General features: G+C 36.9%; 1 protein-coding gene, 1 long non-coding RNA gene, 1 other non-coding gene and 4 pseudogenes across 3 annotated transcripts; 2 read left to right on the plus strand and 5 right to left on the minus strand.

The window, feature by feature from the left end:
* Positions 1-10,637: 10,637 nt before the first annotated feature.
* On the minus strand, positions 10,638-13,619 carry LOC126591982 (heat shock cognate 70 kDa protein-like; annotated as a pseudogene).
* Positions 13,620-18,355: 4,736 nt separating this feature from the next.
* LOC126591980 (heat shock cognate 70 kDa protein-like) lies at positions 18,356-20,842 on the minus strand (annotated as a pseudogene).
* Positions 20,843-21,345: 503 nt separating this feature from the next.
* TRNAM-CAU (transfer RNA methionine (anticodon CAU)) lies at positions 21,346-21,417 on the plus strand. Its single transcript has one exon. It is a non-coding gene; the product is annotated as a tRNA-Met (tRNA).
* A 2,529-nt stretch (positions 21,418-23,946) lies between these two features.
* On the minus strand, positions 23,947-25,231 carry LOC126591983 (uncharacterized; annotated as a pseudogene).
* Positions 25,232-40,142: 14,911 nt separating this feature from the next.
* Positions 40,143-42,088, minus strand: LOC126591985 (uncharacterized). The gene is made up of 4 exons (XR_007612558.1): positions 41,851-42,088; positions 41,681-41,749; positions 40,998-41,057; positions 40,143-40,321 (listed from the first exon to the last, which is right to left on the minus strand). It is a non-coding gene; the product is annotated as an uncharacterized LOC126591985 (long non-coding RNA).
* Positions 42,089-62,432: 20,344 nt separating this feature from the next.
* On the minus strand, positions 62,433-64,914 carry LOC126591975 (putative polyol transporter 1). Its single transcript, XM_050257723.1, has 3 exons — positions 64,616-64,914; positions 64,011-64,357; positions 62,433-63,619 (listed from the first exon to the last, which is right to left on the minus strand). The coding sequence occupies exons 1-3, from the start codon at positions 64,767-64,769 to the stop codon at positions 62,540-62,542; spliced, it is 1,581 nt and encodes a 526-aa protein (XP_050113680.1). The 5' UTR covers positions 64,770-64,914; the 3' UTR covers positions 62,433-62,539.
* A 985-nt stretch (positions 64,915-65,899) lies between these two features.
* Positions 65,900-66,678, plus strand: LOC126593607 (uncharacterized protein At5g39570-like; annotated as a pseudogene).
* The last annotated feature ends 5,411 nt before the right edge of the window (positions 66,679-72,089 follow it).

The following is a 72,089-nucleotide window of genomic DNA, read 5'->3' on the forward strand; positions in this document are numbered from 1 at the left end:
TGATTGGGTCCCACAAATTTAATTAATATTGCACTATGGGTCAATTTCAGGAACCATTTGTAAAAAAAAAAAACCCTAAAAAAATCCGTCAACATCATTGTTCACGATTTTTTAAAGGTTTTTTTTTTTTTTTTTGGTGAAAACCAACCCCTCTTCTTTAATTTTTTTTTTTACCTTTTTCTCTGATCTCTCTTGTCTTTTCGACCTTAATCCTTATCTCTCTCATCAAATTTTCCTTGTCAGCATATAGAGAAATGGAAAAAGAGTGATTAGGATTTCATAATTTGGGGTTTGGCATTAAATAAGGGTAGAGAAGATCCAGTAAATCCACTAATCCGGACCTTTGAAATTAATCCAACGGTTAAAAATAAGAGCCTATTTTAAAAGTTATAATAACTCTAACTGTTAAATCAAATTTTAAAAGCCTGAATTGATGAATTTGATAGATTTGTTGGAAGGGATCCGAGGATCCCTTTCCAAAGGAGATATCACTGAGGAAGTACGGTCCTCTGGTAATGGTGTTTCTTCGAGGTCCAACATAAAAAGTACATGTTCTCATGTTGCATTGTATCTTTTTGCAACTTTTTCTTCTTTTATGATTGAATGCTTTCCATTCACATTTTAAAAGTTTGTTTTCTGTGTAAGTTGTGCTTATTTTTACCTAACCTATAATATTTTCATAGTTGGAAAGGAACCACGCCGATAATAAGTTTTGTTGTATCATATATTAGGCCTCAATTTTGGGTCTCACCATTTAGTCCATGATATATGTAAGAGAGAAAAACTCTTATTCTATAAAAGTGATATTTCACCGTCAGTTTAGGGATATAGAAAAGATGGCAAATTATAGTGTCTATAGCAACAACAATGTAGCTTTCATTTTATATGAATCGGATCAACACTGGTGTGGACGTAATCCCAACTGGGGATGAACCACGATAAATTATTTTGTTCTTGGGCGTATATATGATTTACGATCGGATTTACGTTGGTCCAAGATCAACCTAATTTTGTGCATCAACAAATTTTATAAATTTGTGTATACAAGTATTGGTATTTAAATGGACTTTTGGCATTGGATAAAGGTTTCTGGCATTGACTTACGATTTTGGCGTTGAATAAGGGTTTCTTGCTCTACCGACACATCCTCATGTGACAGTAGACATGAAAATTTGGTATTGAATCCAACACTTCCTTGGATGCTCAAGTAATAATTCTTCATTTACTTCGCATATTTGGCACTCTTAAGATTAACATGGTTTCTTTAAGTTCCCTGGTAACAGTTTATCATACATTCAATCTACCACAATAATTGAAGACCACAGAGTATGATCATGTTCAAAAACCTTATTTCAGCATTTTCTTTTAGATTTATTAGTTTAGCATTTGAAAGTTGTAAAATGGCATGTGATCTCTAAAAACTAATGAATTTGGTAATTGGTTTGGCAGCTGACCCGGAAAAATTCAATTTCAAAATCCACCATGGGGTTAGATGGACATGGATCCTCTCTAGATCCAATTGTTCTAATCCACCTAGTCAAATCATCTGGACCATTGAAATTTGATTCAACGGCTAAATTTATTATAGGAAAAATTAGTATCCGGTCCCTAGTTCTTACTGTTTATTAACTAAGACCTTATTAGTTATCAATTTTTGATTCAAGTCCCTAGCATTAATGTGATAATTAATTTACATGTTTATTATATAATTTTTAATATAAAAATTAGTAATTAATTTAGGGTTTAATACTCACACCTCTATTAAACTTCTAATTAATTTTCAATTCAAACATTTCTAAAATAATAAAAAATTAAATTAAATTAAGTTTGTACCTATTAGTTTTTTTATATATATAAAAAGATTCTTAATTTTTAATCTTAAATGTACCCATTCATATAATTTTTCAATTTTTTTAATCTTAAATGTACCCATTCTCAAATATATCAATTTGTTATATGTAAAATGTACCCTTTTTTAATATAAAATCCATTCAAATTTTTTAATCCATGTTTAAACTTATATGGGTACATTCTTTTTCGTTGATTTGAGAATGTATCCATGTTTTGGTACAATAACTTTTTTTGTTAATTTTGGTTAATGTACCCATACATATATGTACACACACACACACACACACAATATAATAGAGAGTATAATTTATATTTTATTATTTTTAATCCCATAAATTATGGGTTTTATTTAAAATCTCATTAATATAAACAATTACAAATTTCAATTTTTAATTTAAAAAATATAGTAACTTACATTATTACATTAATGTCAGGGACCTCAATCAAAAACTAAAAACTAACAAGGTTTCAATAAAAAAATATTGATAGTTAGGGACCGCATCCAAAGTGTTCCTTTATTATAACTTTTAAAGTGGGCCCCTGTTTGTAGCCGTTACAAATAGGGGCCCACTTTAAAAGTTATAATAACTTTAGCCGTTGGATCAAATTTCAATGGTTTGGATAATTTGACTAGGTGGATTAGGACAACTGGATCCGAAGAGGATCCATGTCCGAGTTAGATCATTCAAGGGAAGTCATGAAAAATAGATTGGAGATGAAGTCATTTTCTTAGATTGGGGTTCATGAAAAATACATCAGAAAGAGGCATGGGAAGAGGAAGAGGTAGGGGAATAATATCTAGCTCGCAGCCCACTACACTCCACTCCACAAGTTCAAAGGGTAATGCTAGAGAGACTAAATTTGGAAATAAAATTTGCAAACTAAATGATGTGCCACCAATAGAAATGAGCACGTTTATCAACGTTTAAGTAATAAATCAATCATCAACTTTTATGTCCTTAGGTCTCGTTTGGCAGCTCGAACTGTACTGACTATTTCAGTCGAATAGGATAAATAACCATCAGGATAATACTGACTAAATTAATCAGGCGTTTGATGCAAATTGGACTAATAATAGTATTATTTATATTGCCATTGTACATAATAGAAACACTTCAAACTAGGGCTGGGCACGGGCCGGGCCGGACCTAATTTTGAAGGGAACGGACTAGACCCAGGTTTAAAAGAAACAGGTTGAGCCGGGCTTGATAGTGAAATTTCAGAATCTGGAACTAGACCTAACCCGACCCATTTGAAACGGGCTAGTTCGGGTAGGGCCCACGGGTCCAATAACAATTTTTTTATTTTTTTAATTAGAACAGATTTTTTGTTGGTCAAAAGGTTCAACTTTTATTTCCCATATTAGTTTGCTTAAATGATGACAGCAATTTGGGTTTGATTTCTTAGATTCAGTTTGCTCAGAAGATAACGGTGGTCTGGGTTGGTTTATTTGATTTTAAAACAGTGAGTCTTACCTTTAGAATGTTTTTGTTATGTCATAATTGATAACCATATCCACTGATCGAAAATTTATCTACTCGCAAGTATATCACTTGTGAAATGTTGAGACTCATAAATTTATCTGCTGAAAAATTGATCTACTTGCCACATCAGTTTTTCATGTGGAATGTTAAAGACTCATACTCGCAAGTATAAGCTTTTTATGCAGGTTGTAGGAAACAATAAAACTGTAAAGGCATACTTTTGTCTATATTTTAGTCATTTGATCCATGTGCTTATGTGTTTGCAGGTAGAGATAGCAATTACTGAGGCTCAAGCATTACGAGGAGCATGTCACTCTTAAAAAACATGTTAGGAGGTGTTCAAGAAAGTGTGAAGCCTTTTAAGTGGCAATTTCCTTCAAATTTGGTGCCTGTTTCGTACTTTGACGGATAGTTTCATATTTTTTAGTATAACTCATTGGTTTTAGACCTGATTTTTTTTGAATATGTGATTAGTTATGGAAGACTACAACAAACATGCAATTTTGTGTAGTCTATTAACTATATATATATATAGGAATTGCTTAAGGGGAGGGATCCCTCCTCTAAAGCTCCCCACCTTTGGATTTAACTTTAATGAAATTGTGTGGGCTGTATTTTAATCTCAACCATACAGTTTTATTAACGTCAATTTAACAGTGGGGATCCCTCCCCTTAAGCAACCTCTGTGTGTGTGTGTATATATATATACATATATATATATATATATATATTTGGGTATCCTGATTAATGGGCCATTTGAAAAAAAGAAAAAAACATATTACAACATGGACACCAATGTATAAAAATTATATAATATTTCAAGAGTGTAACTTTTCATTGTGCCACCGTTATCTAATTAGTGGTGATTGTAGCAATAGAGACTTCTGTATATGATATGGACTTCTATTTAATGGCTATTTGGTGGCAATTGGGGTTTCCAACCAATGTCAGTACCCATTCTTTATAATAAACACTAATGAAAAGGGTGTCCTTTAGCCAAAATTCTAGCAGTGTCTGCATACCTCATTTTCTTTGGTCGAACTGGCAGCTGGAGGGAGCCCTTTTACAGAATATTTTCTTTCTAACCTCTTTTTACCATCAGTAACCAGACCACCACCATCATATGGTGATGGAGGATAGGAATATACCGACGATGGATATTCATACCTCTGAATTTGAACAGAATCTGGAAATTGGACTTGAGGAGAAGGTCTGAATCGAGAAAACCTCAGCCTCCTCGGCATTGTTGAAATGCATCCACCCATTAAATCAACTCTCCTACACAAATTCCCCAATTCTAGACGAAATCCTCTTCTGGTATTCACAATGCAGGAATTTCAACGAATTTCAACGAAATCCCATCTACATTTTGCTATTTCCTATCTTTATTACTGATAGTTTTATATGCAAACAGAAAGACAACCAGATAACAGTAGGCTTGTAGCTGCCAGAAAGGAAGTAACTGCGGAAACGCAGCAAACTTTATTCGATTCGAGGGCTTCTTCTTTCTTGTTAGGAGGAAATAAGCAAACCCCTTGTCCTCTCTTGCTCTAAAACGCTGTTCGGGTTAGGCTGTGACCGCCAGGTGTATAAACCGCCAAAACCCTTCGCTTCTATTGCTTCTTCTGTTGGATAAAATACAAATACACATATTCAATCTGCAAATTTGTTCAAACAGCAAAAGAACAAATCAGGAAAAATTGAATTATGAGGGGTTTGTTAATACAAGCACATTTATACTCGCTGAATAGATTAGGGGTTTGTCAGTGAACGTTGGATGGACTGGTCAATGTGATTTATTGATCTTTCTTTTAGGGCCATACTTTTTTGGGCCGTGACCCATGTATGGAAAGCCCAATTAAATTTGATAAATGGTTGTTCTTTTAAGGTCAACAAGAAAATGCCCACACTGTGAAACTTTTTGAATTTTATGGGAATAAATGATTAGAGAAATGTGGGTTAACTTGGTTAAATATCCTTATGATATGTGAGTGAGGGAAGAGAAAAAAACAATGCAAAATTTTTTTGTGCGAACTTATCTTAACACTCATGATTTTTCATTTCTGGTATTTTTATTGAGTTGTGCATAGAGGAGCTACAATATCTTTTCATTCTCTGTTGGTTGACAAAAATGTTCTATTAAATAGTATAGATATTTTCAACAAAAAAAAGTTGTAGAGATATAATCTTTTGAAATTAGGATTACAATTGTTTGAATCATGTTTTCACTAATTAACATGAGTTCAAGGCACGTTAATGGTTTAGAGACATTGTTTGATAACTGTTTTGTCTTTTAATTTTTAACTTTTTTATCTTTTATTTTTTTGAGATATGAGAATAGCATATAGAGAAATGAGGGTTGAAGAAAGGTGATTGGGGAGAGAAATAAATAATTAAAAAATGAATGAAAATAAAATATTGAAAGTAAAAACAACTTAAAATGTGTAAGATCATTATGATGACAATGATATGTCGATCAAGTCACTTGATTCTCAAATAACTCGATATCCAAGTTAGTTGATACTCAAGTGATCTTGCAGTCTTGACAACGGAATAGAAGAAGTAGAGGAGAGAAAAAGGATCTGGTTTGAACATTTATGCAGGTTAAAATTGTCAATGTCAAAATTCAGATAGAGTCTGACTAAGTTCAACACGTATTACGAGTTTGAGTGACGATATAGTCCTAGCAATGGTATCGCTTCTTAGAGGAATTTCTAATTTGAATACATTGCACTATATATTCCAATTAGACCCACACAATATAGCCGCTCGAACGAAACAGAGAACCGAAAACTATAACCAAGGTCTAAAATATCGTTGATATCGGAAATATCGGTAGTCCAAAAACATGGAAATTTCGATGGAAATATCGGGATATTATCGATATCGATAAAAATTGAATAAAAACCACGAAAATTGTAAGAAGAACTTGGAAAATTTTATTGAAACTTTGCAGGATGTTTATTTAGTCAATTATCTATTAGTTTATCACAAAAAATTGGAAGGAAATGCATTGCATGATGTATTTAACTGATTTAAGTTGATTATATAGCGAGCTGACAAACATTGTGAGTGTAGAAAATATGTAGTAATTAATGAAAGAAGTTTAAACACACCATAATTATTTATATATAATGAATTAGTACAATATTTTACACTTTATACATTGCATGGTAAGATACATGAGTGACTTAGTACCACATAGAGTTCCTATGAGGTTCAAAATTTTCACTATCTTCATCATCTCTATGTGTAGAGTAAGTGTATTGTGAAGAGTAGTCATCAAATGATAATTAAATTCCCAAAATAGTTTTGCATGTAATTGTTAACATGCCACCCATATGGATCTGAGATTGGTTGACGTTGTCCATAAGCAAAATCATTTGAAGATTGAGTATCGGATTCTTTCCATGAGTCGCTCGATTCCATCCCAACATGAATGGGATATGAAGTAGGGAAATGGTTGGTTATGAGTATAACCATAGTTACTACTTTTGGGGGGATATTATCGCATCGTTGGACATTATTTCCTGGATCTAATCCACTAAGATGGTACTTAAGTTGTGTCACTCCGCCACTCTTCATTACCCGACCACAATATTTGCAAATTGTGCCATGTTTGTTTCCGTCTATTGGGTCTCCATGTTCCCAAGTTGGATCACGTTTAGTAACTCCACTAGACATCTTAAACGTACCTATATTTATTTTTCATGGAAATTAGGCAATTATTTTTTGGCCAAAAAATATAGTAGTGATGACGGTTATATAAGAGAACCTAAATAATAAAGTTATTCTACAGAAGAATTAAATACAAAGTAAAGAAAATGGTTGTAAGAATTTAAGTAATTATAAAATAATATGGAATAATAAAACCTAACATTAATGAATAATAATCCAATTTGATAATAAAATAATCCTAATATTAAACATATTAATGAATAAAAATCCAATTTGATAATAATCCAATTTAATGAATAATTCAATTTGATAATAATCCAATTTAATGAATAATAATCCAATTTGATAATAAAAAAAACCTATTATTAATGAATAATAATCCAATTTGATAATAAAACCTAATATTAATAAAATAATAAATAACATTAAACATATTAAAATTATCCTAGGGAATAATTATACAACATTACTTAATTACTTCAAAAATTAACATGCAAGTATTATTTGGTTCTTAGATCACATGTACGGGTCCACACAAATTTTTTTGTTGTTGTATAAATTACAATAATATAAATATAAGTTTGTAAACTTACCTTAAATATGGAACCATTTGTGTTGAAGCTCTGAAAGGGCTCTGGAAAGGCTCTGAAAGGTCTAAGGGAAGAAGAAGAAACGAAAAGGTGTAATAGAGGTGTGATGATCTGATACTCCGAATGTGAAAGAGTTGGAATTGGCACACGGTTTTGAGTATGAAACCAACCACCACTACTTTTTGTCTTGTCAAAAGTTGGCCCGTTTGGGGGATTTATATTATATATATATATATATATATATTATATTATATTATGTAACTTATCATAACACACACACACCACCACACACACACCGACACACACACTGAATTATTATGTTTATTTTATCAATATTATCCCGATATATTGACGAAAATAAGGTGGATACGTGTGAAAATATCCCCCTCTAAAAAAAACGATATTATCGGCGAAATATCGTCGATAATATCGATATTTAAGACCTTGACTATAACACAATGAAGTAGGCCCAATCGAAAGTTATATCAACTCTCAGCCTTGTAACTTTGCTGTGCTACAAAGAAGGTCCTTCGTATTTCTTTTTTGGTTTTCAGTCAAAATGATTCTTGAGATAGATTTAACTTCTCATTTTGGTTTTTGAGATTTGAAATCAATAGAAATGGTCATGAGTTTGTTGATTGTCAATTATTTTAGTCATTTTGTGAAAAATCTCTGTTAAATAAGGACTAATATGACAAAGTATCTTCAATTTTCGTCAAATATTTTGGTTCATTGTTTATTAAATTGAAAGTATTTTTATAATTTTGATCCTTATATAACATAGATTTTTTATGGAATGACCAAGATGATTAACGATGAACAAACTCAGGAATCACGTCAATCTATTTCAAATCATTGGGACCAAAGTGACGAGTTATATCAATCTCAGGGTCATTTTGGCTAAAAAGTCAAATTGCAAGCCTTCTTTAGAGAAGGATCAATGCCATTCCCATTGGGTAGTGCCATCCACACACCCATTTATATTTTTCATACACTTCTTTTAATTTTTGGCCGTCGGATTAAATGAATTGAAGAATATCAATGACTAAAAATTTAAGAAAGGTGTGAGAAACAAAAATGGATGTATGAATAATCCTATCATACCATTAGATCAGGTACGCAAATTACGAGCTTGAACGAGGGCCTAGTCTCGTCAATGTTACCTCTTCTGAGATGAATGACTATTTTGAATACTTTGTGCATAACATCTGATCCATCAAGAAGTACCAAAAGACAGACTGGTAGATCATCCTTAAACGGTTCCAAAGTGGAAGAAAATGATATTACTGTACGTATGTTGCGCCTCTATCGCTCTCTCTTGCACACACTCATGAAGCACATTTTACGATTTTCGAAATTTCTTGCATCATCAGGAGAATGGTTGAATAAACCATTTCTAACTTCTCCTCATCGTATCTGAAAAAAAAAATAAAAAAAATAAGAAAAAAAATAAAGAATTCAATTGATTTCATTGTTTCCTTTCTAGGCCTCCGCATTTGATATGTGATACTGGAAATCCCAGAAACTTGCTTTTCTTCATCAACTCAAGGAGGCAACTACAGAGCTTTCCAAGGGGGAAAATGAAATAGAGTTGGCGAAGTATATACTCGAGCATGCTCAGAATTTGAAGAAAATGGATACTTCATTCACCACAGCAATCCAATGTGGGAAAGACCATTAGCAGAAGCACGATAATCTCCAGTACTGCCACGGTTGTCTTTCACGAAAAGCAAAAGGGACGGAAAGAAACCATGCATGTGGAGATATCCATCCTTCATCTTCTCAAAAAACAAACAACTTGTGTTTACACCTAAAATGTGCCATTCGGGCTAAATATGGAAAATATGACATTTGGAAGATGATGGGACAAAACATTGAACTTTGAGAGATATTTGGCTGCAAGTGAGATGATTTAAACATTATAATATTGATTTTCTCTTTTGTTTTGGTGGTGAAGGTTTGCCAAGAGTTTTCTTTAATCAAAACAATTGCATGCTTTCAAGTGGATTGGAAAGGCACACAAACATTCTTGCAGAGAACATGTAAAAGAAGTCACCTTACTTCTTTTAAATGTTAGTTTATTGCAAATGGTGGAGACATGTGGTGAAAGCATGTGGTGGATATACAAACTTGCTTATTTTAATATTATTTCATAATGCAAGCTGCATAGGAGTTTCTTTCGGGCAGGTCCATTGTTCTCACCAGATGGGGCTCTTTCAAATCTCTTATAAATAAGCAAAGGCAGAAGGATTAACGACACTCAAACAATCAATCAATCAACTCTACTCAAATTAGCTCATCAGCTTCCTTGCAGACATTTAGCTTTAGCCAAGCATCCATTGCTTTCCTTGTTTATTAGCTCTACTGCTCACTAGTAGTATTGATCTCATTTGTAGTTCATGTATAACTCATTCCCAGTCATTTAATTTACAAGCAATTTACAATATTAGTCATTCACTCTCCTCTGTCATTTACATTTCCAGCAACCCTGCCATTTACATATTATTGCATCTCTCCATATAAGTTCCATATAAGTAAAGTCCTTATCTTTAAGGCAAACAAAGAACCTTCATTTGAGCCACTCCCACTCAATGACACAATCTCTTGGTTTGAAGTCAAATTCAGGTACAACCTCAATCATTTGGATCCCGTCTACTAGTGGCACGCCCGCACCCACCTATTTCATGTTATAATAAATTCCCAGCATGCCCGTGACGCCCATGGCGAATTTAGAGAGCAAACAACTTGAAGTTTGAATTCCAATCAAATTAAGATGAGCAAGAGTACGAATATTATATCATTTTAAGCACTTGATAGAGAAGATTTAGCAATCGAAATACGATAACGTGTGCATCTACGTCAGGCATTTTTGTATATGTCTAGAGTATTGTGGTCTAGTAAATTAATAGAACTCCAAGAGGATGGGGGCCTAGTTGCAGTGGCACTAGACCCAAAGAAACTCCCACCTCACCCAAGTTCGATTCCCCCACCCCCAAGCTTAACTAATGACAAAAAAAAAAAAAAAAAAAATTAATAGAACTCCAAAAACATGATTTCTTGCATAATTAATTATACTAATCCAGCAGGCAAGTCTGCTACCAAAACAGGGATAAAAACCAAGAGTCTAGCAAAGAAGACCAACATGTCAAAACAATGCACCAACAAGAAGCAAAATGGGTGACCATCGACTACCACACACCAGCAGATTCTTAACAAACATGGAATGACTAAACCAAATGACGAAAAACTACAAGTAAACCAGTAGCAAATTGATTTCACAACGGAAGTATGTATTTTCAACTTCGGTATGCTACAATCATATGTCATTACTTACTTCATCCTGTAAATTCCCAAAGTTCATCTTTTGATTGTAATCTCTTTCTTCTGGCCGGTGGACACGACCTCAGCAGAAACATGCAGGATTCCATTTTCATCAATAGAAAAGCAAACATCTACTTCAGAAACACCCTTAGGAGCTGGAGGAATGTCACCGATGTAAAATCCACCCAAATAATTATTATCTTTGGTTAGCTCATTCTCACCCTCGTAAACTCCACAGGGGACAGAACTTTGGTTGTCGTAACCAGTTACAAAAGTATGGTTCTTCTTGGTGGGAATTTTGGTGTTTCTTGGGATCATAACATGCATGAGCTGTTCGTCACCATACTCTGTCCCAAGTGACATAGGAATGACATCGAAGAGAGTGAAGTCTTGAAGCTTCAAACTTTGATTACCATTCAAGACAGCAGCTTGAACAGCAGCACCATATGCCACAGCCTCATCCGGATTAATGCCATTGGACAGCTCCTTGCCGATGAACACGTTGTGTAATAGCTCCTGTACCTTGGGAATTCTAGAGGAGCCGCCAACTAGAACAACATCATCGACATCGCTTGTGTCCATTTTGGCATCCTCCAAACATTTCTCCACAGGCTCCATGCACTTGTTGAAGAAATCCATGTTTAATTGTTCAAATTTTGCACGGGTAAAAGTTGTATAAAAATCCACACCCCGATACAAACAGTCAATTTCAATATCTGTCACAGACGTAAACGAAAGTCTCCTCTTCGCCTTCTCACATTCATTTTTTAACCTCCTAAGAGCTCTAGGGTTTCCACTGACGTCCAAACTATGCTTCTTCTTAAACTTCTCGACACAGTGATTCACCATATTGTTATCAAAATCTTCACCACCAAGGTGAGTATTTCCCGCCGTCGCCTTTACTTCAAAGTCACCAGAACTTATGGTAATCAGTGACACATCTAAAGTACCACCACCCAAGTCAAATATCATAACATTTCTCTTGCTATACCAACCAGCCTTATTGTCAATTCCATAAGCAATGGCGGCTGCAGTTGGTTCATTGATGATTCGCATCACCTCTAAGCCAGCAGTGACACCAGCACATTTTGTAGCCTGACGTTGTGAGTCAGTAAAGTAAGCAGGGACAGTAATAACTGATTTCTTCACACCCGAGCCGAGGTAGGCCTCAGCAATCTCCCGCATCTTTGTGAGAACCATAGATGAGATTTCTTCAGCAGCAAACTGTTTCTCTTGACCCTTGTGGGTAACCACAACCATGGGCTTGTGATCAGGACCTTCAGTGACCTTGAATGGCCAGAGCTTCAAATCATTTTGAACAGAAGCGTCAGCAAATCTCCTTCCAATTAATCGCTTTGCATCTGTAAAATGAATGCCAAGCTTAGAAACTCAATCAAATAAAGTGGAAAGATTGCAAACAATGGAGTAATATAAACAAAAATTTCAGTTAGCTAATCTCTATTTATTTGTAAATGTCTAGTAATAACATGAAATTTTTTTCACTTACTCCAGGTTTTCTCATTCAGTCCGACTGGATTGTAACTAAAAAGATGCTGTTATCAAAGTTATATAATGTCATTCTGTAACTAAATCATTTAATTATGTCTTTTACATAACCAATCTCATTAAAATGCAAAAACTAGTTAATTTGGGTAATGTAAGTCTGTAACTACCCAAGAAATACCCATAGGATATATTGGGGTGAGGGACTTCCAGATCCCACAATATTGATGTCATATTAGTAACGGATAGATCACTAAACGTTAGGAAGGATTAGAAATGCATCATGTGAGCATTACAAAGGTTTGTAAGAGGGATTTATAAACACCTTGTAAATGACAAATCTCTCTCACATTGCTTTCTAATGCTCATATGGTGCTTTTTTAATCCCTCCTGTCTATCAGTTGGAGATCCATTCCTTGCTAACTTATCCTCAGACCCTCGAGACTTGAAAATACCTCACCCAACCATAGCATTAAGCACCCATTAGCACGATCACAAAGCTTAGGTTAAGAAAAGTCAACACTTAGCTAATGAAAAAAATGATGATAAAAAAACAAAAAACAAAAAAATAAAAAACACAAAATAGTTTATAAGAGTGCAAACACTTGGAGCCTCGAAGGGTTTGAGAAAGAAATTAAAGCTGTCTATTGGTATATATGTAGATGTGAGAAGATTAGCCTTACCAAAGATTGAGTTTGTGGGGTTTCTAATGACCTGGTTATATGCTGCATCACCGATTAACCTTTCAGTATCAGTGAAAGCAACATAAGACGGAGTTGTTCTGTTGCCCTGACCATTCACTATAATTTCAATATGATCATATCGCCACACTGCTACACACGAATACGTTGTCCCCAGATCGATTCCAATTGCGTGGCCTTCTTTTCCACTCATTCTCAACTCGGGAACTGGAAGAACACAAAACAAGGAGAAAATTTATCGCAAAGCATGTTGAATGAAGAATGCCTGGGTAAGTACAATCCCCGGCTATGTCTTCAAGTTGTGAAGTAAGGTTTCACAAATAAAAGCGGCAATGAAATTGTAAAGAAATGAAATAAATAGCTTATCATCAAATGACAATAGCATGAAAAGAGGGAGTAAATGGAAGAAAGAACAACTCTTGGTGGGAATGAAGCTTTCCTGTCCTGTGTTTGGAAATGCTGGGAAATAGGGCCATGAAATACCGTTTTCTTCCATTCCCATGTTTGGTTTACATTGTCATGTGAACCAAAATATGTAAGTTTTCCAGTAATACTCTTCCATTAAATGCATTATATTGGTAAGAGCAAGTTGGCCTATGTGTGAAGTCGGCCACACCTCACCCAATTCATGTTGCTCACGTGTTTGGCTTGAAAATTTTGTTGCACGTAATGGGGTGTGTGAGAAGTGAAGATAAAAGAGTCACGTTTCGGTGAAAAGAGAAACTTTCAAGGCTTATAAAAAGTTAGACTACTCATGTTGCCAATTGATTTTAGGGTGGAACCAACTTTCTTCATAATGGTATCTCGATTCAAATGACTCTAATCTGCGAACCAAACGTCGATTTGAGATACACGACCGGTCCAATCTATGAGCAGTAAAGACTAAAGAGAGGGTGCACGCCCCATGGTTATAAATAAAATTACACTAGTGATTTTTAAAGGTATTCATCAATTTATGCAGCCTTTAAGCAAATAGGTATACAAATCACCGACGGTTGATCTTCTCTACTGTTTCTAAAGCATCCCATTTCAAATAAGCAGCGGTTAACTGAAGCAACGCATTTAAACGATGAAATCAAAATAAGCAGGAGTTCCAGCTAATTATTCATCAGCCAAGCAAGTTCTCAAAAGAATTAACGAGAGAGGGATTCAAAAGGCCTTACCTTTAGTCGTCTTAAAACAAGAAGAAACAAAAAAGTTGTTTGTTTCTTACCTTTAATTTCAATAGATTGTTGAAACAAGCAAAGGTCATGAATCCGAGAACCACCGCGACCAAAACGTGAGAACTGGAATTATTTTCTCCCGCTTTAAAGTTTGGCGCCCTGAAGAGTAAACGAAACGAAAATCCCCCGGCCACTCAACTAATAATGATTTATATATAGAACCGATATTTTTCATCATATTCGATGTTTAACTCATGATCGACTTCTGATAACAAAAGTTTGATACTTGAGCTTCCTCGTTAAGCAATAAAAAGGATTTAGTAAAAGAGATAAGCAATAAAGTATTTTTATTACCTTTAAAGTTCAAAGTTTCCTTTTCAAGTTTGACATATTTTTAAGTTTTAACTACGCCTTTTGAAATTGCATTTGATTATATTTTGACCCTTATAACTTAATTTAAGTTATCATTTTACTTTTTGAAATTCAAAATTTATTCCACTTTGATTTGTGGATTTTCTTTTCTCTTTTCTACTAAAATTTATAAGTCGCCTCCTAAAAGATATATGACACCCAACATTTAATAAGACTATGCCACATGTGCAATAAATAATCTAAATATCCATTTTTTGTTAATATTCAATAATCAGATAATATTAAACTTAAAAGAAATTGAAGAGATGAAAAAAATAAATAAATAAAGAAATTGATTAGCATGCGCACCCAAATCAAATCCACATAAGAAACTAGCATATCTAAGGTAATGTGAAGCAAATTTTGAGATTTATATAGACGGCTTTCAAGTATCAGGAGGCAAAATAGGATCAAATCAAGTTCCAAGGGAAAAATGGAGCGAACTATGAGTTTCAGGGGATAAAGTAACGACTTTTGAGTTACATGAAGCAAAGTAAGATTAAAATCGAATTCCAGGGGAACGTAAGTATTAAAGTTTTAACTCATTATATATGGCTTATGCCCATTTGGTTTTGTGGCATTTCTCACTTTTGTCCCCAAAATTGAAAATTCATAAACATGATCTCTGAGTTTGTTCACTTAAATTATTTTGATTCTTTTGTAAAAAATCTATCAACATTATTGTTAACAATATTTTAAAGGTTCTTTTCTTTTTTTTTTTTTTTTTTTTTTGGTGAAAACCAACCCCTCTTCTTGTTTTTGACATTTTTCTCTCATCTCTCTCGTCTTTTCGACCTTAATCCTTATCTCTCTCATCAATTTGTCCTTGTCAGCATATAGAGAAAAGGGTAAAGGGTGATTAGGATTTCATAATTTGGGGATTGGCATTGAATAAGGGTAAAGAAGATATCACTGAGGGAGTACGGTCCTCTGGTAATGGTGTTTCTTCGATGTCCAACATAAAAAAACATGTGGTCATGTTGCATTGTACCTTTTTGCAACTTTTTTTTCTTTTTGGTAAGCTTTATGATTGAGTGCTTTCCATTCACATTTTAAAAGTTTGTTTTCTGTGTCAGTTGTGCTTATTTTTTCCTAACCTATAATATTTTCATAGTTGGAAAGGAACCACACCGACAATAAACTTTGTTATATTATATATTACGCCTTAATATTTGGGTCTCACTATTTAACATATGATATATGTAAGAGGGGAGAAAAATTCTTATTCTATAAAAATGGCATTTCACCCCACTTTAGGGATTTAGAAAGGATGGCAAACCATAGCATCTCTAGCAATAACAATCTAGCTCTCATTTTATATGGTGAACCGGATCGACACCAGTGTGGACGTAGTCTCAACTTGAGGTAAACCACGATAAATCGTTTTGTTCTTGGGCATATGTATGATTCACGGTCGGATTTACGTTAGTTCAAAATCAACCTAATTTTGTGCATCAACAAATTTTATAGATTTGTGTATACAAATATTGGTATTTAAATGGACTTTTGACATTGGATAAGGGTTTTTGGCATTGACTTAGTATTTTGGCGTTGAATAAGGGTTTCTTGCTCTACCGATACATCCTCATGTGACAGTAGACATGAAAATTTGGCATTGAATCCAACACTTCTTTGGATGCTCAAGTAATAAGTCTTCATTTACTTGGAATATTTGTCACTCTTAAGATTAACATGGTTTCTTTAAGTTCCCTGGTAACAGTATCATACATTCAATCTACCACAATAATTGAAGACCAGAGAGTGTGATCATGTTCAAAAACCTTATTTCAGCATTTTCTTTTAGATTTATTAGTTTAGCATTTGAAAGTTGAAAAATGGCATGTGATCTCTAAAAACTAATGAATTTGGTAATTGGTTTGGCAGCTGACCCAGACAAATTCAATTTCAAAATCCACCATGGGGTTAGATCATTCAAGGGAAGTCATGAAAAATAGATTGGAGGTGAAGTTATTTTCTTAGATTGGGTTTCATGAAAAATACATCAGAAAGGGCAGAGGCATGGGAAGAGGAAGAGGTAGGGGAATAGTATATATCTAGCTTGCAGTCCACTGCACTCCGCTCCATAAGTTCAAAGGGTAATGCTAGAAAGACTAAGTTTGAAGACAAAATTTGCAAACTAAAGGATGTATCACCAATAGAAACGAGCACGTTTATCAACATTTAAGTAATAAATCAATCATTAACTTTTATGTCATTTAGTTTTCAAAACTTGATACAATTCTCTTGCCCTTTACTTTTTGTTTTAGCTTTTGTACTGTTTATTCCTTAGTTTTTAGAATTTTTTTTGAAATGTCATTATGAACTTATGCATTATTTTTAGGAAAACTAATGAAAAAAACTTGAAAACTTTGAGTTTTAATCAAAATGACAAAAAATTGTTATCAGTGAATAGTACCAGAAGTGACTTGTTAGGGTAAAATTATCATTTTCATTAAAAGTGAATAGTACCGGAAATGTTTTATTAAAACTCTCTTATTTTTAATTTTTTATATAAATTAAAATTTTAAGCAATTTGTCATATCAAATCATTCAAAATCATTAATTTGTCATCTTATCCTAAATCTATTAAGTTTTCCATGCAAATAATTGCGTTCAATGTTTGGACGTTTACCTCTTTTGCACAAGTTTTGTTTGTATACAAAGATGTATTAACACTAGAGTGAGGGAATAAATTAGAGATAATGTGGAGATATCCATCCTTATGATAGGCCATAGGTTTCAAATCCTTATCCACAAGGTTGTTTGCTGCGACTCCTTCACTGAAGATGCCGCTGCAAAGAGTTGTGATTTCTTTCAACCCTGCATCTGATAAGCTCTTTTGTATTATCTCTTATATTTGGAAATTTATAGAATTGTTATTTGTGATAAGTTCTTCTTGTAACTCACTGATGTAAATGTCGATATAAATACAAGCATACGAACTCATCAGAATTAACTGAGTTGAGCATCAACAACTCTTATAGCCTCTTCAAATTTGTGTGAATATTTCTCCTTTACCTTCATCTTCTATACAAACAAACAACTTGGAGTTTGAATTCCAAACAAATAAAGATGAGCAAGAGCGCGAATATCATAGCGTTTTAAGCAATTGATTGAGAAGAGATAGTCATCCGAATACGATAACTTGTTGTGCATCTATGTCAGGCATTTTGTACGTGTCTAGCATATTGTGAATTAATAGAACTCCAAAAACATGATTTCTTGCATAATTAGTTGTATTACGGTTTAATGTTATTCTCTTCACTTGTAAGTGAGATGTCATAAGTTCGATTCTAGCCAAAGGTGAATTTGAATCACATTATTGCTAGCCCATTATGAGGTTAAGCCCACTCTCATTCTCCGTGTAGATAATATCGCTTGTTTAAAAAAAAATTATACTAATCCGGCGGGCAAGTCTCTTACCAAGGGTCAAAAAAGGGATAAAAACCACGGGTCTAGCACAGAAACCAACATGTCAAAACAATGCACCAACAGGAAGCAAAATGGGTGCCCCTCGACTACCACACGCGCACAGATTCTTAACAAACATGGAATGACTAAACCAAATGACGAAAAGATATAAGTATGCATTTTCAACTTCAGTATGCTATAATTATATGTCATTACTTACTCATCCTGTAAATTGCCAAAGTTCATCTTTTGATTGTAATCTCTTTCTTCTGGCCGGTGGACATGACCTCAGCAGAAACATTCATGATACCATTTGCATCAATAGAAAAGCAAACATCTACTTTAGCAACACCCTTCGGAGCAGGAGGAATGTCACGGATGGAAAATCGACCCAAATGATTATTATCTTTGGTTAGTTCATTCTCACCCTCGAAAACTCCACAGTGAACAGAACTTTGGTTGTCATGACAAGTTAGAAAAGTACGGTTCTTGTTAGTGTTTGATATGCTGATTAGCAAAAAGAAGGAGAGAAGAACAATTCACAGAGACGATGGAAAAAGAAGAATGGTTGCACTTCCTCTCTGCAAAATTTACAGAGGGATATTCTATTTCATTAATGTTCCCCTCTCTCTCTCACACAACGTGCACAGTGAGATATTACAGCTAACAAGAGCTGAGCTGGATCAATACATCAGAAAGAAATGATCTCAGCCATTCATTATCTAACAACTAGGATCATCACATATGGCACTCATGGCCTTACATCTTTTGACTTTACACTTGGTAGATATGCTCAAGTGAATACACAAATAAACTCATCTTATTTCACTAATACTAATCAGCTATAGACTTATAATTCAACAGTTCTGCTTGGTGGGAATTTTGGTGTTTCTTGGGATCATAACTTCCATCAATTTTCGTTCAACATTCATCCCGAGAGACAAAGGAAGGACATCAGAGAGAGTGAAGTCTTGAAGCTTCAAACTTTGATTACCATTCAACACAGCAGCCTGAACAGCCTCATCTGGATTAATGCCCTTGCAGAGTTCCTTGGCGACGAACATATTCTGTAATAGCTTCTGCACCTTGGGAATTCTAGAAGAGCCGCCAACAAGAACAACATCATCGATATTTCTTATGTCCATTTTGGCATCCTCCAAACATCTCTTCACAGGCTCCATGCTCTTGTTGAAAAAATCCATGTTTAGTTGTTCAAATTTGGCACGCGTAATAGTTGTATAGAAATCAACACCCTGATACAAACAGGCAATTTCAATATCTGTCACAGACGTAAATGAAAGTCTCCTCTTCGCCTTCTCACATTCATTTTTAAACCTTCTAAGAGCTCTGGAGTTACCACTGAACGTCCAAACTATGCTTCTTCTTAAATTTCTCAACACAGTAATTCACCATATTGTTATCAAAATCTTCACCACCAAGGTAAGTATTTCCAAATGTCGCCTTTACTTCGAAAGCACCAGAACTTACAGTGAGTAGTGACACATCTAAAGTACCACCACCCAAGTCAAATATCATAACATTTCTCTTGCTATACCAACCAGCCTTATTGTCAATTCCATAAGCAATGGCCGCTGCAGTTGGTTCGTTGATGATACGCATCACCTCTAAGCCAGTGACACCAGCACATTTTGTAGCCTGACGTTGTGAGTCGGTAAAGTAAGCAGGGACAGTAATAACTACTTTCTTCACACTTGAGCCGAGGTAGGCCTTAGCAATCTCCCGCATCTTTTTGAGAACCATAGATGAGATTTCTTCAGCAGCAAACTGTTTCTCTTGACCCTCGTGGGTAACCACAATCATGGGCTTGTCATCAGGACCTTCAATGACCTTGAATGGCCAGAACTTCAAATCATTTTGAACCGGAGCGTCAGAAAATCTCCTTCCAATTAACCGCTTTGCATCTGTAAAATGAATTAGAAACTCAATCAAATAAAGTAGAAGGATTGGAAACAATGGAGTAGTATGCAAAAAAAAATTCAGTTAGCTCTCTATTTATTTGTAAATGTCAAGTTATAACATGAAAAATGTTAAAAGTCCAAATCCCAAAATATTGATGTCAAGTTAGTAAAGAGATGGATCTCTAAACATTAGATAGGAAGGATTAGAAATGCATCATGTGAGCATTACAAGGGTTTGTAAGAGGGATTTTTATAAACACCTTGCAAGTAAGGGTTGACAAATGTCTCCCACATTGCTTTCTAATGCTCATATGCTGCTTTTTTGATCCCTCCTCTCTATCAGTTTGAGATCCATTCCTTACTAACTTGACCTCAAACCCTCAAGACTTGAAAGTACCTCGCCCAAATATAGAATTAAGCACTCATTAGCAGGATCACAAAGCTCAGCTACAGAAAATTCATATTTCGTTAATGGAAAAAAAAAAACTTAAAATAGATTATAAGATGCAAACACAGAGAACCTCGAAGGATTTGAGCAAGAAATTAAAGCTGATATATTGGTATATATGTGGATGCGAGAAGATTAGCCTTACCAAAGATTGAGTTTGAGGGATTTCTGATGACCTGGTTATATGCTGCATCACCTATTAACCGTTCAGTATCAGTGAAAGCAACGTAAGACGGAGTGGTTTTGTTGCCCTGCTCATTCACTATGGTTTCAACATGATCATATCGCCACACTGCTACACACGAATACGTTGTCCCGAGGTCAATTCCGATTGCATGGCCTTCTTTTCCACTCATTCTGAACTCAGGAACTGGACGAAGAAGCCCGGCAGTAGCGATAAGACGCAGTCCAGCGAGTAAAATAGGGGCAAATCGCAGTAGAAACGGATACCAAACGTTAAACAACTGAAAATAGAGAGATAACAAAACTAGAATCGAAGTGTGAATGAAGATAATTGAGTTCCCAAGAAACTCTTAAGCTAAATTCTGGAATATGATTGATAAAAAAACTGAATAAGAATCTCTTGATAACCTGTTTATACTAGAGTAAAACTGCCTAGAAACCTAATACTTGTCTACCAAGACATCCAATCCAACTAAGACTTACCCCTTGACAAAACAAACTATGAATTAACCAATTAATCCCACTAAATAGGTCTCTCATCATTTCAAGGTCCTAAAAAGATTTGAGTATTATGATTTTTACTGTAGGCCTATACATATATACAAGGAAAAATAGCCCATTGGTATACCTCACACCTTTGGGTATTTGTTAAATAAGGTTATGTAGCCCACATGATCAACTGATCAGAGTGGCGCAGCGGTAGCGTGGTGGGCCCATAACCCACAGGTCCCAGGATCGAAACCTGGCTCTGATAAAAGAGTGGTATCGCTTGTTCTTTTACTCAACCTATTTTTACATTTATCTTGTTTTTTGGTCATTTCCAAATCTGCTTCTTTTTCTTTTCAACAACACAAGCGCTTTTCGAAGCAATTGATGTGTGTGTGTTCATATGTATAAATTTAGGAAGGTTGAAAAACCTCCCATGGGACTTCCAGTAGCCATAAAATTCAATGGTTAATCTAAAGGAAACATGGACAATCTTGTTAGGGTTCATCATGTGATCGTTCTTTCGCCTACTCGGGTTTAAGCTGAAGGGGCAACCGTGCTGATATTTATGAAATCAACAAGAAATCTCCACGAAATTAACAGAAAGTTTTCAGAGAGTAGAGAGAGAGTAAACAATGACGATGGCTTAACTAATACATTGATTGAATCTCAAATCTTCATGAATCAACAAGAAAGTATTCAAAGAGTCGAGAGACAAGAACCGTGACGGAAACTTTTTTTTTTTCTTTTTCAATAGTTTTGTAAGAACTCATTACAATATCATTACATAATTGATAATTGACAGTTGAACTAATAATTTTGGTTATTAGACTTCACTAATCACAATAAACCCTAACTGGCCAAGAGTGCCGTTACCAGGTGTAGTCCTCCAAGGCTCGAACAAATCTAGCCATATCAGTTTATGATATGCTATCTATGAATTCTTCTTTTGATTAAGATAAATAAATCCAAGCATATGATTATCCGGCCGAATAAGTTTATTTAGATCTCACAAAAATGTAAACGGGAAGTAAACGGATTAAAACATCCTATAACACAGTGAGACGTACGAGGATTTATCCATATCTTACAGGGTTAGTACATACTTCTTTAGAACAAAGTTACTACGATATTTGAGGTTTTAACTGCACCTTTCATTCTATATTTATACTTTCACAACAGTACTACCAAGTAATATTTCTGCAGTCTTTGTATGGTAATTATTATTCAGTACTCCAAAAAAGTCATCATGCATTTCTTATAAAAATATATAAGAATTCCTAATACATATCAGCTCTCACCACTAAGCGAGTGTTGGAACCTAAATTGATCCTGGTTCCATGGATTGATGGCTGCAAAGTGAAGGAGTGAAGATGAAGCTTCGAAACAGAAGAACAAGGGTTTTAATCCCAAAGGTTAGTTTTTTATTTAAAGCTTCAGTTGTGTAATCAAGTGCCAAGCGCACACTCCAGAGTAGATCACTTAAAACCCCAATGAAGGGCTAGGATAAAATCTGGAGAATGGTTAGTTGGATTCATGGTACATGTTTGTCATCAAGAACATTTAGAGATAGGATTGTGAGTTGGCAATGTACCAAAACCCTACAATCCATTTCATATATAAATCAAGTAATGGTTGATGCATTGGCACAACCTCATAGCCGTCATACTTGGAAACTTTCCTTATTCATTTTGTTCATTCTCGGAACCACCAAAACCAATCAAACAGTAAATAAAAAATACATCAAAATTACAGAATTAAACAGCGAGTGCATGCTTAATTATAGGATGATGAAACGACTGCACTCAGGATATCGATCACATAATGATGCAGAGAAAACTAGCTGCTGCATCACCTAAGCACTTCCAAAGGCCCAACAGCTATTGAAATCATTTATTGCTTTAAGTACAATATCCTGAAATAACAATTAACCTCCATAAATCTTCTACTTCTATTTTTTTTCCTGCTGAAGAAGTAAATTCTCTCTAATTACTATGCAACTATACATATTTGTATGTTCCATTGGTTCTCAAACTTAAATGTGAGATTTAAGCATAGAGAATGACATTATAACACTAGTAGAAAAAACACTTTGCGTGACGTAGGTACCTTCGTCGTGCAAAGTCCAAAATCGTTGCCCAAGGGTTTGCGTGACGTACCTTCGTCGCACAAAACCCGTCGCGCCAAGTCGGTGACGCTAGAGTTTGCTCGACCAAGGTATAACCTGCGTCACGCAAGGCAACTTTGCACGACGTAGGTCTTGCGTCGCGCAAGGCCACTTTGCTCGACGTAGGTCCTGCGTCACGCAAGGCAACTTTACACGACGTAGGCCCTGAGTCTCGCAAGGCAACTTTGCACGAGGTAGGTCCTGCGTTGCACAAGGCAACTTTGCACGACGTAGGCCCTGAGTTGTGCAAGGCCACTTTGCTCGACGTAGGTCCTGCGTCACGCAAGGCAACTTTACACGACGTAGGCCCTAAGTCGCGCAAGGCAACTTTGCACGACGTAGGTCCTGCGTCGCGCAAGGCAACTTTGCACGACGTAGGCTCTGCGTCGCGCAAGGCCACTTTGCTCGACGTAGGTCCTGTGTCGTGTAAAGCTGTCTTTGCGCGACGCAGGACCTACGTCGAGCAAAGTGGCCTTGCGCAACTCAGGGCCTACGTCGTGCAAAGTTGCCTTGCGTGACGCGACCTACGTCGCGCAAACCCTTTTTTTTTTTTTTTAATGTTTTGGTCAAAACTAATTTTTTTTTTAAATTTTTGATAAATATTGTAATTAAATTGTAAAGAATAATTAATTAACCAAGCAAAAGTATTTAATTATAAAATATACAAAAATGTATACATACAAGATGTCCAAACAAAAAAGAAAAAAGTACAAGTGAACTAGGTTTAAAACATCAAGCTACTGAGTATCGGGAAGGTGAGGTGGCTCTGAGGTCGAAGGTGGATCAAGATGAGGTGCTGGTAGCGAGACTTGTAGGCCGGCCGTCTGTATGGCTCGTACAAGGTCTCTCACCGTCTCAGCATAGGTTCTCACCTCCTCGCTTTGGACCTTCAACTGCGCTTCCATCTGCTCGCCCTGGGCCCTTATCTGCTCTTTCATCTGCTCGCCCTGGGCCCTCATATGCTCTTCCTGGATCGCAAGCTTACCCCTTAAGGTTGTCACTTCATCCATCAATGATGTGTTCAATCTGGAAGAAGAGGCACCCGTCTCACGAACCCGTGATTTCCCCATACCCTGAACAACCTAGCCATGACGACGACCAAGGTTCTGATCCATGACTTCAGTCATGATCTGAAAACCTACATCCTCTGGTACCATGACGTCCTCGATTGAAGTCTCCGGGGGAAGCTGCGATGCTGCTTCTTGGAGAACAGCAGTGCTCTTTTCTACCATAGTATCCTGTAATAATAAAGAAAAAACATATAATGTTTAATAACAAAATATAAATAATATTTGAACGATCATACATATAAGAATAATAATAATTACATATACTTACATAAAACTGCTCAGCGATTTCATTACCAGGTCGAACGTAAACGTCCTTGAACATGTTGATCTCTGGGAACTTAGAATCCTCTTGAAGAAAAAAAGAATTAAGAAAATTTTATTAATAATAATAAATAAATTGTATAAAATTTCAAAGTTAATATAGTATTACCTGGCGTCGTTCCTTAAGCCTATACGAAAAGGGCTTCGAACCAGAATGGTGGACAAGTGTCTTTGACTCCCGAGCTATCTGGCCAGCAACAGATTTCTTCTGTTAAACACACAATATACATGTTAGTGCAACTATTTGAAATAAATTAATAAAAAAAGATTTAAAAAATTACTAAAACAATAATAAATTATTATTAAAATATTATGCACATACCACAAAGTCTGGGTCCGTAAAATGCTTGCAGAGCCACTCCCAATCTTCTGGCCAGTCATTAATTCGCTTGGAACATGTAAGCGAGCAATCTCCAGATTATCCCATTTCTTAAAATGATTGTGAAAATTGTTCTTCCAATTTTTGTACCGGCTTGCTAAGGTCCCCTCTAAGTAGGCCATGACCTCGGGGGATGCGTCATCAAGATCATTGCAGATAGGGCATTTATCCAACTGTTTGTTCTCCTTATAAAACAATATACAATTATTTACACATGTGTGAATTTTTTCATACCCCAATCCGAGACCTTTCAACAGTTTTTGGACACTTTTTTGATCTTCAGGTAAACAATTCTCCTTTGGAAGCATCCTCTTGATAACTCCCAAAAAGTAATCAAAACACTTGTTTGACAAACGAAACTTGATCTTGCCATGCATCAACTCCACAATTGCTGAGAGCACCGAAAAGTTCTCGCAACCCGGATATAATTCTTGCTTGGCATTTTTCAATAGTTTTTCATAGTTTTTAAATTCCTCACTGTCCATGGTTGGACGACCGTCATCTCCCCCTTCCTGATTGGTGTTGCTCGAGGCGTATGGATAAACGTCATTTACAATATTCATAACTTGTTCACTAGGATCCACATTAGATTCAACAGTCTCCACTTGTGTCACATATGAAGACGAAGCTTGGTCTAATCGTTCTCCATGATGATACCAAGTAGTATAGGTCTCCATCATCCCATTTCTTACTAAATGAAATCGAACATTTTCAAATGTCTCCCACATTAAGTTGTTACACCTTCTACATGGACATCGGATATGAGTTGAACCTGAGTTGTGTCTAGTTGCGAATTCAGTGAACTTATCTATTCCATCCAAGTACTCAACATCACATTTATTATGATTATGTTTCCACTGTCTGTCTATTTTGTCTGCAATCCCAATAAAAGTACAAGAGTTACAACAACTTCAACTACTGTATTATCACCTTATTCATCCGGTAAGGGCCCTATCCCATTCAAGAATGCACAGTTATGTGTCGTAATTTACGATTCCAATGGATTAAATTTCGACGTGGGCTAATTTCGGCAGCATCTCCTTACAGTTCTTCAAGTGCACGCTGTAGATACATAATATCCACCGTGTACTCGAAGAACAACAGGAGATATTACCAAAATTTCCACTATCGAAACCTAATCTGTGAACCGCAAACTACAACACATAACTATGCATTCCCAAACTGTCCATAAAATGGGACAATTCAAGAATTAATTGGACCGCAGTCATTCTTTCACATCCACACACGAAATCCAACTAATTCTCAAACGGGAAACTAAGCTTTTCTTGAAAAAACTGTACAAAGTTAAGTAGTATTAATTTCGTACAACACAAAACAACTTTGTACGTGATGTACAAAAAATTGTGCATACAAATAAATTAAATCACAATAATTACTAAAACTAAATAAAATAGATAAAATTAATAAAGATCAATTACAAATTAAATCCCAAAAAACTCCAACGTGACCGAAAAAGGGCATAGTACGCAGGCAAAGGTACACAATAACAAGTATAAGGAATATGAAGTTGCTCAAAAATTGGTGTTCATATGTGATCAGGGGAAATAATATAGCCATAGAAAATAGGTTAAAATGAAAACCAAACTCTTGACCAAAATTTTAGATCTTTACAATCTTCCTTAAAATATTGCTTTTGCTTTTATTTTTTTATGGTAATTTTAAAAATTTCCTATCCATGAGGATTAAAAGCTCATTTGCACCATTAATAGATTCAGTAAATCTTCATAGAGGGCATGATATGATATGTTATAAACTGTAAAGATAAAAGGACTGTTCATAAATTTCCAAAGAGTGTCCTGTTTGTCGACCCTTGTTTCATATATCGAACTAGACAGCTATTTTATAATGTCAGTTTTGATTTATCAGTAGTCCAGTGATCATTTCATTTGATTCAGATTGTTTGTTCATGTAATGGTATTCGACAGGTAGATTTTCTTGAGGGACACTAATATGTGTCATATGTGTGATTTTCTTGTTGGTGAAGATGTGAAGGCCTAAAGGACGACAAACTTTGATACCCTTAAATCCCGCATAAGCTATGACTGGGTAGATTTATATCCATTATTGTTTGTGCCTTTTGTGAATAAGCTTTTAGCTGTTTAGTGGTTGCTTAGTTTTATTTGTTTCTGTGCATTATGTGTTGCAGGACCTTAAGTATGTCATGCTATTGTTTTTTGTTTAATTGAGTTACACAAACTCAAAAGAGCCCATTATTTGCAATCACGTTAATTGTCAAGACTTTTTCAAGTCAATTTAATTTATGATGATTTGAAGTAAATGTCATTTTAATTTCCATTGTTGGTAGATTCGCAAAAGACATGTATGATTGTATTAGGCTATAAAATGAAAAGTTGTCCCTTCGTTCAATTTCACGTTTTTGCTCACGTTTTAATCTCTCTTCCTTGCGTTGCCTCTCACGCATCACTCTCTTTTCTTTTCGTCTCTCACTCTTGTTTTTCCATTTCCTTCCTCATTCTATAAATAGAAAAATCAAAATATCAGCATATTAATTGCTATGCTTCAGAAACAATTGTTTAGGACTTAAAAATAGAACCTTTCTCCTCAGAATTTCTTGTTTCTCTAGCTCCTTGCGGATCCGCAACTCATGAGCTTCAACTTCTTTAGCAATTCTCGCTTCTTCACTCTACAAGGTGCAACTGGTTAAGTCTTTGGTTGAGAAAATATACTAATATACTAAAGTTAACTGAACAAGTATACCTTGTGTTTCCTCTCAATTCTCAGGATAGAGTCATTAATTTGGCCTTCAGATAATACATTAGAGTTTCTAGTGCAGGTGCAACAACAGGGGGATCACTAAACTGAGTATTTACCCTCACATTAGAGAAGGAGTCCCTTTGTGCTACACTGCCATCATCAATAGGAGATCAAAATTTTCAATATATTGGGTATTTACACTCAATCATATATGCATGATAAGAAAAAAAAAATCAAAAATTTCAATATATTGGGTAATATTAACCAAAATTTCAATACAATCATATATAAAAAAATGGATGACATAGAGGTTTTTAAATCACCTGAGTGTGATCAGGCGGCTATGGAGGTTTGCAGGTGAGCTATGGAGTTTTTGACTTGTGTTAGAACATTGAAAACTGAAAAGAAAGACAAAAAGGTATATTTTCGTGTTGACTTTGCGCGACGAATCTAGGCGTTGCGCAAAACAGCTTTGCGCGACGTAGTGAACCTGCGTTGTGCAAAGATGGAAAAAAGTGGTAAAACAAGCTTGGTTTGGCGCCAAACTCTTGCACGACGCATAAGACATCGCGCAAGTGGTCTTTGCACGACAGTACTTTGCGCGACGAAGGAGTGCGTCACGCAAAACCGTTTTGCGCGACGAAGGTACAACTACGTCGCGTAAAACAGTTTTGCACGACGCACTCCTTCGTCGCGCAAAGTACCGTCGCTCAAAGACCACTTGCACGACGCCTTGTATGTTAGCGTCGCGCAAACATACTTTGCGCGATGAAATGTGCTGTGTCGTGCAAGTTTCCGTCGCGCAAACATGTTTTTTTGTACTAGTGTAAGTAATGAAAGAGCAAACTTACAAATCTAGATGGTCCAGATCGGCTAACTTGATTGGATAGCATCAATAAAACGCTTTCAATTGGTATGAAACTATATTTACACTTATATATAAGTCAAAGGAAAATGATAACCAAACAAGACATTTGATATTTATTCAATCCGATAACCAGAGAAAAAAATGGTGTATGATTATCATTTCCCTAATTCAAAATATTACTGATTATTAATTAAAGAGACACATAATTTCAGTGTACCTGAAGTTCTGTAAGTAATACTGGTAGTGACCTCTTGGAATCCAGTAAGACGTAGAAAAGAGTTATAAATTCCTTAAAATCCAACTTCCCGTTTCCGTTTGTGTCCAACTCCTGGAAGGAGATCCTCTGAGAGCTCCCAAAAAACTCCTCGCATTCCTTGAGGCTTACTGTATGATTACCATCTGAATCCATTGCTTCAAAAACTGCATATTGTCAGAGTACAAAGGAGTTCTTGTTCATCGTATGTATTCTTGAGAGAGAGAGATTTGAGAGAATAACAATCTTAGAGAGAGAAATGAATTGTCTCTTGTATGTATTGAATGAATGAATTATGTTACAATAGCTACACATATATATAGACAAGGCTATCTTAGTCACTAAGTAAGTTAACAACTGATAACAAACTTTAACTACCTAGCAACCTAATCTACGTACACTTGTCAATATCTGAAACATCTAATACATCTTTACATCCCCCCGCAATCTCATGCTTGCTCGAACTAAGCATGAGATTGGAACAATGAGACTGAAACAAAGGTGCAGCAAGGCCCTTGGTGAGAATATCGGCAAATTATTCTTTTGAAGACACATGACAAACATTCAAATCTCCTCGAATCACCCTTTCCTGGACAAAATGGTAATCTATTTCAATGTGCTTCACCTGAGAATGAAAGACGAGATTAGAAGATAAAGCAATTGCCGAAATATTGTCACAGTAGATCACTGGTGCAGTGAATACAGAAACATGCAGATTACACAATAATTGACGAATCCAGGATAATTCTGCAGCTGCAATAGCTAGTGCTCTTTACTCTGCCTCAGTCGAAGATCTTGACACGGTGTGCTGTTTCTTAGAAGCCCAAGATATTGGACTTGATCCAAAGTATACAATATGACCTGAAGTGGATCTGCGATCATTGGGATCACCCACCCAATCTGCATCACTGTATGCTTGCAGATGTAATTTCCCAGGGTTGAAGCGTAGACCATAGTCTATTGTTCCACTAAGGTAGCGAAGAATACGCTTAACTGCAACAACATGAGAAGTCGTGGGAGAATGCATAAATTGACAGCAAAGGCTATGTCTGGCCTTGTAAAAGTCACATACTGCAAGGCCCCAATAATGCTCCTATATTGCTCTGGACTGTGATATGGATCGCCATTATCTTTGAGGAGTCTGTGGTATGGTAAGCAAGGAGTAGGACATGGCTTAGAACCTTGCAAATCAACCTTGTTCAACAGATCCTTGATGTATTTGGACTGAGAGACAAACACACCACCAGATTGATAAGTAACCTGTAACCCCAGAAAGTAATTCAACTGACCCAAATCCTTCATTTCAAACTCTTTGGTTAATTCCACAATAACATTATCAATCAGGATAGATGAACTGCCTGTAAGAATAATATCATCCACATAGAGTAACAACACAACCGTACCAGCAACATTATGTTTAACGAATAATGAATGATCTGCAAATGAGGACTTAAAACCTAAACCAGGCAAATAACTTGTAAATTTTTCATTCCAAGCTCGGGGAGCTTGCTTCAACCCATACAATGACTTATTGAGCTTACACACATACTAAGAAGGATGAACTGCACTCTGAAATCCAGGAGGTTGAGTCATATACACTTCCTTATTTAACTCACCATGCAGGAATGCATTCTTGACATCTAATTGTCGCAAGGACCAATGGAATTGAGTTGCCAAAGCCAGAATCAACCGCACAGTGGTTGGTTTAACAACAGAGCTGAAAGTTTTACTATAATCAATACCTTCCTTTTGATTATATCTTTTAGCAACCAACCGGGCTTTGTACCGAGCTATAGAACCATCAGAGTGTGTTTTGATCCGATAGACCCATTTACAGCCAACCAAATTCTTCCCAGAGGGTAGAGGAACTAGACTCCAAGTGTTCTGAGCATGAAGAGCATCTATCTCTTCGTGCATAGCTGCTTGCCACTCAGGACTTTTACTCGCAGATTTGTAGGAAGTAGGTTCAATGCCTTTTGCAGAGGACTGAACAATTGCTGTGAACACCTTTCGTTTTGAGATTCCACTTTTGGACCAAGTTTGCATGGGGTGCAAACTAACTGAGGGAATGGGAAGAACAACAGGTAATTGTTCTATTTGAAAATCTGGATCAATAGGGATTTGAGACTGTGTAGAACTCTAAGAAGCTGGCTCATGGGTAGATAAATCCAAAGATTCTGAGGCATTAGAGGAAAGTGTTTGCAATGACTCTGTGGATCTAGGAGATATAGAATTCGAAGACTCTGAGGCTGTAGGGGATGAAGCAAGGGAAGAAGATGGTTGATGAGGTATGACTAGGTTGTGAGGAGTGACTAAGGGTGGTAAGGACCGTGGTATATGAACAGACACCTGTGACTGAGATAAAATGTTATGAGATTGAGTGGATGAGTGCTGAGAATTGGACAATGGAAAATCAAATTCATCAAATAACACATGTCTAGAAACTATGATTTTGTTTGTAAGAAGATTAAGACACAAATAACCTTTGTATTGTCTTGGATATCCTATAAACACACAATGAGTTGTTTTGGGTTGCAACTTAGTGGTATTATAAGGTTTTAAAAGAGGATAACATGCACAACCAAAGATTTTAAGATGAGAAATTTGAGGAGGTCGACCAAAAAGGCATTTATATGATGAAAACATGTGCAAGGTTTGACAGGGCATTCGATTAATAAGGTACACAGAAGCAGCACATGCATGAAACCAATACTTAGAGGGCATGGAAGCATTTTGTAGAAGGGTGATGGCAGTTTCTAAAATATGTCGATGCTTTATTTCTGTAAGACCATTTTGCTCAGGGGTGTAAGGGCATGATTTTTGATGAACTATACCCTTATCAAGTAGGAAATGTTTAAATTGATGACTGGAGTACTCACCCCTTCCATCACTTTGAAAAACTTTGAGATGGGCAGAAAATTGAGTTTTCAAAAACTGATAAAACTGAGCAAAGATATTGAACACTTCACTTTTATTAATCAATGGAAAGATCCAGGTAAACCTGGTACATTCATCCACAAATGTAACATAGTATTTGTAACCTTCAACCAAAACAGTTGATGAAGGTCCCCAAACATCACTATGTATCACCTCCAAGGGGTTTACAGTTTTATTTGGAGGGAAAACAAAAGGAAGTTTGGTAAATTTGCCCTCTAAACATGATTTACAAACAGAAGACACATGAGAAACAGGCATAGGGATATTGGATTGTTTTAACATTGCAGATGTCACAATGTTGGAAGGATGGCCGAGCCTGTGGTGCCACAACGTTATTTTGACTTGTTGTCCAAGAAAACAAGATTGTGTGGAAGTGAATGCAGATGGTTGATGTGCTTTATTGATGAGATGTTGTGGAATAGAGAAGGGAATGGGATATAGGCCAGCTCTACACAGTCCCTGGAAAAGAATTCTCTCTGTGGCCTTGTCCTGGATCTAGTAAGAGAACTCATCACATATAAATCGACATTTGTTATCCTTACAAAGTCTATAAATGGATAATAAATGTTGAGATATATGAGGAACATGCAGAATTTTGTGTAATTCAAATGCATATTGAGGTGTTCTTAGTGTACTGGAGCCAATATGAGATATGTTCAAACATGAACCACTGGCTGTGGTGATGGTATCTGTACCAGAGAAGGGAGTTGCAAGATTAAGGTTTGCCAAATCCGAAGTCATGTGAGATGTTGCTCCTGTATTAGCTACCTAAAACTGGTCCGAAGGTGCTGATGGCTGACAAGTTGTATGCATAGCAGATAGAGTAGAAGATAAAGCCCTTCATTGATGAGAGAAATCGGTTCGATGATAGCACTGTAAGGCAATATGTCCAAATTTCCAACAGATTTGACACTGTGGCCTAGAAGGTGGATTAGGAGAGGAAGAATGTCTCTGAAAGTAATCAACAACAACGTGACCTCGTTTGTTGCAGATTTGGCATGTTGGAATATCATAACCATGGTCAGGACATATAGAAACATATGGCTTTCCTGGACCAAGAATTCCTGCACTGGAATTGGAAAACCCCGAATTGAATTGAGGAGTTGAATTATAGTTGTTTCTGCCTTTTCCTCTGCCTCTGTAGTTGAAACTGTACCCTCCATTGTGATTAGAAGAACCACCAGTATAAGGACCAGCATTGAGTGAACCATTAGGACTATAGGTCTGTGATTGAGTTTGATTAGACCATTCTCCCAACATCAGAGCCTTTCCTTTTCCTTTATTCTCATTTGCCATCATTGCAGACACAAAAGAGTCACTCACAGAATTATTTTCAACAACAGCTTCTTCTGTTAATAGTTGAGACCTGAAATCTTTGAGTGAAATAACATTGTCTCTCCCCCTTATAACTGTTCGGAAAATATTATACTCAGCAGGCAAGCCCTTAAGTGCCAATATTACAATGTCATCATCTTCAAAGATTACTCATGCAGCAGAGAGATGATCGCATACATCCTTGATCATTTGAAGATATTGAGAGATAGAATCAGAGCCTTTCTTGATATTCTGCAACTCAGTTTTCAATTGAAAAATACTTGCTTTCATGACTGTGGAGAACCGATCCTTCAAAGTAGTCCACATATCATGAAATGATGAAATGGGCAATAACATTGGGTGAGTTTGACATCTCCTACCAACCAAAGCCAGCTGAGAAGGGCCAAGCAGTGGCAAACTTCATCGCGGACTTCACATATTCTGTTGACATTGTTTCTACACCTAAAGAAGTGGTTTCATTACCCTCGGAAGCTCAGAAAATAGAACCAACGGCCCCAGCATGGAGTCTATATGTTGATGGCTCATCCAACCAACAGGGTTGTGGAGCAGGACTAGTCCTTACGACCCCTAACGAAGTGGCAATGGAGTATGCTCTTCGTTTCAAATTCAAGGCATTGAACAATGAGGTCGAATATGAAGCCCTCCTAGCAGGCTTACGTTTGGCTAAACACCTTGGGTTAAACGAATTGATATCTTCAGTGACTCCCAATTGGTGGTTAACCAGGTCACCAACAACTTTGACGCTAAGGATAGCTCCATAACTCCAAGCTAAGCAGATTCGATACAAGGCTACCAGTTACTTGATCATTAATGACCAACTCTACAAGTGGGGTTTTAACCTACCATACCTAAGATGCCTTACGCCCGCAGAGGCAGAAACTGTCATTCGGGAAATACATGAAGGAGTCTGCGGAGATCATGCTGGATCTCGATCCCTAGCACACAAGGCTTTTCGCCTAGGATATTATTGGACAACACTCCACCAAGATGCCATCAGAATATCCCGCTCATGTGATAAGTGTCAACGTTACGCAACTATTCCTCACTCCCCTCCTGAGCCGCTCACTCTTATGATCAGCCCTTGGCCATTCGCCCAATGAGGACTTGATTTGATCGGCCCAATGCCTGCAGGGAAGGGCAAGGTTCGCTATGTAATCGTTGCAGTTGACTACTTCACAAAGTGGGCCGAAGTAAAACCCTTGGCAACCATTACTTAGGGAAAAATAGAAGACTTCGTATGGAAGAACATCCTTTGCAGATTCGGCATTCCCAATGCGATAGTCACTGACAATGGGCGACAGTTCGACAACAATAAGTTTAGGATGTTCTGCTCTAAGTTCAACATCAACTTATGTTTTGCCTCCCTAGCTTATCCCCAGTCTAATGGACAAGTTGAAGCCATCAACAAAATAATCAAGCGAACTTTGAAAACCAGCTTGGACAAGGCTAAAGGTTGTTGACCAGAATTTGTACCCCAAGTTCTTTGGTCATACCGCACTTCGTATCAGACATCAATAGGAGAAATCCCATTCTCACTTGTCTTTGGTACAGAGGCAGTTGTCCCAGTTGAGCTTGAGCAAGCAACGTTCCGAGTCCAGAACTACGTGCAAAGAGAAAATGACAAACAACTTACCCTTAACTTAGATCTAGTTGAGGAACACAGAAACCAGGCTCACTTGAGGAATGTCGCCTACAAGCAGCGCATCTCCAACTACTATGACTCAAAGGTCAAACCTCGTTCTTTCAAAGTGGATGACTGGGTATTGAAGAAAAGATTACTCTGCAACAGAGTCTCGAGTGAAGGAACATTTAGTCCAAACGAGGATAGACTGTTTGAAGTTGTTGGCATTAGTCGCTCTGGCTCCTACAAGCTTAGAAGCTCCAATGGCAAGACCCTTGGTCATCCATGGAACGCTGATCACTTGAAGTACTATTACAAGTAAACTCACATTGTACAAGTGTTAAGCTTCAGCCGTTCGGCATCCTATGTAACGAAGACTATTTGGCATGAATTCAATAAAGAGGTGATTTAGACAACTTGATCCTAATCCTCTTACATTCCTAGCAATGAAACACTCGGGTTCAAAACTTCAACATGAATGCTTCCAACATGAAACAAAGCCTAAGTATATTTCAACAAGACTATACAAATAAACGAACAGCTTCACAGTATATTCGTTCAATCTAACATTCCAACACATTAATACATAAGCCAACTGTGCTTTGAAGGGGTTCAACATATTATGTGTCATTCGACACTTGCTACAATGTGCTTAGACACCTTGCCCTTATACTCACCAACCAGGTGATGAAATGTGAAGAAGGAACTCATCTTCATGCCACCAACTAGGTGATGAAATGTACAACCCGTACTTTCCTTCATCCCACCAACTAGGTGATGAAATGTACAACCTGTACTCTAATATCATTTGGCAACTTGCCACTCATGCCACCAACCAGGTGAAGAAGAAACTCATCTTCATGCCATCAACCAGGTGATGAAATGTACAACCCGTACTCTCCTTCATGCCACGAACCAAGTGATGAAATGTACAACCCGTACTCTAATATCATTTGGCAACTTGCCATTCATGCCACGAACCATGTGATGAAATGTACGACCCGTACTCTCCTTCATGCCATCAACCAGGTGATGAAATGTACAACCCGTACTCTAATATCATTTGGCAACTTGCCACTCATGCCACCAACCAGGTAAAGAAGGAACTCATCTTCATGCCACCAACCAGGTGATGAAATGTACAACCCGTACTCTAATATCATTTGACAACTTACCATTCATGCCACCAACCAAGGGAAGAAGGAACTCACCTTCGTACCACCAACCAAGTGATGAAATCAACTCACCATTCATTCCACCTACCAGAAGACGAGTGGTACAACTTGTACATGTGAACTCCTAGCATTCACAAATAATCAAAAACCCTTAAGCTTGACAACTCAACTAGGGGAGCACTTATGCCTAACAAGAGTTATAGTCACCAACAAAGCCTTATTGTAAGCCAACAACAACTTCAATGCATGGCATATGAAGATCAAGTTATTCAGCATTCTTGCATCTGCTTCAAACATTTCCCCACTGTAACAATGCAAACACTACAACTCGTAGAAAGCTTCACACACTCTTGATCAAGACAGTGTAAAGCAAAATTAATTTATGGTGCCAACAAGAGCTTCATCAATGGAGGGCAACCACAATTCTCAAAAGCTTCACACACTCTTGATCAAGACAGTGTGAAGCAAAACTAATTTATGGTGCCAACAAGAGCTTCATCAATGGAGGGCAACCACAATTCTCAAAAGCTTCACACACTCTTGATCAAGACAGTGTGAAGCAAAATCAATTTATGGTGCCAACAAGAGCTTCATCAATGGAGGGCAACTATAATTCTCAAAAGCTTCACACACTTTTGATCAAGATAGTGTGAAGCAAAACCAATTTATGGTGCCAACAAGAACTTCATTAAAGGAGGGCAACCACAATTTTCAAAAGCTTCACACACTCTTGATCAAGATAGTGTGAAGCAAAACCAATTTATGGTGCTAACAAGAGCTTCATCAATGGAGGGCAACCACAATTCTCAAAAGCTTCACACACTCTTGATCAAGACAGTGTGAAGCAAAACCAATTTATGGTGCCAACAAAAGCTTCATCAATGAAGGGCAACTACAATTCTCAAACCTTCGAAGCAAATTCAAGACTGTTCGAAGCAAATTCAATTTATATGGTTCATCCAAACCTTCGACTACTACAAGGTCTGGCTTGCATCACAATCTCTTGCTTAACAATGTGGAAGCAAAATTTGTATATTTTGTCTCTCCCACATTTTCAAATTTCTAGTTTCCAAAAAAAAAAAGAAAAAAAAAGGGAAATTCAACAAAGCTTCAACTCCAAAGCTTCACCAACAAAAGCTTTATCAATGGAGGACAACTACAAACTCTCAAAAGCTTCACACTATCTTGATCAAGATAGTGTGAAGCAAAATCAATTCATGATACCCAATAAAAACTTCAACACAAAAACTTCACCTATAAAAGCTTGACCCACAAAAGCTTGACCTACAAAAGCTTCACCCACAAAAGCTTCACCTACAAAAGCTTGACTCACAAAAGCTTGACCCACAAAAGCTTGACCTACAAAAGCTTCACCCACAAAAGTTTGACCCACAAAAGCTTGACCCACAAAAGCTTCACCTATAAAAGCTTGACCCACAAAAGCTTCACCTACAAAAGCTTGACCCACAAAAACTTGACCCACAAAAGCTTCACCCACAAAAGCTTCACCTACAAAACTTCAACACAAAAACTTCACCTACAAAAGCTTCACACTATCTTGATCAAGATAGTGTGAAGCAAAATTAATTCATGGTGCCCAACAAAGCTTGACCTATAAAAGCTTCATCCACAAAAGCTTGACTTACAAAAGCTTGACCCACAAAAGCTTGACCCACAAAAGCTTCACCCAAATAAACTTCAACTTCAAAGCTTCACCTACAAAGCTTCAACACCAAAGCTTCACCTACAAAGCTTTAAAAAAAATATATAATATATATTTATTATTTTTAATTTTTTTTTCGGAAATTCGAAAATTCAAAAATTCAAAAATTTGGAAATTTGAAAAAAAAAAAAATTTCGAAAAAAAAAATTTTCAAAAAAAAAAAAAAAATTGTCTAAGCATCCTCTTCTTTGGGCCTAACAACTTTCATAACAAATATATATGAAGAAGGAGTTTTGGGCTACCACTTAGAAAGGAAATGCCTCATTCGTCAACTTCCTCGACTGGAGACTTGGGGGACTCCTACCATATGCTACTGCACCTTGATACTCGGAAGTCTCACGACCACTCAGTGACTTGGATTTTTCAAGTCTCCAAACGAGAAGTTTTCCTCACTCGGGAAATTAAGGGAGCACTACCTCAACCTACATGCTTCACTCACAAAGTTTCAACATACAAGCTTCAACAAAAGGAAAAATTCAAAGAACTTAGTGAAGAAGGCCTTGGTTTATTTAACACAATACGTTGAAATGAAGCAAAGCTTGTTTATTGATATCTCCGATAAGTTACAAATATGTACATATACATGAATCAAAATAAACAAACAAGAGGGAGCCTTCACAAAGGTTGCTCAGGAGAAGTTTCAGCAGTCGGCAGAGTCCTAGAAAGAGGAGGCATGAAAGGGTGATTATTCAGAGCCTCAGTGCTAGGCAGAACCCCAAAAGGAGGAGGAACCGAAGGTTGATCATTTGGAGCTTCATTACGCGGTACAACCCCAGAAGACGAAGGCAATAAATTCATTTGGAACAAACCCACAAACCTCTAATGATCAAGTAAAATCTGACCATCAGATTCCTGCAGCTGGTCGAGCTTCCTCTTCATGTTTGTAGCATAGTCATGTGCGAGCCTGTGCAATTGTTTATTCTCATGCTTGAGCCCTCTAATCTCCTGTTTGAGACTTATCACTTCAGCCGCCAATAATTCAACTTGGCGGGTTCGAGCAAATAGGCGTTGGGCCATATTAAACACAGAACCTGTACACTGAACACTGAGAGCCAGAGAATCCTTAACAGCCAACTCATCAGACCGTTTGGAAAGTAGTCTGTTATCTTTGAGAGTGAGAAGGTTCCTGGTTACCACCGCAGCGGTCATATCATTCTTCATTACAGAGTCCCCAACGGTAAGAGGACCAGTAGGGGATAAGAAGGATGGGCACCATATGTTGTCTTGAGAAGGCATGGCTGCCTCTTCACCAAAGTTCAAGTCAAAACGACGGTCGGATGGGCCAGACATTCTCAGAAATGATGAAGGAGAAATGAATAAATCTCTAAAGTAAGGGGAAAATTCCTACAAGCAATAACTCTCTGAATGTACTCCTTGCACATAATTGGTGCCCTTATAAAAGAATGGGCAACAGGGCCGTTGGTTCAAAAATCGAAGAGGCACCACTCTCCGGATTCCGAAGAGGCACCACTTTCCACACACAACATCAGCTCATCGGGTACCACAGATAACTTTGCCAAAGATCTCTGACAAAGTTTAGACACATAAATTTTGAAGGTCCAGCTACCCTACTATTACCCACAAGGGTAAAGGAACAACACCAGTGCTTGATAACTAGAAAGTCCTAATGTGTGTCAACCTCCGTGCTCCGTGGCAAGGCAGACTGGCAAAAATGCCCAACCTTTACTCACATTCGAGAAAACACTCCTAACAAGATTGCTTGCTAAAAAATCGAAGAGGAACCACTCTTCGAATCTCGAGAGCCAGACTCCCAACAGGATTACTTTCTCAATAATCGAAGAGACACTGCTCTTCGAATCTTAAGAGTCAGACTCCCAACAAGATTGCTTTCTCAAAAATTGAAGAGGCATTGTTCTCTAAATCTCGAGAGCCAGATCCCCGACAGGATTGCTTGTTCGAAAACCGAAGAGGCACCGCTCTCCGAACTTCGAGAGCCAGATTTCCTTGGATAAAGCTTGTCTGCAATCTTCACATGCAACATCAACTTTCCAGATACCACATACCACTTTTTCAAAGTGCTCTGACAAAGTTAAAACATGTGAAGCTTACAGCTCCCACTACATTGCTATGACCAAGAAGGGTAAAGGAATAGCATTATTACTTGCTCAAAAATTGAAGAGGCACCGCCATTCGAATCTCGAGAGCCAGACTCCCAACAGCATTATTACTTTCTCAAAAGTTGAAGAGGCACCGCTCTCCGAATCTCAAGAGCCAGACTCCCAACATGATTGCTTTCTCAAAAATCGAAGAGGCACCGCTGACACGCCCCGATCCCGATGTCCTAGGGACAAAGGGATGGTCACGTGCTGGCCGACACCCGAAGGGTGACGAAAGCCATTTATTGAGTGCAATTGCTGACAACAAGGGATAGATAAGACTTATAAATATAAGAGAATAACGAATATGTATTTAAGGAACGTGCTCAGAGCACACATCTAATCTAGAACATTAAAAGAATTAATATAAAAATTGAATGAACACAGAAGTGGGTCCTACACTGAGAGGACTCGAAGATACCGATGCGGAAGTGTCTGGATGCCGGGATTGTATGCCTCGATCCTAAATCCTGAAGGGAGCGCAAAACAAACATGAGTGGACCAATTTGATATAAATATAACAAAACAATTATCAATGTACTAACCCCCAAGTTTTATGAAAACACATATATAATGATAAACATAGGTTTTCCGAAACCTAGCATGTCGTGCAATGTCTCAAATCATAACTCATATATAATAATCACTAGTGAATTGTCCGATAACCCCCAGGCCCCATGCTGGCTCCCCGTCTCTGAGCAGACAGTCAGAGGAAAATACACTTCAGGCCCCATGCCGGCTCCCCGTCCCTGTGCTAAATAGCCAGAGGAAACACACTCCAGGCCCTATGCCAACACCAAACCGTCGCCCGGGACGGACCGGAATCTATTCCTATATCCCGTAGCGGAAAGGACCACTAGGTAAGTACAAAACCATTGAACATATATATTGAAAAACAACTTCATAGTATAAAGTCATCCATCATCTATACTATAAAGAGGTGTTCGAAACATGTTCTAAATATCATATCGTCATCCATCAGATATTCTATAAGAACACGGGTTATAGGAAAAATAATAATAATTTAAAGTAGCCTCAATAAACATGTTATCTCACAAAACGTTTCATAAAACGTAATCATCAAATCATGCTTTTTATGTATGCATTTCTACTATAAAACATGCATTTTAGAAGGGGTCCACTCACAGTACTTAGTTGCCAAATGCTGCGCCACTAGCGAAGACGGAAACGTCACAATAATTGCCCCTAAGCACATAAATGGTACAATAAATAAAACTATATAATAGAAATTGAATTTGAGAAAAGGGACATTGGAAACGGATCCAGAACGTCGAATTACCCTAAGAAGGGTTTGAATTAAATAAAATAGGGAATTTGGAATTGGATGGGTTTAGGGCTTTAAAGGATTTGGGTTATAAAGGGTTTAGGGTGAAAATGTGTGGTTTGGGCCTAAGCCCAAACACACACACGCACCACACAAACACACACATGCACGGCATGCACATGCATGCAAGCATGCATATACACACACGTACGCATGCACTTAAACACACACACACACACAAACCACAAAGGCCTTAAGGCCTCACACAAGGACCGGGCTTTAAGCCCTTTCACTCAAAACCGGCCCAAGGCCCTTTGGGCTGCTGAAAATAAATAATTAAATAGAATAAAAACGGGCTGGGCTAGGCAGGGAAGGCCCAAAGCCTTGGGTTTTGGTGGGTCGCCGGATCCAATGGGAGAGAAGGCCGGAAATTCGGCCGGAAAACCATCCCACTTTAGACGGCCATAACTTTAACAATACTCAACAAAATCAAGCGAAACAAAAACGAAAGTTATAGCCCTTGAAGAGAAGAAGAGAAAGGTACCTCACACGACGTCTAACTCGCCGTGGTTTGGCCGGAAAACGCCTTGAAAGCCGTCGGACTCGCCGGAAACTGGGTAAGATTCAAATGAGTATAACTTTTCCAATACTCAACGAAATTGAGTGAAACAAAAAGGAAAGTTGTACTACTCGACGAGACGAAGAGATTGATACCTTGCACGTCGGCCAACTCGTCGTGGTTTGGCCGGAAATGGCCTCGAAAGGGGCGGTGCTCGCCGGAGCTTACTCCGTGTCGTCGAACTCGCAGGGCAGGGTCCGGGGTTCGTTGCGAGCCTCTCTTCGATGGTGACTCGGTCCTAGTGAGTCCAGGGGAAGAGAGAGAGCCGAGAGACAGACAGAAGAAGGAAGAAAAGAAAACAGAAAAGAAGAAGAAGAAAGAAGGGAGTTCACGGGGGAAGGACAGAGAGAGAAGGAAGAGTGACGGGAATGGGGGACACAAAAACAGAAGGTGGGTCCCTTGGGCACATCAATTAAGAATTAAAAACCATTTTAAAATAAAATGGGGGTGAGGTGTTACAACCGCTATCTGAATCTCGAGAGCCAGATCCCCGACAGGATTGCTTGTTCGAAAACCGAAGAGGCATAACTCTCTGAACTTTAAGAACCAGATTTCCTTGGATAAAGCTTGTCTGCAATCTTTACACGCAACATCAGCTTTCCAGATACCACATACCATTTTTTCAAAGTGCTCTGACAAAGTTAAAACACGTGAACCTTGCAGCTCCCACTACATTGCTACGACCAAGAAGGGTAAAGGAATATCACTACTACTTGTTGTTAGGGAGACTCCTATATATGTCGACCTCCATCCTCCACAGCCAGGGAAACCTGCAAATAAAAAAAAATGCTCAACTTTTCTTCACATCCGAGAGGGCATTCTCAGCAGAGTCTCTCAAAATACTCAACTTATTTTCCTCCCGATAATACCTCTGCAAACAAGCCACACCAAAGCAAGAGTATCTCATATCATCAGGGTTAAAAGCAAGAGTATCCCATATCATGCTTTTTCCCTGTCTTTTCCTTTGGCCTTGTTCTTACCTGTAAGACAAGGAGAAAGAGAGCAATCAGTCAGCACTTTGAATCAAGCTTCTAGTCAAGAACTGACTGCCTGGAACCTCTTGCCTGATTACTTACTTGGCATTGCTCTCGAGTACTCATCTTCAACATTTTATGCTTCCAGAGAAGATACCACATCTGCCTGAAGAACAGATAGGGCAAGTGAGAAGGATACAAAGAAGCATGTGGAGACAAGTGTAACAGAACACGTGCCGATACATCCACTACTTTGTCAACAGCAAAAGTATCCCATATCATTAAGGTCAAAAACGTACTCTAGATTTGATGGACTTGTTTTGACCTTCAAATTCTTGAGTCGGTCTTATACTTTGGAGGGAACCAGAAAACCCTCTGGCCCAGTTCATGAATAAGCCTGTGGAAAGTTACTTCTTCAAAAGCAAAAGTATCTCATATCGTCTCTTCTCCATTTGCTTCTCCTTATCCTTGGTGCTATTTACGACACAAGGAGAAGAAGAACAATCAACCGGAAGCCGAAGTCGAACCTCCGATCCAGGTTGCTTGCTTGGAAGTCTGATTGCTTACCTTGTCTGTAGGGTTTGTATCGCACTTGACCAAGCCCGAAACTACAAGTAAGCTTCAAGTGAAATTGATACATTACCTTGTGCATCTTCATCGGTTAAAGATACCACCCCTGGATGGAGGAAAAGTACTTCTAAAGAAGATGCTACATCTACATATGAGACAGATAAGGCAAGTGAAAATGATACCACACTTCGGTACTTAGAAGTTTCGTGATTACTCAATGGCTTGGATCTTGCAAGTCCCCAACCGAGGAGCTTCCCTCACTCGGGAACTTAGGGGAGCATTGTTTGTACCATACTTGACCAATCCCGAAACTACTGAGCACCAGTCAACGTTATACTGTCAAGGACCCAGAAGAGTTTCCCTCAAACCAGGAGGCCAATCATAGTGTGACACATGTCAACATCAGAAGCCAATCACAACACGACACGTGTCAATGTCAGAATGAAACTAGAAATTCTCTTCTATAAATAGAGATCATTCTCTCACAATATTTCCTAATGTCATTTATACTAAATCATTCACTTGTACTCATTAAAGGAGGGCTTGAACCTATGTAATTGTGTAAACCCTTCACAATTAATGAGAACTCCTCTACTCCGTGGACGTAGCCAATCTGGGTGAACCACGTACATCTTGTTTGCTTCCCTATCTCTATCCATTTACATACTTAACCTTACTAGTGACCGGAGCAATATAGAGAAGGTCACAAACTTAACACTTTTTGTTGTACCAAAGTCCTCACTGATTTTATGCATCAACAGATATTATGTGTGAAATGGGTTCAATCCTGTTCACCCGCATACTCTTTTGATTAGGCACTTTTAGGTTTAAATTTATTCACATCCCCTCTACACTACATTTTATGTCTTCGCACTCTCCAGGTGTCGGCCAGCGCAACTCGATGGGGAGTCCAAGTGGACATTCCGGGTCGGGATGTGTCACTAAGGGTTTTAATTAACTATCTTAAAATCTTGATTGAATACACTTTAAATTTCAGGAATCACTTAAAATCTTAATTGAATACCCCTAAATTCATTAAAATAATTAAAATCCCTCCAAATCTTATTTGAATACACCCCTAATTTGTAGTAGATCCCCTTTATTTATTTATTTTGTTTTTTTTGCAATGTGGGACCTTTATTGATTAAAAAACATTGGACACTTACATCAAAATATACAAAGTTGAGCTGTTATTCAATTTAGTCTAGTTTTCTATTTTTTACCTTAATTAGTTCCTTTTAATTTTTTTATTTACTTATGTATCTTTACTCAAAATTTTAATTTGATTATTTAAATAAGTGGACCTAACTACTTTTCTCGAAAATTGTTAAAAGAAATTTTTTATGTCCTTGTATATGATACCCAAACCATTGGTTAATAAAATACATTTAGCATTTGGTTGATAAAATACATTAAACGTGTGATGGAGGTAGAATATACATAAATAAATAAAACTTAATGTAACTTTCATCTATGAAAATAGTTCAAAGAAATTTGATGTTCTTTGATCTAAGTCAAAAAATTTGAGCTGTTAATGAATTTAGTTAGTGTTAATTTTCTACTTAATTAAATTATATGATTTATGAAATCTTACTCACATTTTAAAGTTGAATATTAAAATACGAAGATCTAATCATTTTTCTGAAAAATAGTTAAAAGAAAATTTATATGTAATCATATATGATACCTACACCATATGTTGAATAAAAAGTACCTACACCCTACATATATTACCTAAAATACAGATTAGTTACCAGGGCCAGCTTAGGCTTAGTGCATGTTAGGCGACTGTTCGGGGCCCAAAAAAATTGGGGCCACCAAAATTATTAGGGTGGTATGACACCCCGACCTAGAATGTCCACTTGGACTCTGAATCGAGTTATGGTGGCCGACACCAGGAAAGTGAAGAAGTTATGAAGTGTAAAGATATGGGAAATGTGAGTAAATATTAAACCTAAAAGTGACTAAATGCAAGAGTGTGCATGTGAGCGGGATTGAACCTATTTCACACGTGAGGTCAGAGCATAAGTACGTAGAGTAAAAGTAATATAAGAATTATACAATCGAAAGTAATCTCATATATCAACGGTTGCCAAAAATCCTTGTCAACAAAAAAACTCTGCCACTAAATCCTGGAGGGGCGAAAAACAAGGGTGAGTGGACTTGAAAATAAAGCTTTGTAAAACCTTTTCGAAAACATATAACCCCTCGCTATAAAATAAGTATAGTTTCCCAATATAATATACTCGTATAGTATGAAAACACTTACCGTAAAAAGTGATATCTCAAGAATGCAATAATTCACCCTCTTTCGCATAGAAAACATATAATATCTGGTGCTCATCAACATACACTGGCACACGAGTTCATTCAGAAATATTCTGACAGGAACATGATTGGATGTAATGATGATTTACGCTCTAGCACTACAATCACGTGATGACTGGCGCTATGCGCATCACATGTGAGTCCTAATTGCCTATAAAAATTTAGGATAAGACTCCTACCATGTATCCAAGGTAAGTGTATCGGTGCGATGTGAATATGCACGTGAAGACTGGCCTTAACCGGGGCGAGTACCAAAATCAATGTAGCATGCATGATGAGCAGTAATATAAGTATGATCATGCCATGGTAATTTCATAAATCTCAACATTATAACCATACTTCCACACATATGTATAATCTTAGCATCGTACAAAATTATGCATAATAGCGCATCCTATAGGATTTAGGATAATTTCATAAATTCTGTCAATACGCTAATTCTTATAAATGTTAGTTTAATCATGGTATAATGTAAAAGATACTTTATACATACATACATATATATAGAAACTAAATAAATATATAATATTTAAAAGTAAAGACCCACTCACGTTACTTGTGAGGTCACATTCGTTCGAGCTAAGATAGTCGGACTCTCTGATAATACTTGCACCTAAGCCTAATATTAGGGCCCATTAGTAAAACTCAATTAAGATGCTTGAATTTGGAAATTTCGGGGACGAAATTGTTTTTTAATGGGTGTAGATTGTTAGGACCCATCCCAAATTTTACAGTATTTTTATTACGAAGGGAGTGAGTTGACCAAAATGCACCTAGAGGTGAGAATGTTGACTTTAATTGACCGTCGTGTTGTGACACATACGAGTTACTACTTTAGTGTATTTATGTAGTACCTTGTCGCTACGAATGCGTAAACGTAAGTAGAATCAAATACGGAGTCACGATGAAAGTTTAACAGACTTACGAAGTCGAAGAGCATATTAGTAAACTCACTATTTTAGATATTTTCTTTTCTCTTGTTTTATTGATTTAATTTTAGAATTTTTTATTGTGAGTCCCATGACCCACTTTTCATCTCTTGACCCTTGTCACTCTCCCCCCAACTTTCTCATAACTCTCTGGATCTCTCTTCTCCCTCACTTTATCAACGGTTAAGTAATAATTCAATTATCAACTTTCAAGTCATTTAGTGTACCAAATTTTATTTACAAACTTAATTTTTCTAGCATTTGCTTTTTTATAATATTAATAAAGATATAATATTATTTATCTTTTTGTTGTAGGCATAATTTACTGAACAATCATGGAGGCCATAGAGAGAGAAATGTGCAGCAATAGCAGAGAGAAGAGAGAGATGTGTAATTGTGAGGTGTGTTCTATTCCACCCCATTGTGCTTTTATTTATAATAGTAGGGAAGGTTAATTCCTTACCCTTTTAGGATTGCAACTCTTAATAGGTAATCAACTCCTAATAGGCAATCACCTCCTAATATGAATATAAGAGATATTCCAAGATATACTAGGATTTACACAATCACATTCCTAATCTAATAGAACTGCAACACTCCCCCTTGAGTGTGTAAATACTCAAATAAATGGCGCATCAGGTCTTCAGCGATGAAGTAAGTAAAGTTGATGAAATCATCGGCACAATGAGCGAATGCGAGTCTCAAATCACTATGGTAAAACCCAAGGTGGGATAAAAACCCATAAACTATGGAGAAAAGTGAGAAGTTGCATTGTGTCAAAACTATACGTCTTTTGGACGCAAGTAGAAGAGCTCACAAATGTATGATCAGCCTAGGATGGGTGCCTCGTTAAAACCTAGTTAAGTAGCAAAAATCCAATGGGAAAAATGCTCCTAATCGTAGGAAAAAGAGTAGATTAAGGTCAAGTGAGTATACTTTTGGATACTCCCCCTGAGTTTGACATAATTTCCAAATGAGAACTACAAGCATTGCATATGATAGTTAGGCATACCAATTCCTCGGACAAGCTTCTAGAAGGTTGACTTTGGCAGTGACATTGTGTAGAGATCAACAAGGTTGTCTAGGATTGGCTTGCATGACTTCAATCTCCTGATGCTTTGCTGATGTAGATGTAGACATATTATGTCTTGGCGTTGACTTCGTTGATGTATCATGGCTTCGTCGGGTAGATACATGCGGCATAATCTTCATGGATCGTCGTTGGGACTCAACGATGGATAAAAACACAGCAAGTACTTCGAATATGCTTAACAAGAACTCCTAACCATTTCTCACTTGTGGCGTAGTGAAGTGAGGTGAGTCTTGGAACGATTCGAAGAATTCGCAACTAAGGTTATATTGTGAACCTTCAAGATATTGTGATATCTCTAATGGTAAAGACATAACCATTTGGGGATTTTGCCTTGTGCGGGTTTGATAAGTAACTTGCGTTAACATAACAACAAGGCAAACATCATTCCAAGGATCAGGGGGGTTGGATCCGCTCGAGATGCTTTGGGATTTGCCCTCGTAGTACCTTCAATGTATGTCTTTAATACCAACTCAATGGTTGCCTGTAGGCGCAGTACTGCATCTTTACCAACAGATCAACAACGAATGAGATGTCTTGTCTAAATACAATGAGCTAAGTACAACAAAGTGCAAAGTTGAACTTAGATATGGAATTTTGGACTCCATAACCTCTTCAAGAGTCTCATTTGCATATAACGTATGTACGATCAAAGGTATACTCAAAAGTAACACATTCGGGGTGTAGTTCGACTGGTAGACTAAAATATCGTCAGAACAATGCTTCAACTTCAGGTCAAGGCATAAACGAGTTTTCCCAAGATCTTTCATCTCAAATTCCATCTTCAGGTGCGAGGCAATTTTCTCAAACTCTTCCGGAGTCTTAGTGAGATTCATGTTAATGACATAAACTGTAACTCTAGCAATTCATCATAAGACTTCATAGTTTAACACGGAAGGGCATAATTTATCCCTGACTAATCAAATAATCATATAGATAGGTGTACCACATTCGTTGAATTTTTTAATCCATAAGTGAACGCCTTAAAACGAGTTAAAAGGGTGTTTCATAGTTTTGGAACTATTTGAACTAGTCCATGTCAGGAACTTACATGTCAATCTCCATATCTATATCCCCATGGAGAAAACACTAACCACATTTCATAATGTTGCTATCAATCATAGGACGTTTGAGAGAAATCTTGGGCCGTAAGGCATGTATCATATCGCACTTATTTCATTCATCTCATAACGTTTTCCTTCCCACTTGTAACACAATAGGGTTACCTTGGGCAGTGTAGGAACGACATGTCCAATACACTTTGGTAAGGAATTTGACCTGGATTGTGATTTTAGTTGTCCAATCAGTTCTACGTTGTCACTTAATTAAAGGAACATGGTTTGATATCATCGCTTTTCATTTATGTCGGTAGCTACCATATAAGTGAAAACATCATCGATGGTAATCTCATTTCAATTCCATTTAGCTCATCCAAACTATTATATTGGACCAAGAACTTCAAGTCTTGGGAGTAATCCGGATTAATCTCATGAGATGGAAATGATTTGAGACAACGATCGAGTTTAGATTCATTGTTGTGTCGTGTCTTCCTTTCCCAGGGAAGTGAATCCTATGAACCGAGTGATCTGTCGTGCTCCAGGCCAAGATAGATTGATTGGCTATGTACCGATGTACCGGACCGTCTAACAGGGGCGTCTAAACCGTCCAACGGGGGCGGCACACCCTCCAGGTATGTGACTCGACGTCCGTTAAGTATGTTTATCTTTGCAAGCATGTTTGTAGCTGGTATATGATCTCGTCACTTTAGCTAGATCAGAGGAATGCATATGGAGCAACATTCTGAAAGCTAGAATTCAGCACATTTGCTTATCACACTTATACAGTACGGGGATCGAGATGAGACATAGTGGGCAATGTCCACACAACTTCACGCCGTTCTACAAGAACGTTGACGTTCTTATCTCCCCCTAACAGTGGCAAGATTGTCTCATTAAAGTGACAACCCGCAAATGAGTGGTAAAAAGATCACATGCAAGGGCTCTAAGAGAGCAAAGGTTAAGGAGAATCATAATCGACAAAGATTGACATCCTTCTTTGAGGACCCATATTGGTACGTTGCGGCGACGCAACTTGGCACATGGAATGCACATCTAAATGCGTAAATACTAAAATCGTCAGGTTCGTATCTAGTAACCAATTGTAACGTCATATAGGTTGGGTGGCAATGAGCCTCAAGGCGGACCAACATAGCTGCATACTAGATTGCATAGCCTTAGGCAAAAACTGAAAACTTGGTACGTTCACCAAAATCATGACGATCATTTAAATTGCACTTTATGATTACTAGGTGAGGCTATTTGGGGTGAACATGGGAATTTGATGTTCAATTATAAACCCAAACTACATGCAATACTTTATCAAAAAACCATCGATATAAACTCCCCGGCATTATCCAGTCTCTTGGACCTTAAGGGATAAGTAGGGTGGTGAGCCCGTAATTGGCCAGGAGGTTTAGTAGCAATGTGTGTGGACAAACATGTGACCAGTTTGTCGATTTATCAACCAAAACCATAAGTATTTATATGGTCCGCATTTTTGTTGGATTAGTCCACATATATTCCCTTGAATCCACTTATGAAAAATGATGATTTCGTATCTTTGCAAGGGATGATTTAGAAGATCAATTTCCCTAATGAGCATGCTTGGCAAATTGTGCTTGTAGGCACAAGATCCTTACTTCGAGTAAGGAGATGCGTCGTAGCATCATTATTCGACCTAAGTGTCCCAAAAAGTCGTGCCAAAGTAAGTAAACTACTCAATCACCAGGCTTCAAGCCGGCCCCATGTGGTGTATTCCCAGTTGGGAGACAACTCATTGGCCTCAAATCAAAGCTTCAGGCTCATTTTGGAGGTGGTGCAAAGATATTTCACTATATTTTCTTCAGTGGTTTCATTTATGATTATTGTCATCTCGAATCTCCTTAAAAACTCAACGACAGGGAGAATTGAAGGTCTTTTAAAATGGTAATTTAGTACCATTTATACAACGAGGAGTGTGCCAAATGCTCTTAATCAGGTTGGATAGACCTGAAGCCGTTGTTAGAGATGTGATTAAGGTGTAAAGTTAGTGTGTGTAGTACGCATTCATCCAGAAAACTAACTTTCCCACATTCCTACTTAATCACGTGTTTAATTGAATTGGTCACATGTATTAAGAACATGATTCAATTAATTCATATTCGAGGACAATATCAATAAGATTATCCATAAGTAAAACTTACACCAAAAGTGAATCCAAGAACATAGAAAAATGTTCACAAAGTAAACCAAAGTTACTAGGGTGGATTCGGCCAACAAGGCCATTCATGTCAAAATTCTGCTCTTCCAACGGTGTTTGGTGGAGCAAAATTAGTCTCACATATTGACTACCAGAATGGTACTTCTTAACAACATTGCTAGGGGCACAAACAGGTGCATAACCAATGATTTATTCCATTGAAATAGAAGTAGATTCTGCAGGGTTAAGGCTTGGGAATATTATCGCTTTATTCTTGAAGTCTTAGGTCTTAGGTGCCAAGGGTCACGCTTCGGGCATGATGCCGCACCTTGGCAGGCCCATATTCTACCATATGTTTGTGGTAGTAATCAGATTCGAGAATTTGGTAAACTTCCGTTTTCTACACTACTGCTTCGGATGCGAGTTAGAAACATGGAAGGACGAGAAAAGTATTCTCCAGTCAAAATTCGATAAGATTTATAAACTTCATAATCGTACTCATTCATGGAAGTAATCATGATGTGCTTCAGGCAATGTCTTTTATGATTAAACGGTCCATAAAAGCGAGCCCTTCGTTCAGGAGGTATTTCCGTTTGTAATGCTTCGGGTATAAGTCTTCGAATGAAGATCATGGCGGAGGCTTATTCAGCTCTTCCTTGCCATTGTTAGCTTCAATGGTTTCTCAGCTACTTGATAGTTAAGTGGAGATTCACATCGTGTACCCCACATGAAGTGGTTTTTATTAGAAACATCCAAATCAGGAAAATGTCCACGTTTGTCAACGTTTAAGTAATAAACAAATCATCAACTTCCATGTCCTTTAGTTTCCAAAATTTAGTCTACAAATTTATTCTCCCTAGCATTACCCTTTAGTAAATCTTTCATAAATATTCATATGCATTATCATTATTCTTGGGCAAATCCTATTATTATAGGTCGTCTCATCCGTGACCTAGTGCCATTCCATTTCAGAAAAAAAATAAAATAACTACAAACGGGATGCAAATTAAAATATTCTTTCAGAAGAAAAAAGAAACATATATAATCCCATCTTAAATTCATTTCCTTCATTGTATAGAAGAAAATTGTAGGATTTATACACCTAATATAGGGTGTGTTATCTATATATGGTATTTGTCCCACATTGACCATTTCCCTTTTTCTCTTCCCTCCTAGCCACTATATAGGGCTTTGGGAAAGGAGATTACACACCAACAAAAACAATTCTCTTAGCTCTAGAGAGGACAGATAATGCTCTTCACTCTTAGTAATCTTTTTCTCTTTTAGTTTAGCCTCTAGGGTATCTCCTTGGCCCTAGGATTAGGAGGCTACTAAGAACTATGGCGGTTTGATCCCTATGAATGGGCACAAGGTACATAGGCAATCTAACAGGGCTAGATGCAACTAAATCCTCCCTTGGATGACGCTCTCCTTCGTGGTTCGTGCAACGGTTCGTAGGAACGAAATGGCGATCCATAATTCGTTAATTCCACAAAGTATGTCATATATCAAATTCTTTATATTATTTTTGTACAAATTCCCAATAGTGGTATCAGAGCCATAGGACTCGTTCCTCGCCTTATGTAAATTGCGAGAACCACTATATCCACCATGGTGGCATAAACTCAAGAAAATCACTTTTTGATTCATTGCGTTTTTTGAGGATTTCTTTTGGGAAATATGTTATCCTGTGTGTGAGAATCATTCCATAAAAACTTCGTGCAAATATGTGCCAAGGTTTGAGAGAAATCACAAACCCTAGTTTTGTGATTTCTTGAAAATTTTAGTTTTTTTTCAGCCATTTTACAGGTTGAATTTAGGGTACATGGAGCTAATTTTTCTGTTGTTTTTTGCTTTGAGTTTGTAGTCGGCCACATAGGATTCAAAACCATATGAAATACACGTCATTTGGACGATTATTGAAGAAGATATGGGTTCGCAAACATGCCTTCGCGAATTTGTGAAATATGGGATTTCTGAAGAAAAATTGGAGAAAAACGTGATTTTAAGTTCAGATTTTGGGAGCTCTTTTTCGTGCTATTAGAGTCAGTTTTTGGAATTTGTTCCTAAAATAGACATTGTATCTCATAATTTGGGCTTTCCAATGGCATAAGATACGCATCAAACAGATGCATATAGAGTGAGATACGGTCTTGGGAAATTGGCCTTACAAAGTTGAAAATCAGGGATTTTCGGATTTCTTGGAGAAAGATAATCTCTAATATTTTGAGATATTGTGTCAGTTTAAATTACTCGTCTTGATTGAGTATTTTAAACGGGATAATATCATTTTAATTGCCCATTTTGAGACTTGAGCATTTAAATGGAGAACAATATTCTTTTGTAGAATATTATTTTATGAGATTAATTTTAATTAGGTGATTTGATTTTCATATTATCATGATTATCAAATTAGAATTAGAATTATTACGAGGATTATCTCCTATTATTTTTTTAATTAATGTGGATTGATTATCTAAGTGATTATCTGCTTATTAATTATTTTAAATTGATTATCTAAGTGATTATCTTCTGATTAATTTATATGTGACTAGTGCGAAAGACATTTTTTTAATTACGGCGCACTATGTGCGACTTACACATTTTAGATGTACTTATATGCGAGGATTGGTTCAATGTATAGATGATCTAGTGATGACCTGGTGGAAGATATACCTGACAATTTCACATTTTCAAACGTGTATACTGTCAAGATCGTGGACATTTACCTGACAATTTCATATGTGTGTGTGCATGTACAGACGCATATATGTTAATACTTTTTTGGCTTCAATTATTAATGTTTTTGTTTTATTCCTTAATGTTAATCTTCGCATGCATTTTCACATGAAACTCATATAGAGAATTCCACTAAAAATAAATAGGTAAGAAATGGTGTTGTACCTAATTTGTTGGACTTTATTCCGAATATGTATGATGTGAGGAGTTGTTGAAGGTTTTAATTCTTCTACAGCCATTTTCATGCGCCACCTATATATTGAAGGTATACATAAAGTTAGAATTTCTTATAACAAATTTAATAAAGAATTTAGAATACATAACAATAAAGACGAATTTAAGCTCAGTACCTTTAAGGAATATGAATTGATGAGTGCCTAATAAACATGCAGGCGAAAATTACTTAGTAAATAAGAACATTTCGGGTATCGCATTGGGTGGAAAATTAATTAGTAAATAAGAGTAAGCCGGGTTGAGCCGGTAAACTTAGACCATTTTATACCTTTCTCGCCTGGGCATTTCATAATCATGTCAAGAAAAAATTATTATTGTCCCTCTGTGCAGCCAAATTGCAACACTGTTTCAAAAAACACATCCGAAATTCAGAAACCCTAAGTTTATTTATGCAATGAAAAATTCAAAAAAAAATCAATAAATTAAATAATTAATTAGTCTGATCGCTTGTATTAGGAATTTGAGGATATATTAGGTACTGAACCCCACTTATGAAACTCTGCATAAAATTACATGCGCAGATAACCCCACTCCACTCCATACAGATCAAGCATGCATCTTATTGGTTCTCAAATCTGGTTGCGCATAAGATCCCCAACAACAAATAACTCCTCCCTTGACGGAGGAGAGACTGCCACCTTTTCTACACAAAAATTATCAACATTAATTAACAAAATCAAAGAGAGTAACAATTCTAACTTTCACTTGATAAAACCAAAAAAATAATCTTAATGCAATGGCAACTTAAAAGATTGTAAGGGTCAATTTGGTTACCTCTAAAGTCTTGGAAAATTTGAACGTAAACTCATTATTTCTGTATCATCACAACCATACAAGTTGAAGAGAACTACGCAACCATTGGCAATATAAAGCTTTAAACTTTCTCCAACAAATGAAATCACAGGACTCGAATTTAAAGCATGGAGCTAAGGCTAAACGTACCAAAATACCCATGATCTTTCATAATACACTGCCCCTCGCCATCAACCTTCACTAACTCATCTCTCTTAAACTCCTCAAGTCCTTCCCACTGCCAAGAACCAGAGTAAATCCTTCCTCCGCCGCAACCAGCAACTTCACTTCGTCACTCCAGAACCCTGACTTCGCCCGGCAAAACCTCGCCACACCTTCACAAAACCATATCAGTAGAAGATAAGAGAACAAATAAATAAAAATCACAAACCTACAATTTAGAGCATTGAATTTGAGAAAAAGATACGAATGACACCACTTTTCGTTTTGAGCGTATAGGAGAAAAGGATGAGATTTAGGCTGACGTGGTCAACTGATCTTTTTGATTCAAACGTGCAATTGTAGTGGATGTGAAACTGATCTCTTTTTGAGGGAAGAAATGGTTAATTGAGAGAGGTTACTGAGAAAGTGGGGGAATCAAACGGTTGAAAACGATACACCACCTTTATTTTTTTCACTCACGTCTTTTTTCTTTCTTTTTCCTTTTTTTTAGTTTTTAATTTTTTTATTTCCCATTTGTCTATTTTTTATGACAAAATTACCCTTGCGAATTTGTTTCTATTATTTTCGGCCAGTTGTGATTTTTTTGTCCAAAAATTTTTGGTGAAGCCTTGAGACACCAAACTCTCCTTCTGGCTTTCTTTATTTCCCATTTGTCTATTTTTTATGACAAAATTACCCTTGCGAATTTGTTTCTATTATTTTCGGCCAGTTGTGATTTTTTTTGTTTCGGGGGTTTTTTTGTCCAAAAATTTTTGGTGAAGCCTTGAGACACCAAACTCTCCTTCTGGCTTTCTAATATTATTAAAGATTAAAGATTAAAGATTAAAAATTGTTTATTTTTCATTATTTAATTATGAATAATTGAATATTGTTGTTGGGCTTATTATGAGCATGTCATTTAGAAAAATGATCCATATTTAGGATGCTCATTAAACATGGACTGGGGTTCACTAATGGTCACCTCTTACTTGATGTGGTGTCTAGGAAAAATCTTTAAGGAGACACTTTGAGTGTCAAAGAGGGTCAATTTTTAAAAGCTTAGAGCTGCCACTCATCCTAGATTTTACCTAACCACACTTATGGAGGCCCACTTGTCGAGCCCATTGTCTGAAACTCAAATTTAATCCCAATGAAATGCCTATTATATGCATGAGTACCATATGATTGTTTAAGCCTTTGCCCATAATTAGTTTTTTTTCCTTGCACTCAATTGGATGTAGCATGAAAAACAAAATGGAAATGTGTTTGGAAAAATGTTTGGACAAATTTTTTTCAAAAATAAATATTTTTTTCCAAGATAATTAAAATTGTGAACTCAACCTATAATATTGAGTGGTAATTACAAGCGACTTAGCGGATTTTTCGATCTTAATTTATAGGATAGGTTCATATTTCTTAATCAAGACTTGTGAAATAAATAAGAAAAATGTGTAGTTATTATATAATCAATGTTTATATATTACTTTTGTGCATAGTGATATGGCTTAAATTATCGAGAGTTGCAAAAGATATTTTTAATGCTTAAGTAGATAAGCGCTTCTCATGTAATTAGAGCAAAAGGAAGGGTGTAATGTTGGTTATAATCGAACGTATCTAATGCTCCTAGGAATTGGATACACTTTGACCCTTAAGAAAACCATATCTTGATGAGAATTCGCATCGAGAATTAGCTTGAAAGTTAAGGAAGTGCCCTAGGTGGCATACTAAAAGTTGTCCAATTGAAGAAGCCGAGAGAGAGAGAAGGAATAAAATTGCTCAAGCATAGTTGGTTATATTAATGTTGAAGATAAAACATCTCACTTACATTGGTTGAGTGAGTACTACTATGATCTTCAATTTTAACTCTCTACTTAATGAAGTATACATGGTGCAAATTTGACTCGTACTTTTTTTTTAGTTGTACTCAAAGCAATTTTGGCATATGTGGTGAGATCTTAAATGAAGACAAGATAACTTGGTTATCTAATTCTATTCCTTGAAGTACTAAGCGATTGATCCACTGGGAAATGTAAGGAGATTGTGAATGAGTTCGCATTCCTTAGTTTGGCTTAGAGCATTTCGTCAACATTTCATAATTGAGCAATGTTTTTGGAATATATGTCCTTTTCGATGCACCAATAATTGAGAAGTTAAAAATACTTTATAATTTTAGGACGACACTATTCCTCAACTTGCATTAAATGTGTTTTTCTTTAAATATGGAATGCTAAAAGTCAGTTGATCAAAATGGTTAGAGATGGGTCATTACTTGATCTACTCGCTAAGTGATCAACAGTACTTTGACATTTTAGTAAGTTTTGAAAAAGCCCCATGGGAGTGCTATTCAAATCTAGCTCAAATTAGTGAGCTAATTCACTATAATTGCAATTTTATTTGAGAGCATTAAGTAGATGCTTCCCATGTTTTTTCAAAAAAAAAAACTTATTATTTTTTCCTACTATTCAAGGGCAATTATTCTTTGATTGTACATTGTCGTAGTGGTTTGACAACAACTTTATATGTATATCAAAAGAATAGAGTCTATTATACTCTTCTTGGAAAACCATGAAATTGTGAGTAGGATTCCAATCACTTGGAAAGGAATTTTCGGAAATTTTGGGCATTGTCACACACCATTTAAGGTGGTGGTAGGCGCAATTGAACTCTTCCAACCTAGTGGGAGACTTTTTTGAAAGTTTGCTGCCAACAATTAGTCCCTAAAACCCTAACACTATGTTTGGATGTGAGAAATAAACTTGGAATTTGGATAAAAGTTAGAGTTTATAAATTGAAAAGCACCAATTCCCTTGTTTGGATTCATAAATATAGAAATTTAGAATTTCCGCGTGGAAAAAAGAACTTGGAATTTGGGACCACCAATTCCCAAGTTTAAATTCCATGTAAATATGTGTCATTTTCCAATTTGTATGATTGAGGGCTTACAAATAATAAATTCCGTATTCAATTCCATTGTTTTTTTAGATTAAACAAACAAGAAAATTCACAAATTCTAGAAAATAAAATCTCGTCATTTCAATTTCTGTCATTTTAAAATTTCTTAGTAATCTTAATTTCTTTATCCAAACATAATGTAAAGCAATTGAATGAGCAAAGTAATGACTTTGAATTTTCAATTAGCTTACACCAGTTCTCACATATGGTGAGATGGTTGTCTAGGATATAGACTTAAGGGTTGACTAATTTCTTATGACATTTAAATTGCAATAGAATTGATTATAAACTTGTTTGGGAAAAATGAAATATCCTTACTAGTGTCGCTAAAAGATTGTAAGGCCATCTCCAACCGATGGCTGGCCAGAGGGCTCGTTTTAGCCCTCTGGCCCTCCAAGATTCTCCAAGATATTAATATTTTAATGAACAGTACAGGGCCATATTTGCCTCCGTCTCCAACAGAGGGCCAGAGGGCCAGAGGGCTCGTTTTAGCCCTGTCACAAAAAACCGTCTCCAACCGAGGGCCATAGGGCCAAACATAATTTATTATTTAAAAACTACAATTTAAATTCAAATCTTGTGAAATAGAAGTTATAGGAAATAAAATATGAATCAAATTTATGTTGGTTTTATGTTGTATAATTTGTATGTTGGTTAATGTTATTTAATGTTATTTCATATTGTTTAATGTTGTTTCATGTTACTTAATTTAATTTAATGTTGTATAAATGGCCTAGGAAAAAAATAGAATTGAAAAAAATTATGAAACAAATTTTGTGAAATAGAAGTTATAGGAAATAAAATATGAATCAAATTTTGTAAAATAGAAGTTATAGGAAAAAAATAGAATTTAAAAAAAAATTGAAACAAATTTTGTAAAATAGAATTGAAAAAAAATTTGAAAAAAAATTTGATTAATATGAAAAGGAAAAAAAAAGGGAAAAAAAAAGTTTAAAAAAAAAAAAAAGGCCTAATAATACAACGGCTACTAGCCGTTGTATTAAAAAACATTCAAACTATTAGTGTCGGTTATAACCAACACTAATAGCAGAACTATTAAAAAAAAAACAAACCCTTTAATGCTATCGGTTTTAACCGACAGCAATAGGAAATATTAAAAAAAAAAATAGCCAGCCCTCCAGCCCTCTCCGATCCCGTGGGACCCTCCCAGATTCCAGAGCCCTCTGGCCTAGCCCTCGGTTGGAGACGGTTTTAGGGCTATTTTCGGCCCTCTGGCCCTCTGGACCTTTCGGTTGGAGATGGCCTAAGTTTAGTGGGAGTACAACTAATGGAAGTGTACTACTAGACTTTAAAGATTTTCCAATAAATAGGTTGCTGGGCCTAGTGGGAGTACTAATAATGGAAGGGTACCACTAGTCAGTAAGTAATCTCTAAGCTAGAATGCTAGCTTAAGTACAAGAGGTTGTAAGTTTAGTGGGAGTGTAACTAAAGGAAGTCTACCATTAAACAAGAAGGAATCTTCTACCTTAGGGAAGTACAACCGAAGAAAATGTACTAAACAGCAGTGAGAGTACAACTTATGGAATCGTACCATTGCAGTTATGTGAGAAGAACAAAGTTTTCACAAAACAGTATAGGTTGTGAATATGATATTGTCAATAAATTGAGTGACTTGTGATAAAGGTCATACAAAGAATGTGAACTGAAACTTATAAAAAAAACAAAAAAAAAAACAGAGTGGTCTTAGAAGGTTCATAATCCTACTAGTAGTTGAACCAGTAAAGTGGTTGACATCTGTCGATCGTCGAACTTAAGATCCTGGCACATTGCGAAAAGATTATTAGGTCTTAAAGACATTCTCCTTAGATGGTGAGGAATGTTACTCCGCTTTGTTAAATGACTAAAAGAGATGGTCCTCATAGATAAATCTTTCATTAACAAGCGAAATTGAAAATTTTTCTTTTGTATAAAAGAAATGATTTTTCAATAGGAGATGGAAAGTATGAGATGTCTTCCCAAGGTGGGGTCAGACATGACTCATTTTTTTCCATGACCTAGCCTAAGTGAAAAGTTCTAAATCCGAAAAGAGAATTGGGTTCACACACTATTGACTTCTAGACAAGTGTCCTTATTTGTGTTGACATTTAGAAGTCCTCCTAGCCGTTGTTGTACTTTAAGACTGCCCAAGGTGTTCTTGTCGTTCCATGAGTGTTGACAATTGATGTCTATATTGAAAAATAGATTGTCTCCATAATTGTGGTGTGAGACACAAAGCATTTTTGACATGCTAGAGAAGTTTCAGTGATACTCTTAGATGCTTCTTAGTTGATTTGCTAAAGATTAACGTATAGAAGCTCTACGGTTGCCATCTGGGCTCTACTAAAACTCAAGACATCTCAGAAGAGATAGAGTGTTGTGTGATTCTAGACCAAAGCTTCCTAGAATACAAAATGAGGAATAGTGTTAACCATTGTCTTAAAATGTGCATCTAGACGATAAGAAAAATCATACGTGCGCCAATTGTAAGGCAACATGTATGACCCACGTGTATGGATAAGAAATAATATAAATACCATTTTTGGAGGTGTTTATATATAAACTCATTAGTGCTCGTGATAAAATGGTGTACACCCGCTATTCACAAAGCGTTGATGCATAGGCTATCCGAGAAGTGGATGATTGTCTAAACCAAGCCATTTTGAAGTAATCACAAGTCATTGCTGAACTTAGAGTAGTAAAAGGATTTTCGATGTCAATAGAACATCATTTTGGTTCTTATATCATCATAGGGTTGACATAAGATCCTTCGTGGAAAAAATGATTGTTCAAGGTGCAAGTAATTCCATGTTTACTCATGGTTGAATATTTTCTCAATAGAGTGATGAAAATATACTTGCATTTACCTTGTATGGAATTGAAAGAACCCACCTACTTTTGAAAAACATAGGTGCTCCTTATGGAATTATTTTAGAGGTATTTTGCATTAACAAGAGAGATTTTATGTGAGTCTGCTATGATCTATACAAAAGAAGTCCTTAAGTTAGAAGGAACCCAAATTTGTTCATGATTACTTGCAATTGCACAAGGTGAGGAGTCTCAAAGATGTAGCCCTAGCGATAGTCGTGATATGTCACACTCCTAGGTATAAAAGCTACAAGAGACTCATTAGAATTAACGTTTTTTAGAGAATGTTATGATGCACATTTTTTTCAAGTGTCTCCAAGCTAGAATCAGTTTCACTCACACGAAACGATTCGCCCTGGCGCTGAGGTAGCGAGCAGGATGAGACATATATGTTTGAAACACATTTGAGTGCGAGACTAGACATATGTATGATTTCACGTACAAAACATACACTAGATATATGTATATGTCGCCTTAGAAGTGTCTAAGATGAGACCTAGCAAAGGTTGAACATGGAGATTTTTTCATTTCAAATCCATGTTAAAGCTTGTCAAGCCGAATGTGAGTAACTAGGTAGGCATTGAGAAGGGTGACTAGGCTAGATGCTCAAGTTAGGCTTTTGTGTAGTGCTTAGACTAAGATCCGTATGGTGTATGTCCAATGGACATATGACACACTCATTAAATTGAGAATACACCATAGCATACATTTCATACTGTATGTGCTGGTTGCGACCGACAGTGGGAGTGACGAATTGATCCCTGCTTCAAGTCACTGTGTGAGCCATTAGATCTATGTGATCTTACCCTTATACCATTTGAACTAAAGTCTAAGTCAGAAAGAGGAGGTTTGATGATCGCTACTTTAGCGCGTTTATCTAAGACGGTCAAGTAAGTAGCTGTCCTAAGAGGCGTGTCTAGGCAACCAGTTAAATCAAATTAGATTGACATGAGAGCTTAGGGAAGATAGTTTAAAGACTACACTATGTCATGTGATTCATTAGCTGGCCAACGTTTGTTTGATATTAGTTGTCAAATGTAAGACATTTGTACATGATACTTGTGGAACATGACATTTCTTTTTATATCGTAACGAGGGATAATGGATGTCAAGTTTGGTGTATGACGAACTGTCTAGGGTATAAAGTGATGAACTTCCGAGTGATGCATTCTTGTTAAGCTTGGTGATAGCTTAATGACAGTGATCCTGGATGTGTACGTTCATTCTCGCAAGGTCGTGCGTCCCATATCTTGTATGAGGAGGTAAACTATAATGGATGAGAATTAGATGAGCTAATTGAGATGATACCAACACCCTATGTGGGTGAGTGGGAGATGTAGGATTTATAGACCCAATATAGGGTGTGTTATCGTTATGTGGTATTTGTCCCACATTGACCATTTCCCTTTATAAAGAGGGCTTTGGAAAAGGAGATTACACACCAACAAAAACAATTCTCTTAGCTCTAGAGAGGAGAGATAATGCTCTTCACTCTTAGTAATATTTTTCTCTCTTACTTTAGCATCTAGGGTATCACCTTGGCCCTAGGATTAGGAGGCTACTAAGAACTAAGGCGGTTTGATCCCTGTGAATGGGCACTAGGTAAGTAGGCAATCTAACGGGGCTAGATGCAACCGAATCCTCCCTTGGATGATGCTTTCCTTCGTGAATCGTGCAACAGTTTGTAGGAACAAAACGACGATCCACAATTCGTTAATTCTGCAAGGTATGTCCTATATTGAATTCTTTATATTATATTTGTACAAATTCCCAACAAAAACAAAATAAGAAGTGACACACACAACTGAGCATGCGATAGTTCATTCGATAAAAAAGAAAAGAAAAGAAAAAAGTAAAAAACAAAACCAAATACTTCTACTAAACCGTAATAAATCTTTTCCAGTTATTATTCCTAGAAAACTTGGGCATTGTTGTTGTCGTCACCATCAACTTGCTTTCTCTCCTTGAGCATTGCATTGGCTTTTCTCCACCTGTGGTATTTACCAAACAGGACCTCCGTATCTTCTAGGGTTCTGCCCTGAGTTTCCGGCAGCATCGTATAAAAGAAAATCCAAGCGGCAGCAGAAATTCCCGCATAAAGAAAGAAGGCCCCGCCAATCGTGATGGCCTTGTACAGTGAAATAAATGTCATAGAGACGACCCCACTCGTAACCCTATTACAAGCCACACCGATACTGACTCCTTGAGCGCGTAGCTTCAAGGGGAAGATCTCAGAGCTATATACCCACGTGATGGGCCCTAGCCCGATTGAGAAAAATGCCACATTGAAATATACCATGGCCATGCACAATCCGATAGCCCAGGGGACTGAACCTTTGTGATGGTCGACGATTGTAAGGCCAACTCCGAGAAACATGAGGGAAAAGACCATTCCGCCCACGCTGGTCAGTAACAACGGACGCCGTCCGAACTTGTCGAGGAAAAATGTGGCCACCAAGATGAAAACGGTCTTGGTGAATCCAACGGCAACGGTGGCGAGTAGCTTATGATTGGAGGAGGTGATACCTGCCTTAGCAAAGATCCTTGGGCTGTACAGAACCACAGTGTCTATACCGGACGCTTGTTCGAAGAAGTGGATACCGACGGCTGCGATTAAAATATGGCGAACGGCTGGGGTAGGATGGAGGATCAGTTCTTTCCATACGCCTTCACCGTGGCTGCTTTTTGTGACCTGAACAATGTCGTCGTTCAAGTGGGGTGGGATTCCTGCGGCTTCTTTGATATCGTCTAGCCTGAGCTGGCACTCCTCCTTGGACTCTGAAGTTCTTTGGAGGACTTTCTTAGCGTCGCCGAGTCGCCCCTGCATAACCAGCCACCGAGGAGACTCGGGCATGAATAGGACGCCGACTGTGAGAAAAATAGCTGGAACTCCACCAACTCCGAGCATGAACCGCCAGCCCAAGTGAAGCGGGAGCTTGGAGAAGGCATAGTTGGCTATGTACCCCAGTAATATGCCAACATTGACAAACACCTACATATGTACATTCAAGCCAATCAACATAAATTCTACCGTCCAAAACAAATTATAAGATACATCACAACATTTTTGGTTTTTAAATTAAACTGCAGCAAACAAATAGAACGCAATTTATTTCAAACTCACAAACAAAGAGCTACTCAGTGTGGACATATGTAAACACTCGTAAAGATAACTCAAAAAACCAATAAAAGAATATATTTTCCTTTTGGTGTGAGATCAAAATTGTCAAAAAAGTTCACATGCAATGTTACATATTCAATTTAAATAAACGCTATAAATTTGGCATCATGTACATCAAAAGTAAGTTGTTTCACATGATGATCATGCATTGAATAAATTGATGATATATGCAAGTAAGCAAAAAGCAAAAATCGAAACAAACCTCTGGGAAAGATGTGAGGAAGCCACGGAACGATGCCGGAGAGATCTCGGCAGTGTAGACAGGAGCAATCATCATACCATAGCCAACACCGACTCCTGCAACAAACCGGCCAACCATGAGGAAGGCGTAGTTGGTGGCAAATCCCATGAGGAGAGCTCCGACCAAGAAGATGACTCCCGCAAGAACAATGGTGTACTTGCGGCCAATCCAATCGGAGGTTCTGCCGGCAAATGCGGAGCCGAGGAGGGAGTAGATGTTTAGAGTACCGGTAAGCACTTCGACTTGAACGTCACTGATTTTAAGATTTTTTTGGATAAAGAGTGACGCTCCACTCATTACACCAATATCTGTAAATAAAATCAATAAATAATATAAATTATAAGAGAATTGAATCAATATAAATTTAAAAATATATAACGAGACGAGTATATATGATAATTATTTTGGAGGATTAGCAACAATTTTTTGAAACAAATTAATTTTCTAATAATTTTCACGTTTCTGGTATGAATACGTTACGTTCTCCAAACATTGATCACTTCAACAAATTTGGGAAACTCGTGAACTGTAAGGAGAATTCCAATTAAAAAAAAATGGAGAATTACCATAACCCAGTAAGACTGAAGTTGTGCAAGCCAAAAGAGCACAGGCAATAGCGAACTTGCTAGTTTTCGGCTTCATTGGAGGATCAAAATCTTCAATGCTCGTATTCTGCGGTCCGCCGGTGACGGCATTCTCTTCCGCCCTCCGGTCAGCCATCAAGCTAGAGAAAGAGAGAAAGAGAGAAAAATAGGCAGAGATGCGTATTGATGTTTAGAACTATGCCTGTATGTAGAAAACAAGAGAGATAATTTGATGGAGAGAAGAAATAGAGCATAGAAATTAGTGTTAATTGCCACTTATAATTATAACGGAAGGATTTTATACATTGGCTCGCGGTAGGTAATGGATTAGGATTTCGATAAGACCCTTATCCAAATCAGATTTGGTTTTGGACTTTGAAGTGGGATTAGCCAATCAGTTGATGAGTCTCTAAACATCAAATTTACATGGCAAGAAGAAGAGATTATTCAATGTGATAGGCACATGAGGTGGTACGTGTCACTATACAATTGGTGAGATATATATGTTAAAAAGTTAATAACTTAAAAACTAAAATTTCTCATCACTTACATAAAAACACATGGTGTATCACCCATATTCCCGTCGAGTTCATTTTTTTCAACTAACTCGACACATGTTTATTGCCATTAATTACGCTAATTAATGTCAAATATGAATAAATTCATCAAGATGTGTGATATCCACACATCCATTTTTACTTCTCTCACACCTTTTTAGTTAACATTCGAATATGATGAATTAAAGAAGATCAACGGACAAAAAGTAACAAAGGGTGTGTGAGAAGTAAAAAGAGATGTGTGAATAGCACACCCCTTTATAAAATTGTGACGAATAAAAAATTTCAGCCTTCTAAAAGCTAAGTTTAAGAAAACGCTTTGATCATTTAAACCTACCGAAGATTGAGTTGGCCGGGTGTCTCCCTACTTGGTTAAATGCTTCATCGCCTACCAGTCTCTTAGTTTCAGTGAATGTAACATAAGATCTAGTCGTCCTATTACCCAGATTATTCACCATGATTTCTACATGATCATCCTGCCACACTGCTACACAAGAATATGTTGTCCCGAGATCAATCCCGATTGCATGGCCTTCGTCTCCCATTATCAATCTCGATTGAAAAAGAATGTTAAAAGACTAACAAAGGAAATTAAAAGAAGGGAAATTTTATTGGAACCCATTCAACCTCTTTCTACACCCAAAACAAAAAATATTTTCTTAAAATTCCTAATTCACCCTTTGATTAAAACTGAAAAAAAAAAATAAACAAAACTGAAATCTCTTTCCACACCCAGTGGTTCTCTTCCACCTCAAACCCCACGGAAGATTCACCGGCGATTCTCTATGGAAACTTCAATTCAAATTCTTTTAGCATCACAACCGCCTTATATGGCACCGGAACGGAGTATGGATCTGGATACGATCAAAAGCCTGAGTATAAGGCACCGGAACCAGAGTATGGATATGGGTACGGGAGAAAGCCCGAGTACAAGGCACCGAAGTCCGAATATGGATCTGGGTACGGTCGAAAGCCTTAGTTTGAAGCACCGCCAGCTGAATTCGGATCTAGGAATGGTCGGAAGCCGAGCTACGGTGAGGAATCTAGTTATGGCGATAAGCCGCCGAGAAGCCGAGCTATGGTGAAGAATGCGGTTATGGAGAAGAGCCACCGAGAAGGCCAAGCTATGGGCGGCCCAGTTATGAGACGCCAAAAAGCGAGGAGAGGCCGAGCTATGGGAGGACTGAGTTTGAGAGGCTGAGTTACGGCGAAGAGTCGCTGAGGATGACCGGCTATGGAGATGAGCTACCGCCCCCGAGGCCAAGATATGGGAGGCCCGACTACGAGGGCTAGGAAAGTGGGGAGTATGAGAAGCCCAGTTATGGGAGGAGCGAGGAGCAAAAGTATCGTCGCCCTGGTGGTTATGAGAGGCGCAGCGACGATGATTCTGATTCTGAGCGTCCTAAGTACGGTGAAGAAGGCTATGGTCACAAGAAATATGTGAGAACCTCCGATGCCAGCGTTATGATTAAAGAGTGTGAGAAATAGAGGAGAGAGATAATACGAAAGAGGAGGTGGTTTAGAGGTGTTGGCAACAAGAGATTCATGCCGGCGTCAGTGAAGAAGACGTCGGAAAATGGTGGGCAGATATGTGGGTTTATGTTCTTTTAATTTATTTTTACTTTTTAAATAACGTCAGGGTAAAATTGAGAGTTTAATGGCAAAAATATTTAAGTTGGGTTTGAAGATAAGATAGTTGGGTGTAAATAAAATTTCCCTTAAATGAATGCAGAAAGTAGGTGTGTGGGAAACAATTATAAATGGAAGAAAGAAGGGTAAATTACATAGTAACCCCTCAAGTTTGAAGTCTATTACAACCTCATATAATATCTTTAAACCCTTTCACTTTCATACCTCAAGTACTATTTTATTTCAATATAATACATCCATTAGATTTTCCATCTATTAATCCGTTAAATGCTGACGTGGCTACCACATTTGTGCCACGTGGCTGTCAAATGTGTGCCACGTGGCAAAAAAAGAAGTTTTTTGAATATTTTTTAAAAAAAACCTAAATCTTCTAAATAAATTATAAAATTAAAAACAAAACCAAAAAAACCAAAAACCAAAGCCCACTTCGTCTTCCTTCCCTCCCTCCCCCCCCTAAACAAAACCCAACCTGCAACCTACAACCCAGAAGAAGAAGAGGAGAAAAAAAAAAAAACTCATCTTCATCTTCCCCGTGGCACCCATCGCGCACCCACCCTCTTCCCTCCTCTACACACCCTACCACACCTATCTTCTTCCCCATCTTCATCTTCTCCGCAACCCAAAAAAAAAGAAAAAAAACACCCCTTCAGTTCGTCTTCCCCCCTCCTCCTCCCCTTTCTTCTCCCCCCATCTTCATCTTCTTCCCCCAACCCCTACCTGCAACCTAGAAGAAAAGAAAAAAAAACAAAACCCAGATCTCATCCCCCATTGTCGGTTCGTGAGGTGAAAATGGGAGGAATGAGTGTGGATTGAAGGAGTGGGGTGTGTAGAGGACTGAAGAGGGTGGGTGCAGGTGTGCCCGACCCCCTACTTGCAACCTAGAAGAAGAAAAAAAAAACCCAGATCCTGTCCGCCATCGTCGGGTTCCTGAGGTGAAAATGGGAGGAATGTGTGTGGATTTAAGGAGTGGAGTGTGTAGAGGAGGGAAGAAGGTGGGTACGGAGGGAAGGTGGGTGCGGGTGCGCTTAGGGAAGGTGGGGGTGGGTTGGGCTGGGTTGTAGGGGGAAGAAGATGAATATGAGGGAGAAGAGAGGAGGAGGAGGGGGGTGAGGAAGAGGAATGAGGTTTCTGTGAGTTGGGTGGGTGGGTGGGTGGGTGGGGGTGGGGGAAAAAGGATTTGGATTTGTTTTTGGTGTGGGGGGGGAGGGTTGTGGGGAGATGGATGAGTTTTAATTTTATAATTTATTTAGAAGATTTAGGTTTTTAAAAAAAATTAAAAAATTATTTTTTTTCCCATGTGGCACGAATGTGGTAACCATGTCAGCATTTAACGGATTAATGGATGGAAAATCTAACAGATGTATTATATTGAAATAAAATAGTACTTGAGGTATAAAAGTGAAATGTTTTAAAGTTGTTGTATGAGGTTGTAATAGACCTCAAAACCTGAGGGGCTACTATGTAATTTACCCAAGAAAGAAATGAAAAGTAGAAAGCAATGCTTCACGAAATTATGATCTAAATTGTTACAACTCAAAATTTAGGTACCAAATTCAGAAACGGGCCAAAGTTAAGGCACCATTGACTAAAAATTTTAAGCCAGTCGATGAAAGTCGAAGTCAATGCTTCTACTAGCTCACACCTATATATATATATATATATAGAGAGAGAGAGAGAGAGAGAGAGAGAGAGAGAGCTTAAGGGGAGGGATCCCCATTTTTTGAAAAAAATGGGGATTAGGTGTGGGGCCCACTTCACATCAATTTTCAACGATCCGAACAGTCTATTTTGTTAGTCTCGATTCATAGATCATCCTTGCAAAAATTCAATTCAATTCGAAACCATTTGCCTATTTAATTATCAATATCAAATTTCATATTTTCTTATATAACAAAGTATTCGTTCATTTCCTTGAACCCAATTAGATGTCTTAAAAATTTTCAATTTAGCTAATATTTTGCAAGGATGATCTATGAATCGAGACTAACAAAATAGATAGTTCGGATCGTTGAAATTAGATGTGAAGTGGGCCCCACACCTAATCCCTATTTTTTTTCAAAAAATGGGGATCCCTCCCCTTAAGCTCTCTGTATATATATATATATATATATTTGACGAAAAATTTTATTTGAACCCATATTTTGTATCTCAACACCTTACTTACTTTTTATATTCACATTGTATTTGATTTATCTATCATTATCTCTTTACACCCAATGTTATTTCTGAAACCGTCCTTACTTATCAAAGCTCAACTCAATTTTTTTACACCCAATTCAATCTACTTAAAAATATAAAAAAATAAAACCCTAACCAATCCATCATCTCTATGGAGCAAAGCCCCTTTCTCTCTCTTTAAAAAATCCTTCCATCTCCCATGGTTGTCATTTTGCACCCCCATCTACTACTCCATAGTCATCCAAACCTCTTCCTCTTCCTTTTCTTCATCATTTGACATCTCTAAATTTCTAGAGCACTAATTAGCTTAATAATTGGTTTGTGTTCAATTGATTGGTTCAATTTTTACGTATTGATTCCTTTTTCTTTTCAATTAAATGAGCTCATAGTTAGAGTGTTTAATGAAGTTTGGTATGTTTCAATTAAATGAGAATCTTCTAGACTCTATATTCCTATATGTGGTAGAAAAATGGGTATATCCATGATAACTTTTGGTAGATCAATGAATATTTTTAACCGTGTATTTTTTTTTTTGTCGAAACCGTGGATATTTATTAGATACAAAAGTTGTGGACAACAACTCACATTACATTGAACTGTGGCTAAAAAGTATATCGCCTTTGCACGTTTTAAAGGCGAACTCATAGCTAAGCAGATTTTATTTTGGAGCAAAACTTAGGGAATTGATCTAACCTGGATGTGTAATTGAGTTTATGCATTTTAATGATTAAATTGATAAATATTTCAACCACATATGGATTTAATATCGTAGTATCTTTTAGCCTCTATATGCCACAAAAGTTGCGGACAAAAATTCACAATACATAGAATTGTGGTAAAAAAGTATATTGCCTTTGCACGTTTTATAGGTGAACTCATAGGTAAACAGTTTTTATTGTTGACCAAAACTTCAGTAATTGATCTAACTTGAATGTACAATTGAGCTTATGCATTTTAATGATTAAATTCATAAATATCTCGACCGTATATGAATTTAATATCATAGTGTCCTTTAGCCTCTATATTGGTATTTGTGGCAAAAAAATGGGTACCTCCATGAGAAAATTTTGTAGATCGATGAATATTTTCAATCTGAATATTTATTAGATACCAGAAATTATAAGTCTATTCGCAAAAGTCTAAGTCAATGCCATGTACAATATTTGTTAAGATATATTTAGGGAACTGTTATTAGCACTCCAAAAATCTCATTCTATATTTTGCACAAGTGTATTTTTCTTTCTAACTATAGAAAGTTTGGAGTGCCAAATGAGATTTTTGGAGTGCTAATAACAATTTTCTATATTTATATACATTTTATTTTAGTTTGGAAGTCGACTTCCCTTTTTTTTCTTTCTTTATCAAGTTGGGAGTATCACTGACTGTGACCCTGTGCAACTAGTTGTTGATTCATTTTGAATAATCAACATTATTTCTTACAATGTCTTGGGCGTATGAATAACAGAAAGAAAACAGTCATGATACAAGTTGAATAAGAGTAGTACTAATTAGTAAACAACTTGTGCATGATGTTTACTTATAACCAAGTGGCATGAAGGGACAAATGTGTAGGTTTCATGCATGACTTGGAATAATATTGATGTTTGCTTATAACCAAACGGCATGAAGGGACAAATGTGTATGTTTCATGCAAGACTTGTAGATAGATGAATATTTTCAATCTGAATATTTATTAGATACCAGAAATTATAAGTCTATTCGCGAAAGTCTAAGTCAATGCCACGTACAATATTTGTTAAGATATATTTTGGGAACTGTTATTAGCACTCCAAAAATCTCATTCTATATTTTGCACAAGTGTATTTTTCTTTCTAATTATAGAAAGTTTGGAGTGCCAAATGAGATTTTTTTAGTGCTAATGACAATTTTCTATATTTATATACATTTTATTTTAGTTTGGAAGTCGACTTCCTTTTTTTTTTCTTTCTTTATCAAGTTGGGAGTATCACTGACTATGATCCTGTACAACTAGTTGTTGATTCGTTTTGAATAATCAACATTGTTTCTTACAATGTCTTGGGCGTATGAATAACGGAAAGAAAATAGTCATGATACAAGCTAATAGTGCTAATACTAATTAGTAAACAACTTGTGCATGATGTTTGCTTATAACCAAGTGGCATGAAGGGACAAATGTGTAGGTTTCATGCATGACTTGGAATAGTATTGATGTTTGCTTATGGCATGAAGGGACAAATGTGTATGTTTCATGCATGACTTGGAATATTATTAGTAAAGTCACATAGGCCAATCAACTTATTGGCAAGTGGCCTTTACCATAGTGGTAAAAAAATGTTGTGCTCTTACATGATGGCGTGAGTTTGAATTCTGTCAATGACTAATCTAACATCTAACTTACTAATGCTATTGCTCGACTCAAAAAAAAAAAATCGAAATGTATGTAGTGGATAAACACGATCTCAAAATTTAATTAAACTCATATAACAACGATAAATAAAGGCATTATCACAACTTAAGGGTGGTGAGCAATCCCATTAAAATAGAACTTAATATATACATATTAAAAACAAATGCAAAATCTCCCAACGACTAATACTATTCCAAGTCTTGCATGAAACATACACATTTGTCCCTTCATGCCAATTGGTTATAAGCAAACATCAATACTATTCCAAGTCATGCATGAAACCTACACATTTGTCCCTTCATGCTTATAAGCAAACATCATGCACAAGTTGTTTACTAATTAGTATTACTACTATTAGCTTGTATCATGATTGTTTTCTTTCCGTTATTCATACGCCTAAGACATTGTTAGAAATAATGTTGATTATTCAAAACAAATCAACAACTAGTTGCACAGGATCACAGTCAGTGATACTCCCAACTTGATAAAGAAAGAAAAAAAAAGGAAGTCGACTTTCAAACTAAAATAAAACGTATATAAATATAGAAAATTGTCATTAGCACTCTAAAAATCTCGTTTGGCAATCCAAACTTTCTATAATTAGAAAGAAAAAATACACTTATGCGGAGTGTAGAATTAGTTTTTTAGAGTGCTAATAACAGTTCCCTAAATATGTCTTAAC

The sequence above is a fragment of the Malus sylvestris genome, chromosome 12 (assembly GCF_916048215.2).
Source record: "Malus sylvestris chromosome 12, drMalSylv7.2, whole genome shotgun sequence".
NCBI classification, from domain to species: Eukaryota; Viridiplantae; Streptophyta; class Magnoliopsida; order Rosales; family Rosaceae; genus Malus; species Malus sylvestris.

Excerpts from the sequence above, each read along its gene's own strand:
- LOC126591975 (XM_050257723.1), bottom strand. The coding sequence starts at position 64,769 with ATGGCTGACCGGAGGGCGGAAGAGAATGCCGTCACCGGCGGACCGCAG. Across the intron at positions 64,358-64,615 it reads TTCAGTCTTACTGGGTTATG|ATATTGGTGTAATGAGTGGA; the intron begins GTAATTCTCCAT and ends TTTTATTTACAG. Across the intron at positions 63,620-64,010 it reads TCCTCACATCTTTCCCAGAG|GTGTTTGTCAATGTTGGCAT; the intron begins GTTTGTTTCGAT and ends GTACATATGTAG.